We start from the raw sequence: 72,089 nt of genomic DNA on the forward strand, positions 1-72,089 counted from the left end.
TAACCTGAGATGATACTGAATAAAATGAAAAGTTGGACAAAAAAAAGTGTATCTCTTTAGGTAAATTTTTTTAACTTAAATAAATATTTTTTTCAGATATTAGTTTTGCCATGGAACATAAAGGTGACATTATCTTTAAGCTTTCAGTGCAATACCTGTAAAACATCAAAGGGAGTGGGAATGTCTGTTGTTGTGGACCTTATCCTATGTGCAAGAGTGCATTGTCTGCCTCAAAACTGGACGCTGGATGGTTATCTGTCAGGAGTTCTTTGTGTCTTCCTGCATAACAGGGGTTGGACTTGATGGTCCTTCTGGTCTCTTCCAACTCTATTGCCCCTTCCTCACATGCAGAATAATGCACTTTCTATCCACTTTCTATGCACTTTGCATCTGTGCGGAATAGCAAAATCCTCTTGCAAACAATTGTGAAAGTGGATAAAAAGTGCATTATTCTGCATGCGTGGAAGGGACCTATGATTCTATGAAAGCAGCTTGGTCAGGAGCAGAGTTAGATTAGAGGCAGCAGGGGCCTTGTGCAAGACAATATTCATGTGGTCCATGGTAGAGGTAAGCAAAAAAATTGTCCTGAGTTTGGCTGCAAGCCAGAGGTTTTAGGTTACAGTGCAGAGCTGGGTCTGGAGAGAAGCAGAAAGCTGAGAGCCGACAACAGCAGTCTGTAGTCTGAGAAAGTCAAGTCAACAGTCTGCCACACAGGTTCAGAGTCAAAGAGGTCTGGTCCAAGGGTCAGAATCCACTAAGTCAGCATGGTAAGAGGAGGAAATGCAGCAAGTCAATTTGATTTTGCATCCAAGACAGTGTGGTCTGCAGTCCTCCCTGATATAGGACCTCCCAGGACCCTAGCATTCATCCTGTGAGGTGAATGACATCCTGTGAGGTGAATGTACCCCTGTACATCAGCATTCATCCTGAGGGTGAACAGCCTGCGTCTTTGGGCACTTTGGGCTCTGAGTTCTGACTAGCCTGGTGTTCATCCTGCAGGGGCTCTGGCTGCTCTGGGCTCAGCCCCTGTTGATTCTCAACCCAGTCTGAGCTTTCCTGGCTCTGCTTTTCACCTGAAGACTCCTCACTTCCCAGAGGGCAGCCCACAACAATAATGGCATTTTTTGGATTTGGGTATATTGGACCAAAAATATTGGTTTTCCCAATATTTCTGAATCCAGTTCTGATATTCCTTTTAGTGAAACTTTCTGGGTGGCTGAAGGGATTGTTTTTAAAGGTACAGGAACAAACACAACAAGAACCAACACAACAACCCCAAAATAATCACTGTACAACCCAGTAATATCAGAAGATCCAATTTTCCAAGCAAAACAAAAGCCACTGCTACTGTGGCAGTGAAAGCCTACCAGAACCAATGTCAAATTAGAGAATCTCTACAGTAGAAGCTGTGTGTGCGTGTGTAGAGGTAAACTTTTGTAAGGCCAGCAGAACAAATTTCAATGTACAAAATGCCCAACAGAAGCTATAGGTACTCTGGCAGTGCAAGTTCAATGGAACTAATGTCAAACAGGAGGATCACAGCAGAACAAATTTAAGCAAGGAATTTTTCATGTCTAACAGAAGCCCAGCAGAACAAATGGCAATGTATAAAATGCCCAGAAGAGCCCGGTGCTTTTGTGGCAGTGCCAGATCAAAAGAACTAATGTGAGTCTCTGAACAAATCCAAGTACTGAACAGTGAGCAACATTGAATAAACAGCCAAACAAACACAAAGCAACTCCTGCAAAAAAAAAATACGCTCTTGAAATCTGAAACTGTGATGGATTCCTCACAGCATAAATATAACATCTTTAGGACATTATAAAATGATCTATTTTGGCATTTTGTGTTCCTACAGCATGGAAGTACACAAACATTGCTAGCTAAAATGGATCTCCCCCACCCCACCTTCTACACAGAGCTCTTGTCAGTTTCACAGTGTCGCCTGCCATTTTGTGTGCTGCAGCAGATGCTCCATGCAGATTCCCCATAGAGGTTTTCTTCTGGTGGCAGCTCATCTGTTATTTCACTGTAAGAAGTAGATGACTAAAGTTGGTTTTGCCTAGCGATCCCATGGATGTGCTGTTTTTCCTTTCCATTTTGTTTTGAGGGTTATGTCTGCGAAGTTGTGGTGACACAATTAAAGAAACTGCAATATGTACATATTTGTGTTACTATAGCTTCACAGACATCCCCCTCAGAACAAAAGGAAAACAAAAGAAAAATGACATGTACAGGATTCTAGACAGAATAAACTTTATTCATCTACTTTTTACTGTGAAATAGCAAATGGATGAGCTGCAAGCAGAGGAAACCCCCAGGTGGAATCTTCACTGAGAATCTGCTACAGCATACAAAATGGTTGGCATGAGCAGTGAAAATGAAAGTAAGAGGTTTGGGTGGGAGAAATAAAGCAATTTCTGCCTGCTTGTTTTCACTTAGCAGGCAAGAATCATCTTCAACCCAGGTTTGGGGAAAGATTGCTAGTTCCGTGATTTTTGGAAAAAAAACCTGGGTTGAGAGGAATATAACAGGCTGAACTGATTTTGGGGAAGATAGCTGTGTGAAGTTCTCCCCCAAAATGCTTTTTATAACATCCTAAAGATGTTATATTTGTGGTGTGAGGAATCCACCCATCAGAAGCAACCTGGCAAGCAATAGAGCTGACTACCTACTATGATTTTCAGCTGTGGCAAGAGCCCACCTTCTCAATTAATCAAGTCATCTAATCAAATGCTGATTCAAGTCCAACAGTCTTTACCTTCTCCATCATCTGCTTCTCTCTACTCTTCCTTAGTTTCCATATGACTGTTCTACACATGGGGTCAGGCACGTGCAGTTTCCCCACTGTTGATGTAGTGGACCATACAGTGCAATGGTAATGGAGCTCCCACATAGCAGTTGACCCTGCCCTGGTCCCCCAGTAATGGCTACCCCTGTACATCAGCACTTTTTATTGTTTAAATAACAGTTGAATATTGTTATATTGATATAACAGATTCTCTGAATTCCCAGCTTTCAGTAAGTCTTTAACTCCTTCTGTTGCGGAGGTCTCTTTCTCTTTATATCCTGACAATGAAAAATGATGGACTTTTTAGAACATGAAATGTGGAAATATGGAGGACCTGTAACATGCACTGCTATATAGATAAATTACATTCCATTGCCAATTTTAGAAACTTTACTTGTTGGGAGGGGGAAATGACTGCTGTGTGGAAATGGGCAGAACTAGGGTAATAAAACATCCAGACTTTGCTGTACTCTTTCCTAAAAACTACAGATGAAATTGGGAAAATCAAGAAAAATCCAAGAAAACATCAAGAAGCACATGAATGTACCAAGATGCTGAGGAGAAGCAAGAAAAGCAGCTTCAAACCTGCTTTGAAATGATGCTAGTGAAAATGAAATGAAGTTAGAGCCTCAGATGAGAGGAAAGTATGCTACTTCCATCTCAATGGGTTGCTTTGTTAAGAGTGCATACATTCTGTCCTCTGCACATTGTGTAAGTGAAAACACATTATGGAAGCAAATATACATATTGTTGTTTTATACAGATGGAGCTTTCTGTTTTTCTGTTTTGAACTGATTTCAAAGCTAGTTCTGCCCTAAGAGAAACAATGTATACTAACAATTAGATTGTCCTAGAGCTTCCAATTTTCAAAATATATTGAGGATGAGAATCTGCAGCATTCACCTCCCCCATCTGTTTTAAGATACAGCTGTACATGGATTAATCTTAGGAGAACTAAAAATGAGGCTGAATAATTGACCCTTTTTATATTGGTTTTTATCCCAAGCACCCTTAAGTCTATTTTTCTCAGTGCATGAGAGTCAGAAAATGTGGACCCACACAAACCAAGGTATTTTTGTTGACCTGATTGCTTCGCTGTAGAACCAGAACTCTTAGCAACATGTCAGTGAAATACTATGGCTGGGCACTGCTTTCTGGACAAACAGAATGTTCACTACTCTTCCCTTACATTTAGAAATCATTTAAAAAGTCAAAATGCAACTTTAATTCTTAACTGAAAGTACTCCTTTGAAGGAAAGAACCCTAAGACAGGTAATTAACATGAAGAGCGGCATGTGGGAGGCATAAGAGAAGCTGATCTATTCCTCTTTATTAAGGCGTGAGGTGAAATAACTTATATAATGAAGCCCATGACTTTGTCCTTTTCTCTTCCATGCTGATCAACTAGCAAGAGTTGATTTTAAATTGCTGCTTTACACCACCATAATTCTTCTTTTTAATTCTATCCCAGTCTGTTAGATGCCCAGTCATAAGAAGGAAAATCTAAGATAAACTGCTCCAATTACAATGTCATGAAAAGAAACAATAAACATATTTAACTATGAAGGGATAATCATTATCATGGCTTAAATAGAAGATCAGGGTCTAAGGCAGACACTTCTAACAAGGTTCATTAACTGTCCTTACAGCTCTTGTAATATTTATCTGTGGCAATTAACATAAAAATAGATTTAGCGACACCAGCTTCTCATTACTGTCAGATTGTATTTGGGTTCCTAAAATATAATTATAAATAAAATACACTTTTCTAATGCTTATTAAAAGGGGATATTATATACAGAGCTACTAATGATCAGTACTTTAATTCAATATTGTGAATTGCTGCATTCATGTGCACAAATATATACACACTAACTACAAGTACATATCATTTGGCATGTGCATGTATGTCCACAATATTTTGGTGTTTGAATACTTGGATTTCATCTGTTTCATTCCAAATAAGCAGCATGGGATGTTTCAGTTTTCATCCTGATTGCTTCTAGAATAGACCTAGTAATTTCAGTTGAGCTAATCCAGAGAAAATGATTTACTATGGAAACTTATTCCAGCCTAAGCCTATGGAATTGCAGTTTACATCACTGACATTAATCATTAAGACTCAAGTAGCAGCCCCATCCAAGGGGCTGTGTACCCAACTGCAGGTGCCGTAACCATAACAGACTGCCATTCTTAAAGAGTCAGTGGTGCAGGGAGGCTGGAAATGCGAAAAGCCTTCCTGCTGCCAAGAATCCTCCACTGTCTGTAAAAGACCCCCACTGTCTGTAATAGGCACCCTTTTTGGTGCCATAAGTCTAAGGCCCAGTGTAACATGGTGCATGGCTAAGGGGAAGCTGACTAATGTTGGCTCCTCCCCTGGCCCACTTCCGCTATGCCAGCAGTGGTGGCAGAGGTGCAGGGATGGTAGTGCCAGTGTCCAGCATCAAATCCCAGTGCTAGGGAGGGCCATGGCACCACACACTGGTGAAATCACCCTTTCACCAGGGTAAGTACCTCAGGGAGGGCAAATACACCGCCAGCGCAGCATCACACTAATCTCATGTGCAGATTAGCCCCCCACCTTTGGATGGGGCTGTAAATTTGCATGGGATTGCATTAAGCTTGTACTTTTAAACTACTTGGAGCTAGTGTTCTATAAGTGCTTTTAGTTCTGCCCACCAATAATACGCACGATGTTCTTGATGGTATAGATAGTTTTGCTGCTGATTAAACTATGGCTGATTCCGCATGGGTCAAAAACAGCAGTGTGAAAATGGTGTGAAAATGGTGTAAACGGGTTTAAAATGGTGTAAAAGGGTTTATACTGTTTTCACATCATTTTCACACTGCTTTTTTTGGCCCATGCGGAATCAGCCTATGCTTGGCCAGGAGTAAAACTATGTGGTTTTTAGGTTTTGCCCATTTTTCTCTTTTTGATAGTTTGGCTCACACAAAAATATTGTACTTGCCAGCTCTGGTCTTCTTACTGTTTTCTGCATGTTGTCTCATCCAGTTTGCTTCTCCTGTGAGCATACAGCTCATGTTGGCCTTCTCCCCTGAGAGGTGGAAGAATTGTGTCTGTTTCTATAGAGTAAGTGTAAGAACATTTCTGTAAAAAGAAGAAACACATTATGAGAGACAGGAAATACATACTATGAATTCACTAACCCCTCAACCTGATTTCCAATACATGTTTTTATAGCTGTAAGTCCCATTGATTTCAACAAGCTAACTTAAAAAAAAGATGACAGAGTATATTCTTTTATTTCAAACCTAGGCATGTCTACTTAGGAATAGTTGTGCACAGGATTGAACTGATAAATACATTCCACTGTGCTTAACGGAGCTAACACTCATGTAAGTGTGCAGCCTCAGAAATGTGAAGGTGCCTAAATGGGGAAGGGGGAGACAATGTAAGCCTGGGGCAACTGGGGAGTGGTAAAATAAGGTGTTCAGAACAATAAGATCTGTGAGGGTTTCTTGATCAGGTCTGTTACACCTACAAAAGCATTGAAGAAAGCATCGCCACTGTCTTGCCTGAAAAGGGACCAATGAAACTGTTTTATATGTTAATAACAAAACCTAGCAATTCTGAGACAAAATCTAAACAGAGTTATGCCCCTCAATGGATTTTTAAGGTTTGAATGGCTTGAGTTTGAATAGCCAAGCCATCATATTTTGCTCTAGTCATAGCTTATGAGATACCTATATCCCTGAGGGAAACTATATGTTGAGTGAATTACTAATAATCCAACAAAAATGAGAGAGGGAGACAGGAATCTTTTAAACCATGATCTTATGTTTTGAATATATATTCATATTTTTGATGTGAAATCTTACTGGTCATCAGTCATTCATAATGAGTTATGCTTACCCATAGCATGTTGAACCCCTGATTCTCAAACATTTTGTCATCATTCATGTTTTTGTTTTCAAAATCCAGTAAAGTCTCTCTTTAGGGAACTGTAAATTTATATCTGGAGCATAGAAGTGATTTGTGTCTCGGTCAGGTGACCGAAACAGCTATCTAGCCAGAACAAAAACAAGAAATTCTGACTTAAACCCTCTACCTAGTTTCAGGGTAACTTGAACCAAAAGATGTGGTTAAAGCAAACCCTAAAGCAAGAAAGGGGTGAAAATGATAAAGTTCCAAAGTATTTGTTCCTATTAAAAAGGCAAAACTCAGTAGGAACTTTGCAGGATTGCAGGCAGATAGCTCTTTACTTCAGAATCTTCACAGTCCAAATTGTTCAGTCAGGGAATTAATATCTTCCCCTCTCTGTATCATCTAGCCATTAGGCCTATCAGAGTGCAGGGTGCCACACTCAATCAGGTAGCTTCTCCTGTTCCCAAGGCTCTATGCCTCATTCTGAATGTTAACAGTGATGGCTGCAAACAGAACTTCACTTTTAAAAAACACACACATTTCTCTGCAGTCTTCACAAATGGCTACCCTTCTTCGTGGATTAACAAATCCCTATTGACTGTGTTGATTTTTATTTGTTTAAGTCAGAATAAGTTGCCCTTTGAAACTGCACTAAAATCCATTGGCTTTTTTCATAGGCTGGATGCTCCTGACCACCACAGAGAAAGGAACTTTTCTAATTATGTAAAGCAATGCCATTCTATCCAAAAGCAGTCAAAAGTTTTATTTTGAGTGCTTTTCTACTGCCAAAGGTGTCTTTCAAAATTTTCTGAAATGAAGGCAGGCAATTGAGGCAGAATTCAGTGTGTCCAAAACCAATGGTTTTAATTAAACATAATTGCGAATTCACCCTCAGTATACAGTGTTATACAAAGTAATGTGTAACATGTTCCTACTAAAAATTCCAGGCATATTTATTTCATTGGCAAGTTCAGAGGGTTTTCATTGAAGGGGTTAAGTGTATGTATGTGTGTCAGTCATGCCACTAATTCCTTTATGGGTCATAGTTTCAACAAGGACAACAGCTGACAGCAGAGCTGACAGACCGAGGCCTACCACCTAGATAACAGTTTGTTAATACCAAGTCTTTCCTTGCACAAACAGATGGTACAGTCCATTCAGTATGAGCTAATCCCTCAGGCAGTTTTTGACATTCTAACCCAAACAATTCCTGACTGGGGGAGGAGGTAGATGGGAGACGACAAGGAAAATTAAGCTTCTTAGGTTTCACTGCTTACTATTTCTCTTAATAGTTGCCATATTTTACACTTGATCCAGATTATTTATTGACACATTTTAAAATGACATAATAGAATTTCCAACAGTTGCCTTAAATAATGAATCATCAGCACAGATATAAGAAACTTGGAACACTGGAAAATGCACACTTCTCTAAAAACATTTCTCTATTTCTTGAAACATTTTACTTATTACATGAGCAAAAAACAAAACAATTAATTATTCTCATTGAACTGCATGCACCAGGACACTAGCAGTGTTAAATATGTTTAAGTCTCTGGTTTCAATGGAAAAGATAAACATGTCTTGCACATTCATGCACTGGAATCAGGAAGACTTGGAGAATCATATCCCTTGGTGGTAGATTTCTTTTCATGCTAAAATGCAAAATTCTGATGTCCAAATGGATCACTATGGTCAACACAGACATGATAGCTGTAATCTCAGGAGTAATTCAGACTCATATCTGATTTGCAAATTCCTAGTTAAAAAAAATCTGAAATGGTCCTTCCAGATTCTAATTAATCACAGATATGTGATGGGCCCTGACCTGGCTGACGCAGATTAACCTGATTTCGTCAGATCTCAGAAACTAAGAATGATCAATCCTGGCTAATAGTTAGATGGGCAACCAACAAGGAATACCAGGGTTGCTATGCAGAAGAAGGCAGAGGCGTAGCAAGGGGGGGAAGTGCCCAGTGCACTGGTGCATCCTCCGCCCCCCACCCTGGAATGCCCCGTCCCATCCCAGAATGCCCCACCATGCACCCGCCATGCCCTCACCACACTCCCACAAGGACGCACGCCTGGTGTGTCGTGCACCCCCCCTACTTGGAGGAACGCAACAGCAAACCACCCCTGTTAGTCTCTTGCCATGAACCCCCAACTTAGTATAAATCATCTTGATGGCATTTTACACACACACACATGCAGACACGCATGCCAGTACACACGCACGCACGTACACATGCACGCACAATTCTTGGTACTTTGATTCTGGTCCTAGAAATTACATTTTTAAGGGCTAAAACAGAAATCCTTAGGATACCATATCAACACCACACTTTGCAATTTTTTTTCATTTACACAGCACCACAAGATATACATGGGCTTTTGTTATTAGCACACACAATGAATGACTACTGCTAACCTATCATGTTTATTGGAAGGTGTTCATAGAGGGTTAAATTGCACCTAATATTGGAGTTCCATAACTGAAGAGCTTGCAACCCTAAAAACAGCAGCTGAGGACATGTATTGAGATTGCAGTACGGATAAAAGGGGGTTACTGCTCCCATGCCATTTCCTGAGCTCATTCCTGATAGCCTTGCTCCAGTCCTTGATAGGCCTCTCTATCCCATACAGGGCTTAAAGTAATATGAGGAAGCCATATTTGATTTGGGGCACAGCATGAGGAAGATTAAAAACCATCACACTGCCCAGCCCCACATACCCAATCTATGTCAAGGCCCATTGCAGCTAATTTTTCCACACCAAATAGCATAGTCAAGTGATGGCAAACCTTTTATAGACCGAGTGCCAGGGGTAGAACAAGGGAAAACTGCGTCCAGGGCACGTGTGCACCCTGCGCCCCTGCCACACCCCGTCTGCCCCTGCCCTGCCCTGGAATGCCCTGAAACACCCCTGTCACACCCCCTGGAATGCCCTTGTCACGCCCCCGCAGGGGCACGCGCCCAGTGCATTGCACACCCCTTGCCCCCTTGACACCATGCCACTGCCAAGTGCCCAAACTGGGGCAATGGCATGTGTGCCCACAAAGAGGGATCTGAGTGCCCCCTCTGGCACCCGTGCCATAGGTTCGCCACCACTGGCATAGTCTGATGATGGAACTCCAGTGTTCTGTGCGGGATGCATACATGTGCAAGTATGGAACTCATCCACAAAATTGTGAGGCGTGATCAGTTTCTGATTACATGCAGAGGCCTTATGTATGTAAGTTTGTATTTGCATAGGTACTGGGCATACGTACAGTAAATATACATAGGTTGGAGTCAAAGTTTGCAGACCCAGTCCTGTTCCTCCTTCCATATGTATTTATTCCATTGTCATACGCTTAGAACATGTGAAAATTGCTACAGTTTGGTTGAAATCAGTCATTCTTTCTAACTCTGATAACTGCCAATTCATTACATACTAGGTACCAATGAATTGTTTTTAAGCTTTTTTCAGAGGTTGCTCATTGGAAAGATATGAACATTTTCTTACGTCTTGAAAACATACTTGGAAGTTATAACTTTCAACCATTTGCTTTAAGCTAAATATACTAGTGATAAGATCTTTTATACCAGTGGTTCTCAACCTCCCTAATGCCATGACCCTTTAATATAGTTCCTCATGTTGTGGTGACCCCCAATCCTAACATTTATCCATTCTACAGATGGAGAACACTGATGCAGAGAGTCTTAGGTGACCCCTGTGAAAGGGCCATTCGGCCCCCAAAGGGGTCCCGACCCCCAGGTTGAGAACCACTGTTTTCTACCATAAAAGCTACACAATGGGTGCTTAGGCATGCTTAACTCTGCATAGGATTGGGCTGAATAAACTTTAACCAAAGAAGGCACAAGGACACAATCCCATTTCTCCTTTGAAAAATCCAATAAAATGTGCAGGAGAATATCATCATGGCTTGTGCTACGGTTGTTGCTGTTATTATTATTTAAACAAAGGCTTGGGGGAAAAAACTGTTACAGATTAATTTTGCTATACAAACCTGGACAATAAAAATGCATAAACCTCCACTACAACTCTCTGGGGTATGGTAGCTATTATCCCCTATTGAGTTGGTACTTACCATTCAGAGCTGGAACAATTCATACAGAAAAATAAACCATAACATTCCTGTTTATTATTGCCTTAGCCGAGAGGCACTGACATTAAACAGTCCTGTGCTGCTGCTATAAATCAACATGCTGCGGATGTTCCCAGTGTGAGACTGGAGCTCCTTGGTAACACCACTCATCAAGGCAACCAGCTGCCAAAATTCTTCAAACTGAACTGTTATTACTGTAGTATTCATTAGTCAATTACTGACGATTAAGGTACTTTTATATCAAAGCTATTGACATTGGATATTGCTTTTTAATATGCAAGTTATATCTAAACATGATTAAGTGGTTTGTGTAGATTAAGCAGCTTCTGTTTTGGCTAGTGCTTCCCTTTTAAGGGGCTGGCTTGTTAAACAGGCTAGCCTGGTCTTCACCAATTAACTTTCCCTTTTCAGCCCTGTTTAATAGATTCTGCTGTCAAAGAAAGGCTTGGAAGGGGGCAAGAGGAAAACAGTTTATGACGAGGTTCATGACTGGAAGTATTAATCTGAGACCTGAAAAAGGGTCTTCAATTCTGTGCAATGTGATTTAAAAAATGATTGCTAAAATTTGATGGACACTTGAGGTTCAACTTGAATCCTGTAAGGTAGAGAATTATGTTTATCCAACAGATAGTAAGAGGGGTTTTCTGTAAACCTCTTTCCCTTTATTCACAGCAGCCTTGATCTCCCAGGTGAAGCAGGATTATATCTGGAAACTGTCTGGAAGCATGAGAAGCAGTTATTTGAGAGTTATAGGATGGCTGCTGTGGGCAACTGGATGGTGAGAGCACCACACCAACAATACAGCTAGGGGCCTTAGAAAGCAGAATTGTTCACAGGCTAGAAACACTGGCACCAGTTGACTGTTTTGAACTGTTCCTAGGGCATAGTAGTCTGCCTATATGATCTCTGACTTTCTTATAGACTCAGCACACAGCATATCCAGTGTGGCAAAACTGAATACCTTCCCTAACTATCTTTGCATCAGAGTGTGGCAGAACTAAAACCTTATAAGAATTGAAGGGAAGTTAATCTTTCTGTTTTGAATATATGTTAAGAAATATGTCCATAGTATTCTCAAACTACTGTGTATGATGAATGTTACAAAAACATATCCATGACAACATAATAATTCTATATTCATACTCAGCTGAACACATGCATCATATACCAAATCAGTTCACTGACCTATCGAGTTCAGTTTTGTCTACTCTCTACGGTCTCAGGCAAGAGAAAATCTTTCTCTTAGTCACAGTATCAATAGTGCATTGCAGTGCCCAACTTTACAGTTGGTACTTTGGCCAGCTTTACCCATCGTATCATGGCACCTCTCTATTGCTGCTGAAACCAAATCAAATTGAAATTCAAGGAACATGTATTGTAGCACAACCCTAAAGCATATCTATTAAAAAGGAAATCTCACTATGTTTAGCAAGATTTATTCCAATGTATGAGTATTTAGGATTGAAGCTTTATGTTAGCGTTTTTGTTTCATTGCTTGTTTTCAGTGTCCAGCTAAGCATGGCACAGTCTCACCTGCAGTTGCAGGTTGCCATTCAGGAGGGGCAGGGAACAGTGAGATGATGCCGAGCCGGACACATGTTGCCCTGCAGGCAAAACCATTGAGTCGGCCAGCTTGGGGTAGCCAGGGTCTGTGGCGGCATTCTTGGTGGTGGGGCTAGGGCACAGCACAGCCATGAAGCAGGTCTGTGCAGTTCCTTGGCCTTGTCCATTGCCTGCATTGTTTACTGCTTACTCTTCCCTCTTTTTTATTGTTGTTTTATAAACATTGCCAAGGAGGATTATAGTTGCTATGCTTATTTATTTTGACACAGGTTGGTGGGTTGGGCATGGAAAAGGATTCTTTTGGAGGAATGTGGTGCCTGCCTTCCCACTGATCTAGGATCTCTATAAGAGGCTTGGGGAGGCCACTATGCCATAGACCCAGGTATGGATGGCAGATGGCCTATACCCTCTGATGCCAAGGGGATTGTCAAGTAGAGGCCAGCATTCACATGGATTCCTAGGCACTTGCCATCCCAATGACAACCCCCCCCCCCCCACAGGGTTGCTGGGGGTGATAGTGGGGGAATGGGGCAGCAGGCATGCCCCTAGCTTCGATTCCAGCCCCACCTCACCTTCATTCCTTTTGCTATTGTAATAATTAAACAAGCAATTTTACCATTGAATGTGTGTGTACATGTGTCATTGACAACAAAACCTTCCCCACATGTCCACCTTAGGCAGCAAACATTGCCATAACCTCAACAACATCTCACTGATGGCAGTCAAATCACAAGGGATGGACCACAGTATCTCCTCTTTAGGATCTATATATACTATTTTTTGTTTTATTTTTGAGCCCACAATGCAAGATATAGTTTTATTGTGCACCACCAATATAAGCAACCTCCCCCTCCGAAATGACAAAAATAAAGAGGTGAGAGGAAATAAAGAGAAAGCTCAGGAACATGATAAAATGGCACCGAGGAGGAAGTTTGGGGACAGCACATAGGCATGGCAGCAACAAAGATAAAATGTTTTAAATATGCCCCCACAGCAAGGGAAGATGTCTTGAAAATGTTTCAGACCAAAAATTGTTTTAAAAGAGGATTCAGATAAAACATTTCAAGGCTGGGAAAAAAACATTTTCAGAATCAAAGTTGGAAAATATAAAAGGTTTGTACAGAAAGGACCAAACAGAAAGGACCTTACACTTATTCAAACCCCTATGTGGTTTGGGACCCACATACCTGAAGGGCTGCCTACTTTCTTATGAATCCACCTGATTACTACAGTCATCTTCAAAGGTCCTGCTTTGGGTGCCCCTACCTTCTGAGATTAGAGAGGTAGCAACCCTGGATACAGCCTTCTCCATCATGGCACCAAAGCTTTGGAACTTTCACCCTAGGGAGAAGTAAACTATTACAAAGGCTGGTTGGGCGATTGCCCACTGGCGATTAATTCTGTGATAGTCACCCGAAATATCCAGGTTTCCTTGCGATCTCCCCACTGCCAAATTGCCGAACACAGATCAGTCCTGTTTCTGGTGCTCTCCCTCCTTTGCACGTCACCCTCACCCTCTCCCTTCCCTTTCCCCTCCCCTCCCTCACTCCCCTTCCCTTGCATGCCACCCCTTCTTTCCTTCCCCCTAGCTCTGCTAGGGTGGGTGGGCCAGATCCAGATGCCGGGCCCCCTCCCCTTTCTTGCATGCCACCCCACACTCCCTCCCCTCCTTCCCCTCCCCCTCCCTCCGCTAGGGTGGGTGGGCCATGTCCAGATGCCGGGCCCCCTCCCTTCCCTCCTTTACATGTCACCCCTCACCCCCTCCCTTCCCTTTCCCCTCCCCTCCCCTCCCCTCCCTCACTCCCCTTCCCTTGCATGCCACCCCATGGGATTTTTCTGGACCTGCTTGTATATGCACCTTTTTGAAAAAATACTCCAATGGGAGCTAATAGGAGATGGGGGCTACACATTTGAGGGTCCATAACTTTGGCCCCCATGAACCAAACTTCACCAAACCTGGGTGGTGTTATTAGAAGAGCCTCCTAATGACACCACCCAGGTTTTGTGAGGTTTGGTTCAGGGGCTCCAAAGCTATGGACTCCCAAAAGGGGTGTCCCATCCCCCATTGTTTCCAATGGGAGCTAATAGGAGATGGGGGCAGCACATTTGAGGGTCCATAACTTTGGCCTCCATGAACCAAATTTCACCAAACCTGGGTGGCATCATCATGAGGGTCTCCTTCTGATACCATCCAGGTTTTGTGAAGTTCGGTCTAGGGGTGGTATCATTAGGAGGGTATTCTAAAGATACTCTGAAATTTTGGTGCTGCTAGCTTAACAATTGCACCCCTGATAGGCCTAGACGTCTTCACTAGAAACATGCTGCAGTGAGGATGTTGGAACCTGGTTGAAAAGGTGCCAATTCTTTGGAAACTTGGTTTCCAAATCTAGATTAAATTTTCAGTGGGAATTTGGTCGTTATTACTGGGCTGTGTTTTGTCATGACATGGAGAAGTATGTGATTGCCTGGTGTTCTCACTTAGAATATAAAAATTAGATCTGCCAGGATTGTGTATGTCAACCAGCCTCATGGACAGTGGGATTCGCACTCTGGACAGTTCCGTTGTGGAATGGAAAGGGTTACCTTATACGAAAAAAACAAGACACCACCATAAAACAATGTGCATTGAAAAGGGAAAGAGGGATTCCATTTGACCACCCCAAAAGGCTATGCTGCGGATCATTGGACCTGCATGGACATCTGTGTGGGTTGTGGACTGTGATGAGAAGGACAATTGCCACAGCAACGTGTGGCCAGGCCTGCTAGTCAGGAATAAAGACTATCCACTCTCTCAAGTAGAATGACAAAATATATGTGTGCTGCTCATTTGTGCTGCTCTGCCCCAGGCAGGTGCCTGGGGTGGTCCAGGGGGTGGTCCAGCTTTTATTATCACACATTTTTCTATTAGTTACAAAAAACTCCTGACCTTTCTTTAAATACTAATAACACAAATAGCACTTGTTCAAACCACACACCTGCTAATTGACGTGAGAAGCTCCTGCATGGACAGCATTCAAGAAACCAAAACGCCTACTTTGCTAAGCCCGTCCTTCTATTATCATCTTAAATTTCCATTTGTGTGCTTCTACTTGCAATGACTGGTTCCCCTCCCCTTTATTTGGCTGCATGTCTAGCGAGCCCACAAGAACTAGCAGTTAGCACTCAGAAGTCCCAGTTTCCATTCCCACTATTAGCTGTTTATCTAGCTCACTCACAATGAATTATTTTTATTTCAAATGTTTCCAGTCTTTTCTGGTCCTGAGCTCTTCTATAGGTACCTATATTAATTTTTTTAGCAATGCAAATGACCAAGTGACCAGGCCCCCACTCAATGCAGCCCTTTCATATGTAGCTGGTGGGTTATATAATCACAACCTTAGAGTGAAATGAATCGTGTTATACCACTCCATACCACTCTATATCATTCCACTCTGGAGGCTGTCATTCCAGGCTACGGTTGCCAGCTCTGAGTTGGGAAATACCTCAAGATTTTGGGGGTGAAGCCAAGAAGGCAAGTATGCCATAGAATCCATCTTTCAAAGCAACCATTTCTACAGCTGAACTGATCTCCATCAGCTGAATATCACTTGCAATAATGACAGATCTCCAGCAAACACCTGGAGGTTGGTGTCATGTTCCTGGGCCTTGGACCCAGCACAGCCCTCCTCTTGTGGTCCTAAAGTCCATTTTCTTTGGCCTCAAATGGGGCTCCACTGTCTGACCTACAGAGGAGTCTTTCCTAACTTTCCCCTCCCTCATGGTTCTCTCAGAGGCCACCATTTCACTCTGAGGAATTCCAGGCCCAAAGCATATCTGCTACTCCCAGGGTTTGTCAATGATAATATCCAGTTGCCAATCATTGCACTACAACCATTTTGTAAGAACAATGCTTAAGGGCATGACTCTTCAGTGAGGCTAGATAAAGGAAAAAAGGAGGGAAGAAATTCTGTGAGACTCCACTTAGTGTTTGTACCCAGTTGAAAAATATAATGTAGTTATGCGCAGCAAAATTGTTGTATGTGGTGCTTCTTCCCTTGAACATGCAAGAGAACAAGTACCTGCAGGATTTAGTTTTAATAAAGAGAAAAGCTGCAGAACATTTACTCTAATACTCTGGGAAAGAGAATCATAAAATGCAAGCACTGGTTTTAGGGGATCTAGGTAACTTGAGGAAATGTTATTCAAGTGGGCAGGAATTAAGGCATAACCTTGACATCCCTCTCTAACTATAGAGTACTATATTCTTCTTGGTTTGCATTCAGATGTAGAAGTGAATATCTGTCCAAGCTGCGTGTAGTTGCTATGAAGACAAAATGTGATTTAAAATCGCCTGAGGTTATTAATGCTATAAATCTTTCAGAAATATTTGAACTTATATTCTTTGTGAACTCAGAAAAAATTAAGTATGCTGTAGATCTCACATAAGTGATGTAACTGCAAACAGCAATGAAAAAATTAAACCATTCATTACATCCAGCCTTACAGATAATTATTATATGATTTTTTTAAAAAAAGCTTAGGTTAGTAAATGTCAAATAAATAGCAAGATAATAATGATTAAATTAATCTCATTTTTGTCTGGGGCTTTTTGTTTTTTAATTTAGAGATTGTGGATAACAGAGTACAAATAATAGGGTCAGCATAAGTATAAACTAAAGTATCAGCATTCCTGTTGAAATGAAACTATTGTGCCTACATATCTGTTGCCTACATATCTACATATCTAGGATCTAAATCTGTAGACAATCCCAAATAGGTGACCCATATATCAAATACCAGAGCACACAACTCTCTACCCTCATACCACAAACATATATTTGGGGGCTTCAGAGCATGACTACTGGCAAGCCCATCTCCCCCCCCAACCCCACACACAACATGTGCCTACTATGTTTCAATAACCCTTCCTCCCTCAACAATTGTTAGCAATGTCTTTTATACAAGGTGAACTACATAAGTATGTATGGTGCTGAAAGCAACCGCCCCCCCTCAACATGTTGCATTACATCACCACAGTCTTGGCACAATGTATTACTGCTGTAATCCGACTTCAAATTGAGGAGAGAGAGAGCACAGCCACATTTCTGAGGCATGGTCCTAAGGAAAGGTGCTAATATCCTAAAATAAAGGACAGCCCATCTCCATTTATTGTTTTGTGTCTGGTGGTATAAAATCTCAGCTGTGCCTAATACTCTTTCCTATACTTTCTGGCCATTCCATCTCGTACCTGAAGCAGGACCTTTTACATGCTTAGTCATTATGCTTTTCTCTTCAATCTTTCCTGCTCTTATCTAGTTTTGATACCAAAGCCAATGGAAGAATTTAAGTGTCCTACGAGGTATCTTTTTTCCTGGGATTCCAGTTGACTATGTGTTTAAACTCTGACCTGAGCAGCCCAGGTTGATCTGATCATGCCAAATTTTGAAAGCTAAACAGGATCAGTCCAGGTTAGTACTTGGATAGGAGACCACCAAGGAAGTCAATCACTTTTTGATTTTTTGGTTGCAATCTCTCTTTTGGATGGACCCAAGGGACAGAAAATCTTTAACAATTTCAGTTTGTTTGTCAACCTTGAAGCTGTATAATTCCCAAGTAGTTATTACTTTTTTCTTCTTGATGTTCAGATGTGAACCTACTTTGGTGTTTTCTGTTTTAACCTTCATCAGTAGTCATCTCAAGTATTTACTTTGGCCGTATCTGCACGGCCCGTTTATGACTTGACCGCTCATGGGGGCGCCAAAAAAGGCGCCCCCCAGGCCTGCCGTTCGTATTACAGGGAGCGCCGCTAAGTTGCAAGTTGCAGCAGCGGGCGCACCTGACGCCTCTTCCCTCCCCCCAGGGCGGCGTCAAGCTTCCATCTCTAAACAACAACGCCTTTTGTTGTTGGGGAGGGATGCGTCTTTCCTGCTGCGGATGTGCCCGGTCGCGAACCCCGCGCCCGCCGGAAAGACGCTTTCTCAACCCCACTTTCTGTGTCTTCCTGCCAGTAAGCGCCTGCGGGGCGTCGCCGAGCCCGCCCACACTGTCTCTCCTGACCTCCAGGGGTCGGAGGGCAGCGGATGGGCGAGGAGCTGCTGACGCCCCGCAGGCGCACTCTAGCTAGGAAGACACAGGTAAGCGGGGGAGGGCGAGAGGTGGTCTCCGGCCCGGAGTCAGCTCTCTGCCTTCTGCCGGCCTCCTTCATGCCTGCTCTGCGCAGATGCTTGCGTGCGAGCAGTTTCATCCCGCGCCCGGCACGACGAACTCCTGCCGGCGTGGGGGCGCGAGGGGGCCGTGCAGAAACGGCCTTTGCCAGTAATGTGATGTCATCTGTATATGTCAAACTGTTAATATTCCTTCCATCAGTTTTCACTTCACCTTCGTTTACAACTGTGATGGACTGCACAGTAAAAATGAGTCAGGAAGTGCAAGTCTTTCTCAGGACATGTTGTTTACATGCAACTGGATGATTCAAAGAGGGAGAAGGATATATCTCTGACAAGAAAAGTTTCAGTATGCTTTTGGATTCTGATTCCTATGAGTGAACATCTAATTGCCCTAACCACATGTTAAACATATCCACTCCAAGGTGTATTTCAGTCAGTACATAAATCTGATTGGTTGTACAATGTTAGCCCGAGCTGATTGGAGCAAAGGGGACAAAGGTTGTTTATTGAGGGACAAGGGCTGAGGCGGAAGAGAAGAGACAAGTGGCCATAAATATAAACAAGGAAAGGAATAGATCTTCTAGAATAATTCCTGAACCAATTAGTATGAGATTATACACTCTAGGGCTCATTCCGCACACGCAGAATAATGCACTTTCAAGCTGCTTTCAGGGCTCTTTGAAGCTGTGCGGAATGGCAAAAACAGTTGTGAAAGCAGCTTGAAAGTGCATTATTTTGCGTGTGCGGAATGAGCCTAGGTCAGGGGTAGGGAACCTGCGGCTCTCCAGATGTTCAGGAACTACAATTCCCATCAGCCCCTACCAGCATGGCCAATTGGCCATGCTGACAGAGGCTGATGGGAATTGTAGTTCCTGAACATCTGGAGAGCCGCAGGTTCCCTACCCCTGCTCTAGGTGGATCCCATCTGCTGAATTATGGTTTTGCTTTATGTTTTACCTCAAGAAAGATATTTATGTTTGTTTTGGGTAGCTAACTGAGTCAAGGCTGTGTAGTTCTGTGATTCTGTAATAATCCATCTGAAGAAAAACATCTTGAGCTGCACAATCTATGCCATCTGAAGAAAAACCTCTTGAACATCTTAGCTGTTGAAACTGAAACTTTAAAAGCCTGAATAAGATCTGTGCCAGTGCCTGAAAATTACGAACTGAAATCTAAGGTAAAGTTGTATATATATTTATCTCTTATTTTTCTTCCATCTAATATCCAATATACACTCATACAGTTTTTGTATATTACTCATTCAACATGCACTCACATTACTCAGGCTTTTTATCTGTAACCACATGTTTAAAGTGATTTCTAACAAGCACTGATATTCCATTATCAATTGATACACTGTAGTTCTATTATATAAACAATGGAGACTCAGTTTCCCTTCTGCCTATATTTCTTAAGGTGCCTTTTGCTGCTACCTTTCTCTCTTGGGGTATGACAAATACAAAACTTTGTACGTAATAAATAACTTGGCATAGCTGTCTTAAACTGCCAAACAGCAGCTATATTAAACAACATATTTGGCATCCCCACAAGGCAGGCATCATTATGTCTTTTATAATCTAAAATTTAATCTACAAGTCCTGTATAGTTCACACACCATCACTTATCTTTCTAAAATTTGGCAGGAATGATCCATTTAGTGATGTGTATAATTCCTAAAAAATTTTTTATCACAAATGAATAAAAAATAATGATGGTAAAGCTTGGGATGTGTTTTACTTTTAATTGCCCATTCACTTTTGACCCTTTCTCTTAAAAGTCTTTAGTTTTATCAGAGATAATCTTTTGAGTGAAGGCTGCAAACCTTGAAAATGCCATTAGATTGATCAGGAAACCAAAAATATTAAATGTAATAATGAGACAAAGTGAAAGGGAACTTTGTTTTAACTGTGAAACAAAACTTGAAATTGCCATAATTTCTATATTGTTTTAAATGCTTATGGACAGAATGGAACTATATAAATAAAAGGTTCGGATCTTTGACAGAACTTGAATGTTCAATTTTTCCTATTATGAAGCAGTACAATATAAAACACAAGCAAAAGGAGAATAACTTTTACTCGGACATTTGATATGCTGGCAGAAAACTGGGCTATCCAAGTAAATGCAAAGTCAAACTGTAAGAATTTGAAAATAAATTGAAGAGATGATTTTTATGCCCCATTTTTCTCTACCTTTCAGTCCCAAAGCAGCTTACAAACTCCTTCTCTTCCTAGCCCTACAACAAACATCTGAAGTTCTGAGAGAACTGTGTATTTTTTCAATCAAAACATTTTAAATGTTGTGCAAACGTTTTGAAAAGAACAGTTTTAACATTTTTTTTTGTCAGCATAGCAGGGAAAAATAAAGTGTTTCAAGCAACAACATGCCACTGTGTCTTCGAAGCTATGGAGACTTGATATCCAAAGTTTTGTTAATTCTTATATTGTGTTTATGTAGGTTCAAAGATACCTCACACAAAAATTTTTTTAAAGAAAAGCAACATGTTCACATGATCAGCGGACAATACTGATTTTATTAGAGCACAACAATGACAGAAATGGTGGGCAGTCATGATGCCAGATGAGGAAATGTCCATAGGACACTTCAGCAAATGGCAGACAGCATGGAGATGGCTTGTGGCAAGCAAAAGATGGCTTGTAGAAAGCAACTGAGAAACGAAAGTGAAAGTTTCAAAATTGGGTGGGATAAATAAAATGTTTTCTGATCTCACAGCAAGCAGTAAATGTTTTGAAAACATTTTGGGAAGAAAGATCACTAGCTTAGCATTTCCAAATAAAACAGTTTTGGGCTGAAATAAAACATATCTGAAATGTTTTGGGCTAAAAGTTATGTGGAATTTCTGGAGAAAACTTTTTGTACTCTAGCCTTAAGATGTTTTATTTTTATTGTGTGAAAAGGACCTGCGAGTAGCCCAAGGTCACTGAGCAGGACCAGGGGAAAATAGACCTGGTTCACCAGGTTAGGGGTCACTGGTCATGTGGAGGAGTAGAGAATCAAACCCATTCTTCAGATCACAGTCCACTACTACACCATGCTGGCTCTCTTAAATAATGCTTTGAATACTTTTTGCTGTCTACTAGTGCCATCATAACAGCCCTTTTGGGCTGACAATAGTGTAACTCTGATCAGGATGGCAATGAACATATATGTGTAATTCTTGCATAAAACAATTTTCCTACATAGCAACATCACAAAAGGTGTAAGTCAGGAAGGCTACAACCTGTTGATAATATTAGCTGGACCAATAAATCATGTTTATGCATTTCATGCAATTTAGTGGATGATAATGAGACTGAACATCTGCTGGTGTTTGTCCTTAAAAGCAGCCTGTGAAAGGCAGAAAGCTTTAATAGAACTTGTGTCACAAAAGCTGTGATTCATCAGCAACAAGACCGGAGGGTTCATTTGTAAATATTTTGGAGTTTGTGCCTTGTGGGTCACATTCTAAAATTTTAGGTACATTAGAGCATAAAATTTACAGTATTAAATATTTCATTTCCAATCTTGGAAGCAATTTAAAGTTGTGCGTGTGTGCCTGTGTGTGTGTATGTGTGTGTGTGCATGTTTTAAATTTTTGATTTATACACATTCTTTACCTGATGGCTAAAATGATAGATTGAATTTTAACAGGCTTTGCATCTGAGCTTTCAAGTATGTGATTTGTTTTTAATCAACACACATCCTTTGTTTTAACATTTCAACTGAAAGACATGCACAGAATTCAATTAGACCTAGAAAGGAAATCGATGTTGAGAGAATACAGAAGGTGAAATATTTTTGCATTAAAATTGGTTTCTATATCCAAGTTGGATTTAGTAAATAAGATTAACAGAAGAGTTTTTTTTCTTTTTTAGTACTGAGAACATTATTTTTCAGGCTGCAGGGAAAGCAAATAGAAGGAAACTGGATATAAGGTGTTTTTGGTTTTTTTACATATCTCCATACTTGGTAATCACAGCATGATGAAAAGAGCAAAATTACCCTATGAACTGGATACTAAGGCAATAGCTGTGACATAAACTGTGCTGCAAGAGGTTTTTTGGCATATAAAATGTTGCTTTTTTGTTTTCTAATTTCTTATTTTTCTGAGCATAAACAATCATGAGCCTCAAGAACAAGTTTCTCATTATTATTGCTGCTACACTAGTCCTGATTCAGCATCGGTAGCTTGACAACCAAAAAATATAATGGAGAATAAAAGGAAGGGAGGAGTGCTTTGGTGTTGGAGGGAATCTTCTGGCTGCAATTTCTAAATCTATGGATATACTTCAAACCTTTAAGTTATGCTTTAAAAAGGAACTAATTAAAAAATGAAACAAAGAGACAAATGAAAGTATTTTGAACCATATATACACCATAATAAATGGCAATATCCTTAGATCTGTCAATTCATTTCTCTATTCTTCTCTATTTCCCTTCTCAATTGTTTTACCTTCTCTGCTGCACCAAGTCCAAGTAAGAAAAAGGTCTTACGAAATACATGTTGAAGATGTGAATCTTCTAATTTGGATCAGAGGCATGGTACAGATTGATACTTTTCCATATGCTTTCTGAACTTAAATTATCCCCTCCCTATTACTGCTTTTTCCCCATGAAGGAAAACATACAAGAATTTGGTTAACAGATCTCCCAGCAACACATAATCTGACCTAGGAAAATCACACACATTTTGTAAGATTAAATCTACAATGATCAAGAAAAAGAAATGCCATTTTGACTCTAGAACAAATTTTAAAACTACATAAGTTTCATAATTTAAAAAGCAGATCAAATTCTTAAGCGATGTAATCACTCTTTTTTTTAAAAAAAACAACAACCGCCAGCATCATGTTAGGGTACCTGATGGCTAATTGATTGATATTGATAGTCTTTTCAACATTGCACCAAATGAAGAAATTTAGCATACATGTTTGCAAAATGACAAGCATATAAAGAACAAAGCTAAAAAAATCTTTTTTTGATAAGTGATAGAGGTAACCGTAGTTAATTATCCAACAACAAAAATTAATACAGGAAAGATATTATTATTTTTAAGTATCACACTAATATGTGTTTTGCTGGGGTGGTGGGGATGCTTGCATCCCATTTTAAAACGCATATGCTCATGTTCGCTTAAAACAAAGGGATGGTTGATTTAATGAATTATTTACAGGTATGCGATATGGCAATAGTATAATTTAGAAGTCTCTTCTAAGAACTCCTCCGGCTACTCCTGGCAGGGTGTCAATTTGCTTGTTTTTATTATGAGGTGGAGAAGATTATAAAGCTATGCTCTGAAATGAAACTGCTATTCTTGTTTTATGTCAACAAACTTATTGGATGCTCAGGACTATGGTACTACTGAATCTATTATAAAGACTGATCATTTCCTAAAACAGATGTGACTGAGCAAAAAAGCAAATGCCAATGTATCCACTGGAAAATTTGTAAGTCATTGATGACAGGTTATTTTTGAAATATTTAAATGCACTCTGGCAAAGATAATAAAAACCATACAACAAGTAAGATGAGACCTTCTTTTTAATAGTTCAACTAGTCAATTCCCATAAACAAAGTTCTAAAACTTAGGCCCCTTCCGCACGGAGGCAGAAGGGGTTAGGTCGGCGTTATCCACGCCGACCCGACAACGCTGGGACCGTCCGCATGGACGGTCCCAAGAATTCCAACTGGGACGACGGCTGCTGGCGGAGGCGCTGTCGCCTCCGGCCGACCCGACGAGACGTCCCTGGCCCGCGGGCACATCGCCGAGGAGCTCTGGAGACCGCCCCCCCCAGCCCTGCTTGGCGCCTGCTTGAAGCGTCGCGGGGCTGGAGACATTCGGTCCCCTGCCCTCGGCAACTTGCTGAGGGCCAGGGACCAGGTAAGTGACGAAAGGTGGGAGTGGGGGAGGGCGCCTTGGAGCCGCTGCTGTTTGCACGGCAGCGGCTCCAAGCCGGCATTTCCCAACAACCTCACTCCCCGAGCAAGGTTGGGAAATGCCGGCTTCGCAGCGGTCGAGGCGGCTTTAGGGCTGCTGCGTGGTTGCGAAGCAGCTTTCGCGCCTTCTGTCGCGAATGGCTCCCCTGGGGACTGCGTTTTGCTGTCCCAGAGGCGCCATAAAAAAACGCCTCGGGTCGCGGAAAGGGCCTTTGTTCCACTTAAATCTCCTTATAAAATGGAGCAGAAATGTGTAAGCAGATGTGGTTATGGGGTCAGAAGAGCAGATTCAGAGCTATCCACCTTAGTTCTCATACATTCATTCCATGAGGGAATGTTACATAGTTCATCGGGGCGGGGGGGGGGGGGCTGTTACAACTTATCAAGTTTGTTTGGAGAGTTGACAAGTGTTGAAGAGGTAATGATCTGATAAGTTCTCCAACCAGTATGTCTCCACAGGATTCAGACAGTTCTTATGTAGACCTTCCTTCTTCCTTCTAAGATACAGCCTGGTAAGTCATTCATTCCAGAACTCCCCTGGTGGTGAGATACATTGCTAGTAAGACTCTTTAAACTATATAACTGCAGCCTGAACTGTATTATGCAAGCCATCAAAAGTAAGGAGGTCTCTTCACTCTAATACAAATAACTGAAGTAGTCAAAAACAGAAAAGATCATAGATGGTGACTGCCTGGAACCAACAATTCAAAATGGGGCTCCCACCATCTTCCTAATTTCTTCTCACGCCAGAAACTCAGGTTCCAAATTGTCATAAGTAACCATCAGATGTGCCATGCTTCTCCCAAAGAAGTGATCTTTGCAAGTTATCCATATACTAGTGTTGTTGATTATTATTGTCCCTTACTCCAGGTAAAATCAAATACAAGTCACATGCTTGAGCAAATTTGGAGAAATAAAATGACTGCTCCTGTCACAAGAAATGAAAAATAAGACGTTTATGGAGCAAAATAGGATAATGTATATATATATTATTACTAAGTTAAAATTCCCAACATTTCTTGTGTGTTTTGCCAAGAGGCTTTTTCATGGGAATCTGTTATTTTTGCAGTAGTTTTCCACAGAAGATTACAAGATCAGTAGCCATTTGGGTGGGGGGAGGGTAAATTGAGGCTTTTCTGGTATTTTGGGTTTCACCCATACTAGAATCCCCACAAAGACCCTCTGGATTGGGACATTCTTATATTATTTAATTCAAGGTTTTTTTAAAAATGCAATTGTTTTGTTGTGTCTATGCAGAATTTAGAACTGATATAATCAAGTTAGTCAATATATCAACGTCCTATAGTTGTGGTGATTTCAGACACCCGTACATACAGATAATCTGAACATCAGGAATATATAAATGGTACATGATTGTTTTAGCAGCAGATATTACCCAAGCTTTTCATAAATTTAGCAACCTGAATGGCATAACCAATAGGAAATTAATATGTAGATGATAGACATACTATATAAATAAAATTGTCACTTTGCATTAAAAGGCTTATAATGCCATATCAACAAGCCCGTTGCTTCTGTATGGCTGGTATAGCCCAGTATAGCATGAGAGAAGCTTTCTGGAACTACAGGACATTCCAGTGAGTCCCTCCAAATCTGAGGTCCCAGAATGTATAGCTTCCCTTTCTCACCAAGACTCTAGACAGATTTCCTGTACAAAAATACAATCATGGAGCCTAAGATACCCAATGCAACAGGATTATGAATTCTAAATTCTGTGATAATGCAGGCAACAATGAATACTGCAAATTGCTTTAAATTCTTAAAATATTACTTTTAAAAGAAGTGGACCTGCTCTCAGAACCAGACATTTGTGCAAACATTTGTAGCAAACAGCAACAAAAATTCAGACAGGAGTATAGCTAGTTTTATGGTTATGAGGTTACCATCCATCTTGCCTGTCATTTAAGAGAGGAGCTCTGTCAGGTACCCATCCATCTTCACTATGACTTGGCAAAACCTTAAGAGATGCACCTCCTCTACAGCAGTCTGCTGCATGAAACCTGCTCCCCTTCCGTAGTTTCAAGCTTAGCTAACACACATACTCTGATCAACATGAAAAGGTTAATCTTAGCCAAGTGTCTGGTTTTGTGTGTGTGTGCGTGTGCGTGCGTGTGTGCATGATTAGTTATATGATGGATAGGTATGAACATTTGAGAAAAAATGAGGTGATGATCCAGAAACAAAATTCGGGCTGTGTAGCTGGTGTTGGCGTGCTTGGATAAGAAAAGAAAAACCCTTCCTTCCACATAAATTAGAGGGGAAATGAACTCCTTTTCATTTCAGATCTGTTCACAATGCAAGTCATATCCAACTGCGGCAGCTTGTAGTTGCCATTAAAGAGCAGTTTGTGTTCCTAGAAGTCCCCAAGCCTCAGTTCTGCTATTTCTCATCTCAATGGCATGCTCTCCTTATAGTAGGAATATAAGACTTGAAGGTATAAACTTATCTCCATTTCCTCCTGGAAACCAAAGAGAAAAAATGTGATTGTATTAATAAATATATTTGCACTTCAAGATATCTTCATGGAATAGAAGAATTTTTCGACATTAGAGAAAGGAAATAAATGAGTTGTTCTTTCAGATTAGTACTCTGCTCTGCAACACAGTGTGTTAGAATGTTAATTGAGTTTGACATAAGCATGGGTATAAAATGCATGATGCCACTCAACTTACCAGCAGTGAAACTGATTACCAATTATAATCATTCTATGCTTGGTGACAGCATACTAAGATGGAGATGTTGAATATTTCAGTTGGCAATATCATCTGAGTTGTTTAAAGTACTGACTACGTGCCCTGAAACCAATAGAGGTAATTGGTATGCATGTACGAGCTGGCAGGCTGAACACATCACTTATTTATAGATTCTTTTGATGTAACTCTGTGGAGAGAAAAGTTAATGAAACATGCTTCAAAGGCAAATTTACACTCACCATTATATTATGACAAAGTATAAATTATTGTACCTAAAACAACTGTTTTCTGGTGAATAGGGATCCTTTATCCTTTTATCGAACTAGTCCAATGAAAAGGCCAATTGAATGGGGGAAGGGTGGTGAGAAAGAACATGATGATCATTATTAATGCTGTTCTTCTTTGGCGCATATTGTTCAGCTGGTATGAATGTATGTTGTGGGGAGGAGGGGAAACCAGCATATGATATTCCTTCCAGTTTGCTCCACAAATTGTTTTATGATTCTCTCAGGACTCATTCATCAGCAAACTTCATGTCAACAACTGATAGGAAAGCTTGAACTGATCAGAAAACAGGATGCAGGAAGTGACACAGTGACCTTTGCTGCAAGGCAGCAAGCCAACTAAATTAGCTTTAATTTAAATCCATCTACTGCAAGAATGCTGACATTCTTCTCAGGAAAAAAGGAGCTGAAAATCTTAACAAAATGTTTATAGTATGCTTTGTTTTGGCCTGAGCTCTATTTAGATTGGATGTACTCTAATAGAATGTTATGTGGAGGGAAATGCTAAGGGAAGTGAGATTCTTCAGCAGTTAGCAATCCTTTGAGAAGTATAGCAAGTTCTGATATAAATCCATGTGCCACATGATCCAGAGTCCCCTCTGCCTTGGGCATGTACCCACAGAATGCATGCATGGCTGAAATGCTAAGAAGCAGCCCTGGACTCACCCGGGGCTGTGTTTGCAGCTGGCTGCATGGGGCAGAAGACTGAAGGCCAGCAACTCCATGGTCACATGACAGGGGCTTGTCTCATGATCAGGGAGCCCGGGAGCCCGACAGCATTAATGGGGTGAGTTTCTGTTGCTGGACTACATGCATTTATATTTTGTACACTTTTAATACTTTACTTTTAATACTTTATTATAAAATTATTATAACATTGTAATAATGTTATAATAACATTGTTATAATGTTTCAGCTGCTGTTGCTCAAGGTGGACTCCTTGTCAGTGGCCTCCTCAGTTCACAGCCTGGGGGTCCACCTGGAGTCGTTGTTGTCTATGGAGACCCCGGTAGCTCATACAACCCAGGTTGTGTTTTTTCATCTGCATCAGACGCAGCTGTTGGCCCCTTACCTCTCCCAGACTGACCTGGCTACTGTGATCCATGCTTCGGTCACCTCTAGACTTGATTATTACAACTCGTTCTACGAGGATCTTCCCTTGCGACTGATCTGGAGGTTGAAGTTGGTCCAGCATGCGGCGGCACAACTGCTCGCAGGTAGTTTGATACAGGACCACATTTCTCCTGTGTTGCACCGCCTGCACTAGCTCACAATGGAGAACCCGATGGCCCACTGGAGCAACAGTGACTGAAACATTATAACATTATTATAATGTTATAATAATTTTATAATAAAGGTTGGTATTAACCTTTAAGGTACTCCGCGGCCTGGGGCCCTCATACCTTAGGGACTGTTTGTCCCCCTATGTCCCCACCCGGCCTCTGCATTGTGCAGAGGCCAATCTACTGGTGGTCCTAGGCCTTTCCATGATATGGCTAGTCTCCACCCAGGCCAGGACCTTCAGTGCCCTGGCCCCCGCCTGGTGGAACTCTTTGCCCCCATCTGTCCATGCCCTGAGGGACCTTGAACAGTTCCACAGGGGTTTCAAAATGGAATTATCCCACTGGGCCTTTGGGGAGGGGTTAGCTGTTGAAATGCCATCCCCTACATTCCATCTGGTGGGCAAATTTGTGAAATCTGATGCTGTTCCACCTTGTCTTCCCTCTTTGACACAAATAAGATTGTCACCTTGCTATCTTGCCATCTAATTTTATACTGGTTTATACTGTGTTTGTTAATTTATTAATTTTAAGTGGTTTTATATTGTACTGGGCTCTATCTTGTTGTATTTATATGTTGTAAACTGCCCAGAGCCCTTCGGGGGTAGGCGGTATAAAAAGTCCAACTAATAAATAAATAAATAAAATTATTAGGTCAGCTCAGATTGCCTGATTTAAAAATAAACAACCATAGATTTTTTTAAAAACCCTCAATTCTAGTTTAGTCTGTCCCATAAAATCATCTTCCCAATAGTAACAAAAAGTTTTAACAATTCATAAAGACAGTATGAATTTTGCCACTCTTTGTTTCGAAGGCTTGTTATTTAAGGAAACAAATTTTCTGTCAACATGATTAAACCATCTATGCGTCAGGACTAAAAATGTCCCATTATTCGTGATGTTGCTCATGAAGTGAAGGCAACACAAAATGTTTAAATGAATGGCTTGATGATATGCCATTTTCATTTGCTAATCACTGGTATTAAAAGAATCTCTTGGTGGTTTATTGTGTTTTAAATGGGAACAGAAAATTTGAGTCTGATAATGACCTTTGTACATCGTGCTGCAAATTGATTTTGATGACCTTTCACTCTCCAGTAATGAGGCAGGCTATATGCACATGAACCATCCCTCCTGGTTCCCTCAGTTCTCTCTTTCATGTGCAATTCTTTTTGCCTATCCTTTGTCTGAATGCCTTCTTTGCTGATTAGTTACCAAAAGGTTGGATTCTCTGGGTGGATTTCACACTGCTGTGGAAATTGTAACACATGCTTCTTGGTTTGTTTCAGGAAACTTTATCAGTCTGATATGTTTGTAAACAATTTTTATTCTTGGTGACTTTCCTGTTTATGGCTTCTACAGTAAATTGCTTGAGGCTCTCCATTGTTTATTGCTGACATTTGCTACATTTTTAATATACTGTAGTGTATTTATCTGTTGATTTTTTTGTAATTTGTCTTGTGTCAGGCTTCAGCTTGAGGATTGCTATGCAGGCAGTCACTTTCTGACAGCAAAGTAATGCTGTCTATCAATACACTTTGAGCAGAGGCAGATGCATAGTCAAAATCACCCCAGGATCAAGTTTCCCCAACGCACTGTGTCTTCAAGTAGAGCTGATATTGTAGCTTATCTGGCATCTTTGAAGCACAGGGATCAGTACACCACCTTATTATAGAAACAAAGAATACAGAGCCTGATTTGAAACATACATGCATGCACATGCATGCGTGCGTGCATGCACACAAAACACAATCCTTGTGTTTTACAGCTTGGGCAATCCATATAGAAAGGCATCTAAAAGGCTAAAAACAACAACATTTGAAGCCTGTACAGATAACTGATTACAAGGACTAGGTGCATTAAAAAATTTTTTCCACTGCTTGCACCCTAGGCACCCTTATTGGGCAAACTTTTTGTCCTTTATTGGTCCTCTGTTGTGTCAGGCATTTGAAGTAGAGAAGCACAGGGTGATTGGTCTGTGTGGGTGATTCCACATGGTAAGCAAGCTAGTTCTTCAAGTCAGAATAAATTTGCCTTTTCCACAACATTTTCCATGATTTTCATGGGCTGCTTCAGCAAATTAAGAGTCAAGGTTTATTGCATCTGAATAGATTACAACTCCCTCCCTCAAGACTCAATGGGACTTTTGATTCAAAAGATGGGTTATAAATACTCTAAATAAATGAATATGCAATCAAATTCAACACTGTGGTGAGTATACAAAAAGTATGATTGGGCAGTGCTTCTAATCCAGATCCAAAAATAGAGGTTTACTGTCAAACCTTCTGGATGAAAATGCTGGTGGAAAATTCAGTAAAGATATGTCTCTCAGATGCCACAATATCATTATGAACCAAGCTTGCTAATTTACTGATCTTTATTGTATTTGACCAATAATATTACAGGACAAATTATCCTGGAGACCAAGTTAACATCTTGAGAATCACCTTCTTACATGATAATTTAAAACAGATCTTTGCAACATTTTCAGTGATCAGGTGTGGGAAGGGTAAATTAACAACCAGCTCAAACAGTATGCAAATACATGATGTAGTACTGGGTGGGGAAAAAGTAAAATACTATAGGCTCATTATGAGTTGGGAGGAATTGTGTTAAGCATTGCAGTCATATAAACAAAGAAATGTCATATGGTTATGATATTTATTTCATTAATATTCTAATTTTCTCATCAAAGATGAACCAAAGTAGCTTACATCATTCTCTTCCTCATTTCATTCTCCTAGCAATCCTGTGAGGTAGGTGAAGTAGAGTGTGTGACTGGCCCAAGGTCACCAAGCTTCCATGGCAGAGATTCAAACCTGGGTGGTCCAGAATCTAATCTGACACTCTAACGATTTCACTATGCTGGCTCTCCAATGTTCTCAGAAGGGTAAATTACTAGGGTGTGTATTTACTGCCAAAGAAACAAAAATATGAATGAAAAGTCTCATTAATTTCATTACTTATGGCAATGAAAAGGGAAGGAGAAAGAGACAAAGAAATCAGTTCTGTGTTTATGCCTTACGCTCCTGGCACCTTTTCTGCTGCAGCAAACCTGAGTGCTAACTAACAGCAGCGATGGCCATCTGGATGATGAGTATGGCAGTGAAGGGGGAGGGAAGAATTATGATCAAACTGGGAGCAGAAGAAAAGAGGACAATGCTGTTTAAAATGAAACCCTGAAATAAGGCCTAAAACAAAAAGGAATTAAGGTTTCAAAGGAAAAAAAGAAAAATGATTACACTTAACATTTTCAGATTTGATTATGTAGAGGTAACTTGGGTCATAAACACATTCTGTCATTTGAGAAAGCCTTTCCCTTTCCCTTCTATTGCCAACAATGTCTTCAACATATTTGGAAGGAAGGGAAAGAATCCTATACATCTATGCTGTACAATTTGTGGCCAGTTGGTAGTAAAGGACCTACAGGGGTATCCTACATGCTTAGTCGGCATGGCATAGTGCAGTGGTGGCAAACCTTTGGCACTCCAGATGTTAAGGACTACAATTACCATCAGCCCTGGCCAATTGGTCATGCTGGCCGGGGCTGATGGGAATTGTAGTCCTTAACGTCTGGAGTGCCAAAGGTTCGCCACCACTGGCATAGTGGTTAAGAGTGATGGACTCTTATCTGGAGAACCAGGTTTAATTCCCCACTCTTCCATGTGAGCTATGGACTCTAATCTGGGGATCCAGGTTTGATTTTCACTCATCCGTATGAGTGGCAGATTCTAATCTGGAGACTGGGTTTGATTTCTACTCCTCTATGAAAGCAGCAAACTCTAGTATGAAGAATTTGAGTTTGATTCCCCACTACTCCACATGAGCAGTGAAGGCTGCTGGGTAATCTTGGGCTTCTCATAGCTTTCTGAGAATTCTCTCAGCCTCATCTACCGCACAAGACATCTGTTGCAATGAGGGAAAGAGAAAGCAATTGTAATCTTCTTTGAGACTTCTTAAAGGTAGAGAAAAGCAGGGTATAAAAACCTCATTGATGAGGAGGCTCCAACCTTCCTCCATGTGGCCTTCTTCCAGCTTAAGAACCTGTTCTCAAATTAAAGTGGCTGTTCCTGCAAGCAAAGATCCACTGAAATTTGGAGGAACTTTCCTTAGATGGAAGGAAGTTTCAAAACTGAGTTAAAAGTGAAGATGAGTGCGATGTTTCCCCTTCCCTTTCCTTTTCCCTCTCTGTATCTGTAATTTTGTAGGCTGCCAAATGTGCTGTTACTTCTGCTATATTTCACTGTCTTCTCTGTCTCTTTCTTTATTTGGTATGCTGCAACCTGTAATAAAATTCCAAAACCCCTTTTATTTCCCCTTTTATTCTATTCTTTTCTTGGTCGTGTGTACGAAAGGTAAGGCAAACAGATGGCATTCGTGGTACTAAGGAAAATCAGGTGGGAATTCCAATATTTCATTGAACAAAAATAAGATTTTATTTATAACTGGTAGGTAACTTCAAGGTTCCAAACAAATTATTTTCAAAAGTTAAAATAAAATATAACTGAGGCACCAACTGCTTTAAATAACTTCCAGTCAGTCTAAAGTCATTCTGACCCTTTTCACTCTTTCCTATTCATCACTCAGTTTAAAGACACACAAACCTACAAACATTTCAATCCAACATTAAAATTGTTATAGTGAGGTGTAAATATTTTAATAAATACACTTTTCTCAGAGGATTAGAATCATAACGTTGAAAAAGACCCCAAGGGCCATCAAGTCCAACCCTCTGCAATGCAGGGATACATAATCAAAGCACTCCTGGCAGATGCCCATCCAGCCTGCTTAAAAACCTACAAAGAAGGAGACTCCACCACACTCTGGCCCCTTCCACACGGAGGCGGAAGGGGTTGGGTCGGTGTAATCCACGCCGACCCGACGAAGCTGGGACCGTCCACATGGACGATCCCAGAACCGGCTGGGACGATGGCGCCACGGAGCACCGTCGCCTGGCCGACCCGGATTGTCCCTGGCCCTCCGGCACGTCGCCGAGGCCTGGAGACATGCCCCCCCCGCCCCTGCGTGCCTGCTTGAGCGTCGCAGGGCAAGGGGCATGTCCCCAGGCCTCGATGACGCGCCGGAGGGCCAGGGACCAGGTAAGTGACGGGTGGGAGTGGGGGGAGGGCACCTTGGAGCCGCTGCTGCCGACACGGTAAGCGGTTCCAAGCCGGTAGAGGAGGCTTCCAACCAACCTCGGCCCCCGAAAGTGAGGTTGGTGGCCGCCGGCTTCAAGGCTGTCGGTCAACGCAAGGGCGGTATGGCTGCGAAGCAGCTACTCTGTGCTAATGGCTCCTAGGCGGCGCGCTTTTAAACTCCCGTGCGGAAAGGGCCTCTGAGGTAGTGCATTCCACTTATTGCCAGGAAGTTTTTCCTGCTGTTTGGGTGGAATCTCTTTTCCTTCACCTTGAACTCATTACTCCTGGTCCCAGTCTCTGGAGCCACAGAAAACAAGCTTGCTCCCTCACCAACACGACATCCCTTCAAATATCTAAACATGGTTATCATGTCATTGCTTAACCTTCTCGTCACCAAACTAAACATACCCAGCTCCCTAAGTCTCTCCTCATATGGTATGGATTCCAGACCTTTTACCATTTTTGTTGCCCTCCTCTGGACCCATTCCAGCTTGTCAATATCCTTCTTGAATTGTGGTGCCCAGAACTGTACACAATATTCCAGGTGAGGTCTAACCAATGCAGAATAGAGACTCCCTCGATCTAGACACTATACTAGGCTTGGAGATTCGGGTGCAACAAATACTGGATTTGGCCCGAATCTGGGCGATTTCGGGCATGTTCGGGCCAAAATCAGGCGAATTTGTCCTGCCCGAATATGAATGAATCTGAATGCAAGGTATTTGGGCTTTTTCTGGTATTTTTTCTGGTATTTTTTCACTGCAAGGGGCACATTTTTAAAGCTAGTGGCACCAAAATTTCAGGGTATCATCCAGAGAGTTCTCTCAGAATTCTCTCAACGTGGCCCCTCCCACCACCCCAGAAGCAAAGTTCACCAAGACTGGATGATATTACCAGGAGGGCCTCCTGTGTCTGGTGCCTCTACCTTGAAAAAATGTTCAGCCTGCTTACACACTCAGAAATTCCCCATTGGCTACAATGGAGCCACTGCAAAGCAGAGCATAGACTTCAATGGGGCTTGCTGTTATACCCAGCTGGCTCTGTGGTAGAGGTTTCAATGGGGAGCACTCTGGTGTGGGTCTTGCTATGCAGAGCAAATGCTGTGGGCACTCAGCTGAAGGTGAATCTGATGTCCACAGCATTTGCCCCTCTCAAGCAAACTTTAGCAAAGTTGGCTGGTTCCTTTCAGGAGACTCATACCAGCAGCCCTGCTGGAAATTAGGTGCTCCTACCCAGAACAACCCCCTCCAGAGGCCGCCCCCAAATCTCCAGTACAGAGCCAGATGGGCATAACAGCGAGCCCCATTAAAGTCTATGGTGGAAACAATTAATTAATTTTTCCCACCAAAGAACTTGCTGAAGAGCCTGGGAGATTCTGGGGCATTTCTGAGTGTGTAAGCACTGGCTGCACATTTTTGAAGATAGAGACGCCAGACTTTCAAGGTGGCTCCAAGAGGCCTCCTGGTAATAGCATTCAGGCTTTGTGAACTTTGCTTTGGGGGGTGGGGGGCCGGGTTGAGAGAGTTCTGAGAGAACTCAGCCAGCAGGCTTCACGAATATTTGGGTATATCCAAATATGTTATTTGTCTTATTCGGGCATACAGATAATTTTATGCCTGAATAAATCCAAATCTGAATTTTACTGGATTTCTAGGGTATTGACCAAGCCTACACTATACTATTGATACAGCCCAAAATCCAAATCACATTGGCTTTCTTGGCCGCCGCATCACACTGCTGACTCATGTTTGGTTTATGGTCTCCTAAGACTCCCAGATCCCTTTTGCAGGTGTCATACAAATTAAATATCATATCATATCATATCATATCTGTGCATTCCATTTTTTCTGCTTGTGTAGTATCTTACATTTATCTCTGTTGAAATTCATTTTGTTTGTTTTGGCCCAGCCAAAACAAAACCTAGCAAGGGGGAGGAAAGGATTCACCTTTCACACGTTCCAAGCCCAGGGAGTTATTACCTCTGAAATTATTCCTTATTGACTTTAAGGACCTCCCTTAAAATCAGCACTAGAACCCGTATCGTCTTACACTCGACAACAAAAGGTTTTTTTTAAAAATAAACAGTAACATCAAACATTTCTTTGGTAGGGTTGAGGAACACATAAACACACACACACACAAAGAAGTAGGTATAGTCATTCAGACAGTTTATTTAGGCTCTGAAATGGTCCTATGACCAATGGTGAGTTTTTTGGGTCTCTGCCTAAAATCCCCATGTCTACTGGCACAAAGTAAGAAGGGTCACAGCTCTCTCCTCAGGAAGCTGGTATTCCACTTCAAACTGACCAGTCTTCCTCAGGTGCTTTCCTGCAGCCAAATCTAGGAGACCTCCCCTTAAGGAAGAGTAAACAAGCCCCAAAGACATGTTACTAGGGTCACCCTAATTTTATATATTCAGTAGCCCTGACAAGTTTTCGGGCTCAGACCCCTTTTCTGGAGTCTCCCTCAGTGCAACTCTCCCCAGCAAGAAAAAACCTCCATAGCACTCCAGCTGCCTCTTTTTCTCTTCTCAGGCAATTTCCTCCCAGTCAATCAGGACCAAACATGACTTAACAATTTCAGTGCAGTCTTTCCCTGGAAACCATTTCCCAAATATGGGCATTTGTAACACTCTCTAATCTGTCCAGGCCATTTTGAATTCTGATTCTGTCCTCTGGGATATTAGCTACCCCTCCTATTTTGGTATCATCTACAAATTTGTTTAGCATACCCTCTAATAGTGTTACGTAGAGTTCTAGGGTGATGTCCGAAAATGGGGTATGGTCAGTTTTAGATTTTGGGTTTTTGTTACAATTTTGGGAACAATTTATGACTGAATAAATTAAATAAAAATAATAAGTTAGGGTTAGGGTTAAGGCAAGGACAGTGGTTCAGGATTGCCTTAGTGTTACGTTGCGTTCAAGGGCGCAGTCTGAGAATAGTGCCATGGCCAGCTTTATATTTCAGGTATTTGTAACACCATTGTAACACTGTTGTAACGCTATTGTATTGCCGTTAAAACGCCATTACAACGCCGTTAAAACGCTGATGTAACACCATTGTAACGCCGTTGTAACGCCACTATAAGGGTTAGGGTTAAGGCAAGGGGAGCGGCTCAGGCTTGCCTTAGTGTTACATTGAGTTCTAGGGCGGAGTACAGCATTAGCACAATGGTCAGTTTTGGGTTTTGGGTTTTTGTAACAATTTTGGGAACTATTTTTGACTTAATAAATTAAATAAAAAATAATAAGTTAGGATTGGGCTTCAAGCAAGGGCAAGGGTTATGACACAACCCTCAAACCTGAAACTGACCATAACCCTATTCTTGGAGTGTGCCCTAGAACTCAATATAACACTAAAACAAGCCAGAGCCCCTGCCCTTGTCTTAACCCTAACCCTAACTTATTATTTTTATTTAATTTATTCAGTCATAAATAGATCCCAAAATTTTAACAAAAAATAAATGATATAAAAAAAATTGGTTAGTGTTAGGGTTAAGACAAGGGCAGGGGCTCAGGCTTGCCTTAGTGTTCCGTGGAGTTGTAGGGCGCAGTCCGAGAATAGGGCTATGGTCAGTTTCACATTTCGGGGGTTTGTTACAATTTTGGGAACAATTTATGACTGAATAAATTAAATAAAAATAATACGTTAAGGTTAGGGTTAATGCAAAGGCAGCGGGTTAGCATTGCCTTAGTTATTCCATCATCCAAGTTGTTGATAAAAATATTGAATAGCACTGGGCCCAGGACAGAGCCCTGTGGCACCCCGCTAGTCACTTCTCTCCAAAATAAAGATGAGCCATGGATGATCACCCTTTGAGTTCGGTCAGTCAACCAATTAGAAATCCATGTAATAGTAGTAATCCATGTAATGTGTCTAGTCCATATTTCACTAGCTTACTTGAAAGACTATATGGGGCAACTTGCCAAAAGCTTTACTAAAATCAAGGTATGCTACATCCTTCATCTACCAAGCTTGTCACTCTATCAAAAAAAAAAAAGAGATAAGGTTAGTCTTTCATGACTTGTTTTTCAGAAACCCATGCTGACTTTTTGTGATCTCAGTATTACTTTCTATGTGCTGGCAGGATTAGTAGGATAGGATCCATTGTATACTAGCAAAACAATCCTAAGTGAAAGGTGGCCAGTCTAAGCTCAGTGATTTTAGTGGCTTTAGAAGAGTGCAGCTCTGTTTAGGATTGCACTAAAGGTGTTGTTTTGCCTGTTGTATGTACCTTCTAGGAATTCTTGGTGAAATAATAGAGAATATCAATAAGATGAAAGGATTTTGATAAGATTCACTACTTTTTGGAGGATCACAATTCATTTATAAAATAGGTTTATATTCAGCGGAAGCACAAAGTAGTAGGTATGAAGATTAGTTTTTGAAGTCATCTTTTGTAAACATGATATCTTGACTTTAAAACCATGGTTTATGTGTCCATGGAGTATAAGACTCACAAAAGAATTTGTCCTGTTGTGATGATCAATGGCTTTAAACAGGTAAACTAAAGTGAAATTGTTATTTGGATTTGTTAGCTTTAGGGAAAAAATAGGTGTGAATATTAAAATAAGTTAATCCACTGTGAGGACAGAACTTGATGGTGAGAATACTACTCATTCCTTCCTCCCTACTGATCTGATGCCTACAGGGAAAAAATATTACCAAGGCGCTCTACAGGCAGGGGCCTTTCCCTCTTCCACACTTGCTATAGGCACTTTAGTAATTTTCTACAGATACAGCAGATGGAGAAAGTGGCAGTGAGGAAGAGATGGTTGGAATGGGAAGATGGGAACAAGTCTGACTCCTTATACAAGTTTTTAGCTTACTGGTATTCTTGTGGAGAAAGGACGATAATGTGCATGCAGAATTCATTCACTTTTCATCTTTTCAATATTATGTCTTTCTTCAACTGATACCCTAAGAGGAAGTTTGTTAATTGTAGGTGAGTCTTGTATAGTAAAAACTCACTGCAAAAAAACTCAGATGTGATTGTGACAGACAGTTTCAAGTTTCTCCCTCCAGAAACCTTAACAAATCATTTTCAAATGTTGAAAAGAAAAAGAAAAGTGAATTTCATAGTTTAACTGCTGGCCAAATGACATACCATTGAAACAAATCTGTTTTCATCAAATTTTCTGTGCAGTTCTATAAGGCTATAATCCCCTCATAACATGCTGAGTGAATACTGTGTGTCACTCAGAGTCCAGGCATCACTTTCACTGATTAGAAGACTAAATAGTCCCCAAAGCCTCAATTATATTTAAAAACTATCACACACCCCTCCAAAAACAAAAGAAGTTTGTAAACATGAAATTTAAGTTTCCATGTCTGGAGATAGGATATCATCACAGCGATTCATTTTGTGGTGGTTACTCAAAGGTGGCTGCCTTTCTGAACTCCTTATCATTTTATCATCTGGACAAGTCCGAGGTATGTTACACACCAGGGAGTAAGTGGCTTTGGCCTTCTATATTCAGAATCCATTTATTGATATAATTGTTACAACCACCACCATTTCATGAACAAGGTTGACAGCACACCTAGGGCAGCCAGCAGTTTACAGCTGTGAAAATAAAACCCAACTGCATTTCATTATTTCTAAGTTACTTATTAAGGCATGCTTGAACTAGAAATTGGATAGCTTTGCATACTTCATTGTGGCCTTAAAAGCTAAAATTTAATGATTAAAAATGAATGGAAACTTGTGTTTCTCCTACCCCATGTGACTTCTGAGTCTATTTCTCCAGTCTACATCTTTTAAAAAGTATGTTTGTATTTTAGGATTGTGATTATCCTGGCAATTGTCCTGGTGGTCTAATTCAGAATCCTGAAATTCCCAAATGAGGGATATTTCATTATCAATCTGTGAAAGAACACGTATTGTTAGTTTTATTTATCTTCAGCATCATGATGTAAAGGGAAAAAAGTGCACGCCTTTTTTTAAAAAAAAGTAAAATGCAATTGAAGTATTGAAATCTCTGATAAGGCTCATGGCTTTAAAAGATTTGGATGGCTTATGGAAGTGTACCATAATTAATTTTTTACTACTGTGTTTGAGTAACAAAAGCATTGGATATGACTGCAAAAAAAGTTCAGTTCACCAGATTCTGAATCCTACAAACTGCTTTCCAGGAACTGTTCAAAATGGTGTTGCTCTTTCTGTAAGGAATAATAGCATAATTATAGCAACATAATGCCATTTATTTTATTTACTTCATTTGTATACTCCTTTTCTTCCTAACGGGGAAACAAAGTGTCTTACCATATCTACCCCTTCTCCATTTTATCTTCATAACAACTGTGTGAGGTGGATTAGGCTGAAAGTGGCCCAATACAGTCACTGGCTACACCAACAACATAATCCAATTTATTTATTTAAAAATATACATTGCTTTTCTCACTGCCACATCTGGTTGGCATTCATAAGGTACAAAGTTCAACCCCAGCATCTCCAGTTAAAAAGATCAGGTAAAAAGTGTCGTGAAAGATCTTTACACGTTAAGTCAAACAGCTGTCTTGCTTTTAGATATGAATACAATATGAACTAGGACAGTGGTGGCGAACCTTTGGCACTCCAGATGTTATGGACTACAATTCCCATCAGCCCCTGCCAGCATGACCAATTGGCCATGCTGGCAGGGGCTGATGGGAATTGTAGTCCATAACATCTGGAGTGCCAAAGGTTTGCCACCACTGAACTAGGATGTTGTGGGTTTTCCAGGTTGTATGGCCATGTTCCAGTAGTATTTTCTCCTGACATTTTATCTCCATCTGTAGCTGGGTGAAATGTCAGGGGAAAATGCTATTAGAACATAGCCACACAACCCGGAAAACCCGCAACATCCTAGTCATTCCAGCTGTGAAACCCTTCAACAATACAATAGGAGCTGTTTTTAGATCTTGCTAGAGCAGTGGCTCTCAACCTTCCTAATGCCGCAACGCTTTAATACAGTTCCTCATGTTGTGGTGACCCCCAACCCTAACATTTATCCATTTTACAGATGGAGAACACTGATGCAGAGAGTCTTAGGTGACCCCTGTGAAAGGGTCGTTCAACCCCCAAAGGGGTCCCAACCCCCAGGTTGAGAACCACTGTGCTAGAGTATGTGTTTAAAACTCCTTTACAGTTTTATCTGGTCTTGAAAATTATTGTGGGTTGTTTTTTGGGGGGGAGGGGGGAGTTTCAGAAATATCAGGATTCCAGTGGGTGACTTGAGTTCAGTTTATGCATACCCTGAAAAAGAATAATTGAAATGGATAGCTAGTGTTTTGTAGGTCATTAGTTTTGCCAGTGTTCTTAATTTCATTTGGATAACCTAATATTGTGAATGACTGAAAATTGTATGACCATTTAGTGATTTTTTTATTGGCAGTAGCATTGTGATCTTATGGCCATTAATGTGAACTATATTTTTGAACAGTGGAGTGTTGTGTGGTTTCTGGGCTGTATGGCCGTGTTCTAGCAGCATTTTCTCCTGATGTTTCGCCTGCATCTGTGGCTGGCATCTTCAGAGGATCTGATAGTAGTAAAGCAAGTGCAGTATATATACCTGTGGGATGTCCAGGGTGGGAGAAAGAACCATTTGCCTGTTAACAAGTATAAAGAGTGCAATTAGCAAGCTTGATTTGCATGTGTTGGGTGGGATCCACCCATTTAGCATGTGAATAACCATGAAGATAGCATAATCAATTAGTGAGGGCAGCTGCAATGTAGTTGCCTGGCCTTTTGATCCCTTTGATTGCTTACTGCCTAGAGTGGGGGGTGGTATTCTGGGTGGTGTTCACTAGGCCTTTGACTGCTTACTGCCTGGAGACATCCTTTGTCTGGGTGGTGCTCATTGTTTTTTCCTTTCTGTTGAAATTGTCCATGTGCTTGTGGATTTCAGTGGCTTCTCTGTGTAGTCTGACACAGTGGTTGTCAGAGTGGTCCAGAATTTCTGTGTTTTCAAATAATATTCTGTACCCAGCTTGGTTTATCATGTGTTCTTCTATTGCTGATTTTTCTAGCTGAATTAGTCTGCAGTGCCTTTCATGTTCTCTGATTCATGTCTGGGTGCTACATTTGGTGGTCCCTACATAGACTTGTCCATAGCTGCACGGTACGTGGTAGACTCTTGCAAAAGTTAGATGATCCCTCTTATCTTTTGCTGAATGTAGCATTTGTTGAATTTTCTTAGTGCGTCTTTAGATTGTTTCGAGGTTATATTTCTTCATCAGTTACCCTATATGATCAGGGTAACCCTATATGATTCCCTTGATGTATGGTAAGAACACTTTCCCGCTGTGTGGCTGTTTATCTTCTTTCTTGTGGTTTGCTCTTGGTCTTGCAGCTCTTCTGATATCTGTAGTGGAGTAACCATTAGGCTGTGGAGCCCAGTTCAGGTGATTCAGTTTGTCTTGAGGGAGGTGGAGGTCACAGATTCTTTTTGCACGATGTACCAAAGTTTTTATTGTGCTCCTTTTCTGTCCTGGGTGGTGATTGGAGTTTTTATGTAGATATCTATCAGTGTGTGTAGGTTTTCTGTATACTGTGTGGCCCAATTGTTGGTTCGGTTTTTGGATGACTAATACATATAGAAATGGTAGTTTCCCCTCATTTTCTTTTTCCATAGTAAATTGGATGTTCAGGTGGATATTGTTAATATGGTCCAGAAACTTTTAGTTCTTCCTCCCCATGGCTCCAAATTGTGAACGTGTCAGCCACATAATGGAACCATATAGTGTGCTTTGTTGGTGCTGTTTCCAGTGCTTGTTTCTCAAAGTGTTCCATGTAAAATTTTGCTATTACCATCAGATCCTCTGAAGATGCCAGCCACAGATGCAGGTGTAACATCAGAAGAAAATGCTACTAGCAGAGTCCTCCACGGCATGCGCCATGAGCCTGCCCCACCCCAAGCCTCTTATGGAGGCCCCAACCACAGGGAGGTCAGCATGCAAGCTCGGCCTCCTCATAAGGATGCGCTCCTCTGCAAACTGTCAAGGCTGAGACAAAATGAGCAGCAAAAAACCCTGCCCAAATAGGGAGGGAGGGTGGGTCAGTTTGCTCCAGGCATCAAATAAGGCTGGAGCAACTGTATGCTGCCTAGTATATAGGGAGCGTGCTCTGCCCTTTGCGCTTGTGTGCCAATGTGATCAGGCCAGGTCTGGCTCAGCCACCCGGCTAGCCCAGGACACACATGCTCACAGCTCCGGAGCTCACTGTAAGCCCTGCCCCCTGTTGCAATTACGGCCTAGTTGACTCTAGTGCCGTTATTTGTGCCCAGATGTGCAGAGGTTTCATCTCGTAAATAACCACAGGACACATCTTGGAATTAAAATGGGCTGCATCCCTTTTTATTGAGGCAGAAGCTGGGCAAGCAAGAGGAGCACATCCGTTCAGCAGCCGCTCAGCACCCATGGCTGAACCCTGGCTCCAACCCCAATCCATATTGGGGAGGACAGAAAGGTACTGGGCCACCGGGGCGCCCACCTGTTGTTGCCCCCTTCCTGCTGGGCTCAATTGCAGAGGCTTTTGCAACATGTGCCATGAGCCCACCTCACCCCAAGCCTCTTATGGAGGCCCCCAGCACGAGGAGGTCTGGTGTGCAAGCTCAACCTCCCCATAAGGATGCGCTCCTCTGCCCAAACCACCACAGAGCTGACCCTTCAGCTCCCACCACAGCTTCGCAAGCCTCACAGCCAATCCAAGAGTGCCTGCCGTACGGCACCCATGCTCTTGGGTGGTTATATCAGGGTGCGGGATAACGCTACCAATGAGTTCCCAGACCACCCATGCCACTGCCTTACACCCTTTCTGATGTGCCCCATCCACTATTCATGGCTCCCTGGCATCCATCCACAGGAGCCTTGTTTAAGGCCGAAGCTGGGCAATCAAGGGGAGTAGATTCGTTCAGCAGCCAGTCAGCACCCCTGGCTGACCCCACAACAACCCCAATCCTTATTGGGGAGGACAGAGAGGTACTGGGACACTGGGGTGCCCACCCTTCGTGGCCCCCTAACTGCTGGGGTGTCAGGCACGAATTGTAGAGGCCTCCATGGCATGGGCCATGAGCCCGTCCCACCCCAAGCCTCTTAAGGAGGCCCCCAACTGTGGGGAGGTCCCATGCGCAAGCTCAGCCTCCCCACAAGGATGCACTCCTCTGTTGCAAACAAGAGGAGCACATCTATTCAGCAACCAGTCAACATCCCTGGTTGACCCCGGCAACAACCCCAATCCCTATTGGGGAGGACAGAGAGGTACTGGGCCACTGGGGCACCCACCCTTTTTGGCCCCCTAACTGCTGGGGTGTCAGGCTTGAATTGCAGAAGCCTCCACAGCATGCACCATGAGCCTGCCTCACCTTACCCCAAGCTTCTTAAGGAGATCCCCAACCATCGGGAGGTCCTGCGCGCAAACTGGGCCTCCCCAGAAGGATGGGCTCCTCTGCCCAACTGCTGCAGAACTGACCCTTCAGCAGCTGCCACAGCTTCCCAAGCCTTCCAACCAGTCCAAGAGCTCCTGCCATATAGCGTGCAGCCAGATGTCCATGCCAAATTCGGATAGGTGCACAACATCCAAGCGAAAGAGCACCTGCTCTTGAGTAGCTATTTCAGGGATAATATTACCACCAAGGTCCCAGTCCACCCATGCTGCCGCCATGCACACTTTTTGGTGTGACACAACCACTTTTTTCTGGCTCCCTGGTACCATTCACAGGAGCCTTGGGAGGAGGTGGGACCAAATTAATTTAACGCTCGGCAGAAATTCCAACACCTCGCGGAGGCCGGTCACATTCGAAAGGATGGTTGCAGGACTTTCAAAGCTGGGAGGTTGTTCTCACCCAGGTGGATGACAATCCCTTGAGGTGCACCAAACCTCTGTAGGGGCTCCCGGATAGCGGGCAACAAAGACTTCCAGCACATACCCCAAGCCGGCCAAGCCAAACAACGTCCACATCCTTTCCAATTCTATAAATCCGGTAATTCCCCAGGCAGTACTACCAATGTCTAGTGGATTAATATTTGTTCCTGATGATCCAAATCGGGGTCATCTGTTTTGCGGCTTTGCATAGACATTAAATAGCAGGTGAGATCTCCCATATATTTTATAAACTAACGACCTTCAACAACCCGCCACCTGGATTTTGCACAGGGAAACAGTCAATGCAGGCCTCCGAAGTGGTGGCTCCAATCCTGAATAAATGAAGGCCAAACTCACCAGGAGGAATGCCAAGCCCGCCAATGCCCATGCGTAATACTGCAACCAGTCAAAGCGGACCATGGGGGGGGGGGTTTACTGCCCAGATGCACCAGGAATAAGCCTTGCACTGGTGGGCGCTCACCATATAGGCCAGAATTATACCCACTGTGCAAATTCCCCAGAGGGCCCAGGGGGGAAGACCTAAAGTGACTGAAGTAAGCCCTGTATTGGCAGGTCCTGAGCCGTATAGGCTGGGGTCATAACCATGGAAAAAACCCCAGAAGCCCCCCAGAGGGGGGAAGGGGGACCTAGTCACCCCACCAAGGCTGCACCACTTAAAGGATCCAGCTGAACAGAAACACCTTCCTCCCCAACCGTTCCATCAAAGAGCCACAAAGCCCCATGGCCCAATAAAGAGACAGTGAAAACCTTATAATATCAAATCCCCAAGGTAAATAGGGAAAATGAAGAAGGCTGCTTGGGATCGCCCACGATGATAGGGCCAAAAGGAACTGTCACGCTGATTCCTTGGGAGATGGAGACTACACGGCATACCAAACCGAAAAGCGGGGCCAATATGGTCGTGATTGATCCCCTTTTACCAGAGAGATGCAAAATCCCCCAAAATCATTTGGGGGCGCTTTTATTTATTATAATTTTTTTGTGCAGCAGGAAAATTCCTGCCGGTTACAATTAGGTGTGCTAATGAACTGCTGCCCCCCCCCCCATACAAAGGATATGAAAAAACCCTCTGAAAACCGTGGGAGTAGCCTGCAAAGAACCCTGCTAAGGAAGATATACCAGCTGAACTGAGGACATGGAGGAAAAGGAAGGGAGGGGGCGGGGTGGAGTAAAATGCATGGCTTATAAGCCACCGTAGACCTTCCCCAGCTGCCACCCCAGGTGATAAGTCATCTATCCGGTATGCACATGCCAGCATCAACATTGGTAACCTGTGGCTGGCACCCTGTTCAACTTACAACATGGAAACATCCGGAGGCTTGCATGTGTACACTAAAGCACAGATCCCGACGCGTGGGGGCGATTCCCCAGCCTTTTTGTGTTTGGGGGCACCCTACCACCCTGCTGGAGACTTCCTCCAAGGGAGCCGCTGAGGGAGCCGAGCTCCTGCCCAACTGGCACTCCTATGTTGTGCGGCTAAACTTGATAAAGTGCTCGTCAGGCCCTGGTGTATAGAAGTGGCTGTCAGGAGCCCTGAAATCCCTGACATTGCCGTTATGTGTTTTGTTTGTTAATTTTTAACCTGGCACTCTATTATATTCTCCCAATTTCTCCATTAACAATCCCATAGATTCCATTGGGGATTCCAACATAACAATGTCATCCACAAATGTTCTGAGTGGCGGAACTGGCTTGCTTTGCCTGGCAGGCCCTATTCCGCTCTCTGCACTCTCCCAGGGGTTGCCAAGTTTTCCTGGGGAGGGCTAGCTTTCTGTCTGGGTAAACTGCTGGGTCAAGATATCTTTTCCCCTTTGGTCAGGTAGCACTTCCTGATGTTTCTGTGGAATTTCTAAGTCCTCCAAATCTATGATACCTGATGGGAGGAGGGGAGGAGGAAATAAAAAGAAGAGGGAGGGGGGAAGGAGCTATTTCTCCACACTCTTATTTTGTACTCTTCCTTATTTATTTTTATCCCTGCTATTAAATCTCCTTCTGTTATCTCTGTTATTATTATTTCTAAAAACCAAATAAACAGTAAAGAAGATAATCGATCATGGGCATAGAGCATTTGGGCTTTCATTGGAACTCAGAGGAGAGACTGGCTGCTTTGTTGGTGTATCAGGCAACTAGTGCACTGCAAAGTAGCCTCCTGTGGTTCCTGGAGGTGGTGTCAGAATGGGCATCGAACTTGCCCAACCTGGTGGTTTTGGGGGACTTCTATGTCTGTGTTGACTCAATATCATCATTAGTGGCTACAGAACTGGTGTCATCCATGGTGGTGTTAGGTCTCTCCTTTGTTAACACTGAGATTCCCACTTATCAAGCTGACTACACTCTGGACCTGTTCTTTGCGACAGGTGTGAATGTGTTCTTATCCTCCATTGATAGAGTGCCATGGTCTCATCACTTCATCCTTAAGGCCTGGGTAGAAATTGCTGCACCCCCCTGTTTAGGTGATGGTCTCTGTTGATGGACCTGAGTCCATTCCAGGATGCTGTGCGGGAGTCCCCACCTGCGAGCAACTTTCAAGGAGCTGGTAAAGATCTGGGAAACCAAGCTCTCTGGAGCAATTGAGATTGTCACTCCAAAACGTCCCCTTTGCCTCTGTTCCAAGTCAGACCCCTGGTATACCAAGGGATGGAGGAGGATGAAATGAGACCTGAGATGACTACAGCGAGTATGGCAATGTACTCCCAATGAAGGGATGCAACACTCATTTAGGACACGTAGGAAATCCTATGAGAAGGCAATAAAGGAGGCTAAGAAGGATTTCTATGCCACCTCAATTGCTACTGCAAGATCACCCCTGGTACAATTGTTTAGGATAATTTGGTCTCTTACTACCCTTCCTATGGGTCCAAAAATTGAGGAATTGACTTTTAGCTGTGAGGCACTTGCGAGCTTTTTCACAAATAAAATCTCACATCTCTGCATGATCTCTTAGCCATGATTGATATGGGAGCAGCAGTGGTGTAGTGCTTAAGAGCAGGTGCACTATAATGTGGAGAAACGGGTTTGATTCCCTGCTCTGCCATTTGAGCTGTGAAGGCTTATCTGGGAACTAGATTAGTCTGTGCACTCCAACACACACCAGCTGGGTGACCTTGGGTGAGTCATAGCTCTTTGGAGCTCTCTCAGCCCCACCCACCTCAGGGTGTTTGTTGTGGGGGGGGAAGGGAAAGGAAATTGTAAGTCCCTTTGAGTCTCCTTACAGGAAAGGGGGATATAAATCCCAACTCATCTTCTCTTTATGTAAACTTGAAACCCCTGCCTGTCTTCAGGTCCAATGTTAGACCTCTTCAGACTGCTCAAACCTTCCAATGTTGACAGAATTCTGGCTGCAGTTCGACCTGACACTTGTATCTTTGACCCGTCCCCCTCCTGGCTTGTGAAGGCCAGTGGGGAGGTGTTGCAGAACCCCCTGTTGAAAATCATTAATTTCTCCCTTGAGCAAGGAGAATTTCCAGAGCAGTTGAAAGAGGTGGTAGTCTGCCAACTCTTGAAAAGACCATCTTTGGACCCTTTGGACCTGGCCAATCAGAACCCAGTCTTGAAACTTTCATTTCTGGGCAAGGTAATTGAGAGAGTGGTTGTGGAGCAGCTTCAGCCTTTTCTGGATGATGCAGAGGTATTGGATACCTCCCAGTCCAGTTTCCGTGATGGTTATGGGATCACCATTATGGATGAGCTTTGCCTCCAACTCCCTCTCTCTTAGCATGATAATTTGGGGGGGAGGGGACACACGATTATTAATGGTTTAGGACAGAAAGGAACTACTTTACTCAATGAGTTATTAAATTGTGGAATTCAATGCCCGTGGATGTAATAATAGTCACAAGCATGTGGAGTTAAAATCAACTCTTTAAAATGGAGTTAGGCAAATTCATGGAGGAAATGTCTATCAATAACTACTAGCTGTGGTGAGTTAAGGGAATCTTCATATAATGAGACAGTCAGTGCCAAGAGTCATCATCCGGGGAAAGCTCTGGCAACATCTTGAATGGGCAATGGAAAAGAGCACCCAAAATTAGCTGTTCCCATTCCCCAAAATAATGAAAATGCAAATGTAAACAATGAGCTTTTAGCTTAATTGTGATATACAAACAAGTCACGATTAAACAATTTATAGAAGCAGAAATCTGTTAGTTGCTTGCTAATCTGAGCTGCATGCTATCTTCAAAAGTGCTGTCTTGAAGGGAGAGATTTTACAACCTGACATAGTCTGAAACTGATCCTATAACCTATAGGGTGAACCTTAATAACTAGTTTTTGTTTAACTTTTGACTACTGGTCTTGTCAATTTATTTGACACCATTATCTGACTAGAGGCCAGCTGTCTTCCAAATGGGAAAATCAGCTGCCAGGATGCCAAGGGATACATGTTCAATGGATTACTTTTCAGCATGCTGCAGTTTCTCATCTTGAACTGACATTATACTCCACTCATCACTATCAGTGTCAGAAGTTATATCAGCATCTATAGCAGCTATTGCATCTTATGGATGAAAAGTCTCAATGTTTACTTTAGAATGCCAATCCTTACACACTCTCAGCATTCACACATCGACCCTTCCATTCATTTCCAGCTGCTCTGACAATGTGCTTGGAATACATGATGCATGTAGAGCAGCTTGAGTAGAAGACAGTAGTCAAATTACTGAATGCCTTACTTTAGAAGTAATTCATCTTCCTTAGGTGAGATGAGAGGAAAGAGTTGATTTTTTTACCCCACTTTTCTCTTCTGTAAGAAATCTCAAAGTGTCCGTAAAAGAGAGATAAGGATATCCACGTCTTATCTATAGAATTCTATACAATTTTGGTCAATTATAGAAGTTTGATTCATTCAGGTATGGTTGAAGTGATGTTATGTATGGATTTGTGTTGTCTTATTGTAATTGTGTGTTATTTTACTGATGTAAGCTACTTGGAAAATACATAATAAAATTAATATTAAAAAAAGAAAGAAATCTCAAAGCAATTTACAATTGTCTTCCCTTCCCCTCCCCACAACAGGCACCTTCTGATATAGGTGGGGTTTAAAGAATTCAGAGAGAACTGTGACTAGCCAAAAGTCACTCAGCAACCTTCTTATGGAGGAACAGGGAAAACAAACCCAGTTCATCAGATAAGAGTCCTCTGGTTATGTAGAGGAGCAGATAATATATTACCATAATAGACATCTTAGCTGAACAAATGTGTGGTGATTCACCTTGTGCTGCAAGGGAATTTTCACACCATGTTTAGAACCTATAACCAGTCTGTGATGACTTTTTTGCCATCCTCAGTTGAATGCACACACATCAAGTAGCTTCTCTAAGCCTTTCACTCTGTGCCCAGCTGTTGATATAAGCAATCATTTTGTAGATGTTGCCATGTTGTAATACATTAAGCTAGGAGCTCATGCTAGAGAATCAGATAAGCACATCACCACATGCCCCTTCAGTCCTGGCTGACTAAACAGGCTTTGTGTGTTTCAGACTGAGATAATGACTATAACTGAGGTATTTTTCTAACTTATTCATAGTTATGGTACAACATTGTAAAATCAGTAGTAGGGTAGCTATGGTACTATTCATTGGCTTGTACATTGCTTTGATTTCACAAGCTATTTTGAGATAATGAAGTCCTTCTATCGTTATTTTGCATCAACCAGACCTGTCCAGTTCTATAATTATTATTACTAACCATGTGACAACACTGGCTTTCCCCCTATGTCTCATAATATTTTGGGCTTTAAGCATGTGGGCTTTTTATTTGTCAGTGTTTTACACCAGGTAATTTTTACAAATATTAAATTATGATGATGTATATGGTTACATGCCATTTACCTTCAGGACCACCTTATCCATTAGGCATGTTTGGCACAGTGCCTAAGACCTACAAAAAATTTAGGATCTTAAAAAATAGGATTAACAAAAAATGTACAGGAATTAGAAAGAAAAACAAAATGTCAAAATAAACATATTTATTTTCTCATCTACAATATATTATTCTTTTTTTTTTTGCTTGGTGCCCTTCCCCACCTCACCACATCCCATATTAAAATATGAGAAAGGAAGGATGTACAATGGCTAAGGAATCAGAAAAAAAATAATGGTTTTTAACAAAGGTCCATAGAGGTTGATAGGATGGTTTTTGGAATGATGTCTTTCTGTCCCAAAAGGTACATCAGATGAGGCTGTGAGTTGAATAGGGCCTAGGAAAACCTTAATGCAGCCCTGTTTACCTTTTTACAGGAATCAATTTGAAAAAGGTACACTTATTTTTAGTATTGTCCATCTGTTTTTATGGAATGTTAGTTAACTCACATACTTTTTATAGCAGCTACAGGGTCATTTTCAATTACTCACTGAAAAGGTGTCATCATCCTCTAGACTTCTAGAGCATCACTTATACCACCACATGGAGCTTTGATAAGACAGTTTGCTTTCATTAAGAACAGAGAGAAAATGATTTTCTTTGGCAGTTTAATAACAGAATCACTGACAGAACAGAATGAATAGCCATATGCACCAGACAACTATATATCAATATATTAACTTACTTGTGATCTTAGAAATGTCAGGGTGCTATGACAATGAATCAATTTGCATCACTGAATTAACAAAAAAAATCATATTTAATTATGCATCTGGGGCCCATTATGTAGTGTCTGAAGTTTGGCTCACTGTTGACATCTTAGTCTCATTTCCATTTCCATACTTTTCTTCTCAGATGAAATGTGATAGGATTTCAAAGGAGCTGGTTTTGAACATTACCCACTTGCAGGTATTACCATATATACTCGCATATAAGTCGATTTTTTCAGCACATTTTTTGTGCTGAAAAAGTCTCCCTCGACTTATACGCGAGCGAGGTGTATTTTTTAAAAAATATTTTAGGGTTTTTACTTTGTCGGCTGCCAGGGGGTGCAGTTTTTAGGCTAGTGGCACCAATATTTCAGGGTATTATCAGGTGACACTCCTAATGATACCATCCAGGTTTGGTGAAGTTTGGTTCAGGGGGTCCAAAATTATGGACCCCCAAAAAGGGTGCCCCCATTCCCCATTGTTTCCAATGGGAGCTAATAGTAGATGGGGCTACATTTTGAGGGTCCATAACTTTGGATTCCTTGAACCAAACTTCACTAAACCTGGGTGGTACCATCCAGATAATCTCTTGCTGATACCATCCAGGTTTGGTGATGTTTGGTTCAGGGAATCGAAAGTTATGGATCCCCAAAATGGGTACTCCCATCCCCCATTGTTTCCAATGGAAGCTAATAGTAGATGGGACTACCCTTTTTGTTGGAAACTGCCCCAAGCTCATAAGGGGAGAGGCAGTATAGAAATAAATAAATATGGCATTCTCAATTTGTCTCTTTTTTTATGAAGATAGAGGAAGAAAATCTTTAAAATTTGTACTTGTATTTTAAAGAGCTGATGCATACTTTTGTGGGATTGGAGAAACCAATGTCTAAAAATTGTATTTGATATTAAAGAAAGATGGATTAATAAGAACCAAAGAATTCAAAAAAGGTTTTCTCTCTAGGCCAGCTTGTCAGAAAGCACGTAGCAGTAATGCAGGCAAGAAAATATTATATCTAAGATAGATTGTCACTATGGGCCAAGACATGAAAGAAGACATATTCAAGACTTGTTTGTCAAAACTAGTTATATGGGATGCCTACATGAAATAAACAATAGCAATAAAGAAATCAAAGGTTAGAGTAGAAAGGAATTTGATTAGATAATTGAAAATGTGTTTTTCTATATTTTAATGAACACTGAAATGATATGAGAGATTTATATCTATTGGCATTCTACTATAATTTTATTCTACTAGAATCACATAGGCTCATTCCGCACATGCAGAATAATGCACTTTCAAACTGCTTTCAGTGCTCTTTGAAGCTGTGCAGAATAGCAAAATCCACTTGCAAACAGTTGTGAAAGTGGTTTGAAAACGCATTATTTTGTGTGTGCAGAAGGGGCCATAGTATATTTGTCAAAATCATTTTTAACCTTTTAAAGTGAATAAGTGTATGTGAAATCTTTCACCCTGTGAAAGAGAACTAACCCACCCTTAGGAATGTTGGAAACTGATTATCCTGATTGATAACCAGGAAGACAGATTTTAGTTTATTGCCCTGCCAAAGAGCAGAGGAAAGTTCCAGCGTTTGTGTAACAAGGATCAGACCAGCACGACTCATTTTAATGCTAAGGAAGAAAGCATAATCATATGAGTTATGTAAATGCAGGCATGATTATGAATTATGATGTATGTATTCTTGGAAAGTATAAAATATGAGGTCTTTTGTATGGTGGGTGTTTCTCTCCTCGAAAGCACCCTGTCAGGTACCTATTCTGTACAGTAAAACTTTTTCTTTCTGATTTTAAAGTTTGATTCTTGGGTATTATTTATTTGACAGTCTTTATAAAACATCTGCGCAGGACCATACACTAGGTGTGGCCTGACACTTTCCTCTTAAGGATCAATGTAGTCATGTAACAAAGTTCTTTTCACCAAGTTTAAATGTAAAATATTATTTAGTACCATCAATTGTTAATAGTACCCATGTCTAAAAGGCTGGATTTCTTTGCAGTTGATCCTGGAGTTCCCATGGCTAAACCCAGGCCCCTCTGCATAAAATAATGCATTTTCAGGCAGCTTTCTGGCTTTGTTTACCAAGAACTGGATTTTTGCCATTCAACGTAACTTAAAAGAGCATAGAAACGTTTCAAAGGGGTATTATGTCTTGGAATGAATGAACGATTTAAAAAAATACCTGTGCTGTTCACATTGAATGGTGTAGCATGAGCATGAGCCTTTTCAGCATAGGCTCTTTTCTATACCAAGGTTCAAAATGCAAAATATGAATTGGCTCTAAATATATATGCAAACCTTAAAGTGGGATGACTTTTTGTGGGAAATAGGAGTGAGGATTCTGACAGCATAATGTGTATCCCAAATGGAAAAGGAAGCTCCTTTACAGAAGGAGAAAGAGAGAAGAATTGGCCTTAAAACAAAACAAAACCTGATGCTGAAGCAGTCTAGAACTGAGGGATATTTTGCAGTGAATTCCTAATTTGTTCATTTTCCTTTCAGTATAACTAGATCGAAAAGTAGTGTCAAATACCCAAAGCACTGTTTGTCAGCAGTATTTTTTCTCCCCTCTCGGCCCCCTACATCATTTGAATGGAGGAAAGCAAAGTCTGTATTTCCAACAGAAAGTCTCCTGCTGGCAGCTCCTTGCTGGAGAATGAATACATGCTAGGAGTAAAGACCATTTGTCTGCTGATTAATACAGGCCCCAGGGGAGCTGCTGTTGGCTCTCATTTCATTGCTTTTTCTCTCACGGTGCCATTTCCCCACCCCCACCCCCTCACCCTCATTCCTCACAGCTTTGAGCAGCTTTGCTTCTTGTCTACTATGGTGTTATTTAAATCTGTTTTACAAATTAAAAGAAGATGAGATTGTCTCAAATGTGTTAATTTGTCTTGAAGGTTAAAGCATGCACACTCACATACGTACACAAAAAGTAGCTGTTTTCATTTGGAATTCATCATTGCTCTCATAAAAAAGCTATTTGGTATTCACAGGAACCTTGCATAAATTCCCATAAAGACTGCCCTGTAATTTAGCACTGTTTCTAAAAACAGCGATGGGCGAGGGAGTGCTTAAAACAAATTGTCATGGTAGCAAAATGGATGGCATGTCGATCCATTCTGCTGGGCTTGATTTATTAGACTTTGTTTTTTGTTTTTGTAGAATTTCCTCAGTGAAAAAGAGAGGAATATTTTACTGAACTAAATATTTATTTCTGTGATACAGTACTCTCAAGGGTTGTGGTGATCTATGTATCATCAAATTACATGCCAGTTACACGCCTATTTTCTCTGTTACCCAATAAGAAAAGTGTACTTACTGCAGTAACCTTGCATCATTTATACTGTTCTTGGTTGAGACAGAACATTCTGGGAAAGAATGCAAGGCAATTGCCTCTGATCTGTCAGTCTTTTGTCTGTGGGCTTTATGATGGTATAAAAAGATGACACAGTAAGGCACTTAAAGACTAATAAACTAATTCTGTAACAAACATTTTAATAGCACATCTATACTACGATATAGGGATAAAACTATGTTCTTTGCCTGTGGAAGTATTTAAAAAAATTTCACTAACTCCTTCTTGTTAAACTCCCACTTTAAGTATCTACAATACCATTCTAGTATATACCAATAATTAAGGTGGAGTATCTTTCAACTGCATTTCAGTTGAACTAGCACCACCACATCTTTTACACACCTGTAAGGCTAGTCCTACTACTTACGGTGACACGTGGCCGCATGCTAAGAGAGGGACACATCCCTATGAAAAATTGACAACATCTGGAACAGCTCTGTATTGGTGATTATAGCACACAAGGAAAAGAAATATCATTTCATGGATCTCCTGTCATATCTCTTTCAGATAAACGATTTCTGATTCCAATTTTTTTTATAAACAAGACCAAAAATATGACCATTGTCAACATGCAGATCCTCTACATGCCATTGTGATAGCATTTTTAACCTGTTTTTACATAGGCTGCTAGTTGCCCTAAACATATACATGGTTATGTATACATACATAATCAGAGAGATAAGTAGGGAGATTTGGACTGGTAGATCTCCAACACTGCTCCATAATATCTAATTTCATTTTACAGGAGCTATGCTATTAGCCTCTCTATGCCAAGGAACATAGCAGGATATAAATTATAACAGCAAAAGGCATAAATCACAATGTTTAATTAATTGATTTAATTATTTACAAAATGTATATTCTGGACTGCTAATATTTTATGACAAAATGCATTATAAAACAATTAAAATATACCATCCTCCCAATCATACCTCATTAAAAGAACTTTTTAAAAAAGAGTTAAAAACCATATAAAACAGTTAAAATGTATACAAAACATAAAACATTGGTTAGGAAAGATAGATCCCTGAGGAAATGCCAAATGAAACCAAGTCAATCTTTGTTGACATACACCAGTCTCTTGACCCGGGCACCCTGCTGCTGGAGGAGTCAGATTTATGTCACCCTTTTGGGTGATGTAAATCCTTTTAATACTATGAAGGGTTATCTGGTGGCTGGGTTTTTTTCTTTCCACCACCTTCCCATGCTTCCTGAATGCCCCTTGGAGGCAGCATGACTGTGGTACCAACCCAGGCCACCTGGAGCTGTGGACTGGGCTGTTAGTTATTCAATTGTTTTGCATTATTTCAGTGGAAAATACATTTTTCTTGAACATTCCACACACCTACACCGCACACATCCAGTGGGGATACATTCTCAAGGATTGTACCATCCCTATGTCACGCTCCAATTGCAGAAACAATGACAGAAATGCCCCAGTTTTACAGACTGTCAACAAAAAAGGAGGTATTTGGCAAGGAAACCCAAAAAAGCAAGTAGCGTGGAAGAGGAGGCATAGATAATATAAAACTAATAAAGGAGGGCATCACAATTCATAGGAATGGGGAGTCATCTGTGTGCCAGACATGAAGGAACTGTCATTGGAAGAGGACATAACTTGCAGCTTCACCCAGCTTTACACTCTGTTCTCTGGCACCAATTTACAAGCTTTACTTCCTTTCCCTAATGGCAGAATTACAAGTGGGTGGCATGATGGTCATAACCCAGATTACTGTTGTTTTCTGAAATTAGCTGTTCCCAATGGGGTACTGTTGCCTATATTATTTTTGTATTATGTTATTAACTACAGTTCACACACTACTGTGAGTACAAGTATAAGTCATGGAGCCAGTGTCTAGAATGGTATGGCAGGATACACACAGCTGGAAAGCAAACTGGATTATTTGTTTAAAGATTCTTCCACAATACACAGCAATATGGTGAGACTCTATGAAATAAACTAATCTGAATGACAGACTTACCAGCATCATACATATAATGAAAACAGCTATATAGTCTACTGCTTGGTAAATGGCCCTTTCAGCTGCAGATATACTGGGTCCTTCTTTTCTTTTCCCTTTGTGAAGCAGCTAGTCAGATGCCACAATAATAGATAGTTTTCAAGATGTCTTAAGATCACCAAAGGTTATCTTTTCATTTGTATTAGCTATACTGACTAAACTAATGAACAGAGAGGTTTGCAATAAATTCCCTTAATGTATTGCTTTTACAAATTAATTTAGCATGTGTGCAAAATGAGGGGTTTAATATTTATCTCCCCTGCCTGACACATACTGTCTGAATCAAACATACTCAGAGTTAATTTTCTTTTTTGGAAGACTAAAGCCACCTCACAATTGTGGAGTGTCACTATCTTCAAAAATAAGATTGCTGATTTTTGGGGGACTGGTGGTAAATCTTTAAGATCTTGCAAAAAATGGATAAAATATCCAATGTCTAATTTATGATCTAAGACTCCATGGTGAATCATAGGTAGAAATGTTAAAGTAATTACCCTGAAAAGTCAATGTAATAGGTGCAGAATATGTGAAGGCATTATTTCAGTAATCTTTTCTGCTGGCCAATGTATCATTTTAATTGTTCATTTACTTATATAATATAGTCTTGATATGAATTATAATCTCCAGTATGACTTTCTCTGGAACTATTCACTGTAAAACTAGGATTAAAGTAATACATAAGGAATTTTTATTTGAAGAAGGAATTTTGACTCTTGTAAAAACCTTGGATAGTAAACACAACCCTATTTTCAGTGGCTGCATTCTTGCCCACAGTCCATAACTAAACTGGAGCCCATGGAAACAATCCAGATTACTTTTATGTCTTCGCACATAGACACTTCTCTCTCTTTTTAATTGCCTGCACACATGCATAGCTGCACAGGCATACAGAAATGAACCCTCACAGTCATGCCAATCATCCCACAATACGATCAGCAGCACTTGTGTAGCTGTGCATGTACAACATGCAAAATTTAAAACAAAAAGGGGCCTCTCTGCAACAGCAAGGCAATGGCAGGCAGATTCTCCCTGACCGTGGACGGCACGGTGGAAGGGAAAAAAATAAAGCACATCCTGCATGGCCATTTGTGTGGGAGCGACTCCAGCCTGTGATTTTGCAAAAGGATCACTGGTTTAGGGATTTACAAAAATCCCAGGTTGAGGGAAATAAAACAGGGCAAACTTGTTTTGGGGACAGGACCTGTACAAAGTATGATTTGAATTGTGTCCTACACCTGTTATATTTGCCCTGTGCAGAATCCATCTTTGCCTGCATGGCTTCAGATATGACCTATTGACTCTATTCAACTATCACATGTTCTATTTATTTACCAATTAAAATCAATCCAGTTGCAAATACTGTTGTATTCACTCAGGCCCTTCATTTCTCTTGCCCTTCGTACCTGGAGAACTCCTTGAATTGATTAACCTCCAATTTGTTGTGTCATTTTAAAGGAAGCACCTTGATGAATTCTGCCTTATATGGAAGAGGCAAATTCCAGTTCACCAAGGTTCCAGCATTCAGATGTGATAGTGAATAGGAACTTGATCAAAGTCCGAGAGTTATCTGTGCAGGAAGGTAAAGGATGTGGGGGGACAGAGAAATGAGGTGTGAGGGGTAAAAGATAGCATAGCAACACATTTTATTTGACCCTGATGATGTTTAAGTTTGTTGTGATGTCTGAATGCAGACATTGGTTCTGCCATGCACCTTGCCTTCTGGAATGTTTAATCTTATCTACAATTCTTTTATCTAAACATATACTTTTATACAGTTTATTTTTGTAGTAATGGACCCAACATATATTAACCTTCCCCAATTTTCCTCCTTAGTGCCCTTAAAAATCCCTTTCCCATATGGCTTTTATTATGCTGGTGCCAATATTACTAGTATATCCATTGGGAAGTGGTTAAAGAGGCTCCCTTCTCCCTTTGTCATCAGAAAATATTTTTGAATCCAATTTATAGTTTCTAAAAGTTGATGATCACCCTAATAAGACTGAAAGCATTTCTACAATTTTCTGAGGTTGATTATACCTATGGCAAGATTGCCTACACCCTACAATTAAAGGAACTTTGTGCTAATCTTGGTCTATTCAATTCCCAATGAATTAGTCTCTATTACTATGAAACAAAACACTGATCTCGTTTGTAAATATTCAGAATGAAATGTCACATTTCACAAATGTGTAGGGCTTATTCAACCACACATGAGACAAACAGCAGCTCAGCATGAAAAAGTGTACTTTTCATGGACTTGAACTTCTATAGAGATTCCTGTAGGGAAATGCCTCTTGAATTTAGTCATACAATAATCATCTGATTATGTTTTTGATGCATTGCATAGTGCTCAAGTATAAAAATAAAAATTCATTATGGATTAGCTTTCCCCCCTTTTTAGTACAAAATTAAATCTGATTTAATACATAGCTGTGTGTCATGCAGATCAGATCTATTTGTACGAGGCTATACAGAGTGGATATGGTTCAAATGAATGAATAGCTTTCTCATTATTTCATCCTATTCTGCTGCCTCACCCCCCATCCTTTGTAGTGTAATGGAGGACAGCTGTGGCAGTGAAGTGAATATTAACTAACCCCAGTGCCTCAGCAGATTGTGATTTTAATCCTTGCAAATACCACTAAAATCAAAATTTAATTACACTCAGCATAGCTCTGTTAATGCCTGAAAAATATTTAACAATTAGTGGTAGGCTTAATTAAGAAAACTGCCTTTCACAAAGCAACCTGAAAATCCTTTCCTCTTCTCCCCTCCCCCTCCTTTATCTCTCAAACTAATTAGTCTGATGTAAGCTTACAGCACTTCATTTACTGTAACTGAGTCTTGATGCCAACCTGATCCAGTTTGTGGAGCTTAACCGTCTGTAATGGAAGACAAAGTAGTAGAAAAGAAGGATAGTGGTTAACAGAGTCCTGCAACTTAATAAAAGAAAACCTTGAGAGACAACCTCTAGATGTAATCAGATACACTCCAGTAACAGAGCTGAGAATGTGTCTCTAGCAAAACAATGACTGTATTTATGTTTCCAGTCAGTACTGGATACTTGCAAATAGAGATTGTCAGAACAATATTTATGTGCCCAGAAGACAAACCACTGTGTTTGTGGGAACTAAAAGGGAAATGGGTAGCTCTGAAAAGGGTTGAGATAGGTGAATTTTCTTTTTGCTGTTGTTAGTCAATAGCTCAAGGCCAAACAAAAGTGTCTCTCTAAGTTCTTTTAAATTATTTTTTTAACAATTAGCATGGAAACAACCTTAAGCTTGCACAATGGTGTTTCCAATTAGAACATGCATTGAAAATACGGATATATTTCTACTGAGATCCTGATTGGATGACAGTTTCCATAAACATGTACTCAGGTTTTTACATGTCTCTTGGTGTAGTGTCAGAGGATATAGCCCCAGAAAATAGCCTAAGCCTACTGGGTCTTCCAGGAGGACACATAAACACATGCTTTATGTCATTCATCTAGCAGGGTCAGTATTGCCTGTTCTAATTGGCACTGGCTTCTAGGGTCTCATGTAGTATTTTTTTTCACATTTTTTCACATTCATACTTGATTTTTTTACCTGGAAGTGCCAAAGATTAAATCTGGAACCTTCTTCATACAAAGGAGATACTCTATTACTGAGCCATTGCCCTTCCCTTACCTCATCACTGAAATGCATTAAGTTCTTGCTGGTAGTAGCAGAGCTGGTTGTATCTGAGGTTTCTTTGGTTCTTGAGACATCTGTTGTTCGTATTACTCTACTAGGAAGCATCCCTGACATAAACATGTCTTCTAGGGATCCAAGCTTTTCACTCCTGGAGTCTTTTGGTATGACTATGGAAAATGCCTTTCCTGGGTGCGCCTACATGCTTACACTTACCCCTGGGGATTTTGGTGCTTCGGGTGGTAGATCTCAGTCACCTGCTCTGAATCCACCATGGTAACTCCCTCCAGGGTAACTCCCTCCCTCTCACTCTTACCTCCAGAACAGTGCCAGCTCTGGTGGCTGTACGGTGCTCCTTGTCATCCTGTGCTTAAAAGAATATTAAAAGAAGGGTGTGCATGTTTGTATTGCCCACACTTGCTGCAGTACACACTATTTTCCCTTATCACACAGATAAAACAATTCATATGGTCAAATGATGAATGTGCACTTGAAAAAAAATCAGTATTTTTTGGATTTGGGTTTCAGGATTGGGTTTCATACCCATATTTCAGATAAACCAGGTCCCCATTATCATTTCAGAATATGAATTCAGGTTTTTTCCCCAATATTCCATATTCTTGGGAATCATTATTCCATATGCAGGGCTATTTCCTGGGGTGTAGAATGTCTGTTGTTCAAGTAAATGTTGTTCACCAAAATTGCAGAACACCTAGTCACAAGGATGTAGGTAAGGGGGCGGGTTCCTGGATTCAATCCCTCCCCATGACATGGCCGAAGCTCCGTCCCCCGTTTGTGTTTTTTTGTATTTTTAGTGTTTTTTCAGTTTTTGGCCTGTAGGCTTTTAGGCTAGCAGCACCAAACTTTCAGGAATGTTTTGGGAGACTCTCCTGATGATACCACCCACATTTGGTGAGGTTTGGTTCAGGGAGTCAAATGTTATGGATTCCCAAAGGGGGTGCCCCCATTCCCCATTGTTTCCAATGGGAGCTAATAGAAGATGGGGGTTACACCTTTGAGTGTCCATAACTTTGGATCCCCTGAACCAAACTTCACCAAATCTGGGTGGTATCATCAGGAGAGTCTCCTAAAGATACCCTGAAAGTTTGGTGCTGCTAGCTTAACAATTGCACCCCTGATAGCAAGCACCCCCTAAATTTCCCCAGATTCTCCTTTTAAATCCACCCCCTTCAACATAGATTTAAAGGGAGAATCTGAGGTCCCCAGTTTTAACATTTAACGTGATGCTGTTTCAGGGTGAGGGATAATCCTGGGGACCCCAGATTCTCCCTTTAAGGTGGATTTAAAAGGAGAATCTGGGCTCCCTAGTTTAAACACCATTGAAAGTGATGCTGTTTGGGGGTGGATTCCAGCATCTCAGTGGCCACCTATGGGGTGGGGGGAGATGCAAAATTCAGACTGGGCTCCATTTTCCCTAGCTATGCCTCTGCTTGGAGGGGAGGGCAGAAAGGACTGCTGCCTGTGAGCCCAGATGGTGGGGGAAAGGTGGGTGGGGCAGGGGAGTCTGCCACTCCTGGTTGGGGGTGGGGCTTGGGGAGGTGTGGCCACACACACCCAGGAGCAGATGGGGGTGTGGCCCTGCCCCGAACCCACCCCATACCTATGTCACTCCCAAGTCATGCCTATTTACTAAAGAGTCTCCAAGTTTCAAACAAATAGGATCAAGGAATCCAGTTCTATGAGCCCCCTGAATAAGGTGCCCCGGCCATCCTAGTTATCTTCATTTTTCCTATGGGAAAAAATTCACTACGAAGGCAATAGCCAAAGAAGGCAATAGCCAAATGCTCAAAAGTAACAACTATGCAAAAGCCTTGAAATGAAAGCAGAACTAACACATCCAACAGAATCAGCATCAAACATGAGAATCCCAGCAGCAACAACAGTCCCTATGAAAAGCTTAACATAGTCATTGGCAGACAAGGGAATCTAAGCCAAACCAACTGAAGCAAGGGACCCCACTGTCAAACCACAGAAGCCAAGCAGAACCCAGAGCCAATGAGGCAAGGTCAAAAGAACTAATATCAAAAGAGTGAATGTAACTTGATATCCCTCCAAAGACAAACCCTTTAAAAATAAAAAAGAATTTTAGGCCCCTTCTGCACATGCAAAATAATGCATTTTCAAACCACTTTCACAACTGTTTGCAAGTGGATTTTGCCATTCCGCACAGCTTCAAAGAGCACTGAAAGCAGTTTGAAAGTGCATTATTCTGCTTGTGCGGAACGAGCCTTAGAAACAGAAAATGCAAAGCAATTATGAAGTCTAAAACAGCATAAGCCATTTAAACTCTTTTTAAAACAGTGCAACAGAAAACCAAGGAAAACTATTTTTAAAAGAACCATAAGGAAAACAAAGGCTACCTTTCCTCAACAAGTACAACCACCCAAGGCAAGAACAAAAACATAGAAAAACTTTATTCCTCTTTCAATTCCTTCCACTTTGTCAATTGAACATAAGACCCATTATTATACCAAAATAAGTATTACAAATGTAAAAGTCCATCACATTTTCTAGATCCAATTCATTCAGGCTTCAGTTCCAGATTTGGTACAAAATTACTTTAGTTTTCAGATGTAAAAGAGAGTAGGGAGGTATCCTGATGCTTCTCTTGGATTTATCATTGGTCTTCAACAGAATCAATCACCACAGTAGATCATAATTTGTGATTGGAAGTAAGAGGCTACATGCTTCAGTAGTTCAATGCATACCTGGAACATAAATTTCGAAAGTTGTTGCTAGAAAATGTTGACCATTTATGCACCTGTGATTTCCTTAGCTTTGAGTGTATATTCCTTTCAGGTTTGGTCTTCATTTATGCATGTTTCCCTCTCTTTGGCACTTCCAATCTTAGATTTGTGAATCCCTGCATTTTCCAAATAGTCTGTTAACAGAACAGAACAGAACTTTCCCATCAGGGAAAGCAAAGGAAATTCTTATACATTAGATTTCCTTGGAATTTCTTACTTCTTTCCACTTTCGACTACTCACAGCACAGCAGCTTCTCCCACTTCATTGCCCACTTTCCTCCTGTACCTCCTCCATTTTGGGGCAATAGAAAGTTTTGGGAGATTCCCTCACTGAGTTCCTTTTTATTGTAATTATTTTCAGTGATGTCTATTGATGGTGCATTGAACCCAGTGAAATTGACAAGGCTCGGGGAATGTGGAATGCAAGGGTGACTCTGCTGCTGCCGCCAGCCACCCCCAAGGCCCTCCCCATGATCACACAACTTGGCTTCCAAAACCTGATGAAATCAGGCTAGCAGCAATATAAATGGCAAGTGTGTGGCAGATGCACAGCCAGGGAAATGTAGGTGACTTTGCTTGAACAGGAGGCTTTGGGAATATGCCAGCAGCTTGCCCCACTGCATTAGTTCCTGCATTGTTCATGCACTTGAGCCACAGCCCATCCAGCTGGGGAGCCCTTCAGTCAGCTCCTTCCCCCAGCAGAGGGATCTGGACCTACACAAGCATCCAGTAGCAGCACTGGAACCCTTTCCATCAGCAAGGAAGGCAGTAGTGCAGGGCCAAGATTGGACTGAAGCTTGCATTAAGGGACAGCACAGACAGACAGCTGCCAGTCTCAACTCCATTGGAAGACCCAGCTAGCTGTCAATTTGCCTCCCCTGCCAGGGCTACTGTATAGCTAGTGGCTAGGCACAATTGCAGTGGCTATTTCTCAGTGAACTATTGATAAATCAGATCCCCCCCCCCCCAATGTATGATAACAAAATGGCAGATCAGCCTGAATGGGAACAGATCATGACAATGGAATAACCATGACAATGGAATAACCATGACAATGGAAATAAAAAAGTGGGGAATAAAAAAAAGCCCTAGGTGCAAACAGAAAAGCATCGACTGCAAAGTAGAGAATCAACTGCTTCTGAACCGAGGGGTAAGTAGTACATGCAAAAATGGTAATTGTTTCTTAGTCTTGTTGCAGAATATGTCTTGCATTGCTTCAGCACAAAGAGTACCTCATTACTAAAGCCAAAATCTTGGTGCCAATAAATCATTATTAAACACGTTGCATTGTAAGTCTTCTTCCTTCACAATACAAACACAATACTGCTAGTTTCCTTCCATGAGGTTCATCCATTGTTGAACTAATTAATTTTTGGCTCATAGCATTTCCCACTTATTGGGCCCATTAACAAGAAATAATAATATAAAAGTTGTTCTCAACCCACAGATAAAAAGACTAATGGTAGACACTACTTTTAATATATTCTTGCCATGAAAAATCACGGTAGAGTCAAAATAGTTGTAAACTTGAAAATAAATTATATTTGGCATCCCTGAGTTCTGTAATGATAGGGTAGATTGAACACTAATACAAAGGGGAACACAAAGAAATCTATACATGTGCGTTACCCTCAGATTTTAAAATTCAATGTAGCTATTCATGTGCTTGACAGATGTAATGCCAGGTTTTGATGACTTTTGCAAAAATTATGAAGTAATTAGGAAAGCTCCCAAACCTAGTCTGCAAATTAATAAGACTAGGAAGTTTAGATTGAATTTCCACTATACTTTCTTCTCACCTTTACTCCTGGAAAACAGAAAAAAGCTTTATCAGACATTCTTAAACAAAATATGGGGAGAAAAATAGCTCAGTGATACAAAGCTAAACCAGGTAGATTTGTGCATTTCCAAATAAATATGAGCCTCTAATTGGTCACCCCCAAGAAGCTGGGAAGTGGAAACCAACTTTAGACTCTTGTTATCTGTGGGTATTGGACTGAAGGATGTCATGGATGGGAACAAAACACTTAGATTTTTCAAATAAGGATGTTTATTTCTTTTAAACAAGGAACACATTTGCATACAACAGACTAGTATGGTGGGACAGGAATTGCCTTAAGTTAGTCTTTCTCTCTGTAGTTTAACACTAAGCAATAATAAGAGAAATTTAGATGATAGTATGTGGAACCCAGATCTTTACAAAACGGAGTGAATGTGTTTTGCCATATGTTTTTAGAGCTAACAACTTCAACAAATGTAGAATATATACTTAAACAAAAATCCATACAATATAATAATTTGCAATCCTTAAAGGTGCTATCCATTACTACCTGTTTTGCAGAACAGTTTCTACTACTACCTTTTATGGTAACTGAAGGTACTACTAAGAACAAGAATTGCTTAGTTTTGCATTAACAATTCAATAACAAAACTTCGTCACTGAGTTAAAAAGGTGTTGGTAACACAGAAAAACTTGAATCCATGTACAGTGTGTCAGCCAAATAATGCATGTTTGTACAAAGTTTAAACATTTGCTTTTGAACTTTCTAGGCCAATAAAAGAGAGCAGTAGGTACACATAGTTATTAAATCTTTCCTTAGCTAGGAAATTAGTGTCAAATTGCATAAGCTCATAAACTATGTCAGTATGAGACAGTCTCATTAATTTGATGGCTGAAGGTAGGCTTCTCAAACAGCAGGTTTCTCATTCCCATTTTTCTATTTTAATCAGCTAAAATAATGAGCTGGGGGTTGAGTTGCTTAACCAGGCCAAGAGAAGAAGAAAACCGAATAATCTTGAAACACCAATCCTGATTTTAATAGCCTACAACAAAACACTAAGCAGGTCAGCTTCATGGTTCAACAATTCCTAAAAGCCTGTCTGCTTCTCAACAGCTTATCAGCAGTCAGTATATAAGCATTCCCAATGAGCTCTGATTTACAGCTCTGAGGGGGGTTGCAGTGAAAATGAAGGGCAAAGACCATAGTGGGCTTTGTATATATTTTTTTAAAAAATCCTGCAAACCTTGGAAACTGATTCCCATCTGACAATAAAGATATTTTGCATTTTTCATTGACATAAACAGGTCACAGGGCCTAGGAAAGCTTAACAGAGGACTTAACAGCAATCTGGTTTGTTTTTTTCTGGGTCAGTGTCTGGCTTCATCTTGTTAAGCCAACTAATTGAACAAAAAAACATGTGATACAAATGAGACAAGTGCATTAAATGAGGAGGCAAGATTGTTGGGGCTGGGACATGTTTCTTTAACTGGCATTCAGGAAGCATACATTTGTCCGGAATTTTAAAATAGGTAGTGTTGTTACCAGAGACTCCCACCATTTTGGTGAACAGTGTGGCCACATTGATTCATTTATCAGTATATAACAACAGTTGTGTTTCGGGGAATGAGACAAAATAGGAATTATATATACCGGTAAATATCCTCAACCAGAACTTTTCATAGGTTCCCGTAGATTACACTTGATCTTAGCAAAAAGGCCAAAAGTTACTAATTTCAGAGAGTTCTTGCACAAGTGACAGATCCATTCAGTTCAATGGAAATATTGTAGCCTGTGCAAAACATGCATGGGTAAGTCCTCCACACCAAAATGAATGCAAAGATCATGGCAAATGACTTTATTTGATCACAATAATAATATGCCTTAGCTCAGAAGTATCTATTTTTCCTGTTTTTTAATTATCAAATATACAACCAATTGTAGAGGTCTATATGACTGTTAAACTTGCATATCAACTAGGGAATATTGATTAGCTTAAATAAAGATATTATTTTACTGCCCCTGTTCTAGTACACTTGAGTTTTATGTATTATATCAGTAGTTAGCTTCTGTGGCTAATACAAATATTTGACGAAACCTACAAGGAAATCTATGTTTCTTTTTCTAAACGCAAAAGTTAACATTTCTGTGATGGCAATAAGATCAGGAATCGTTAAATATTCTATTTTTGTGCCTTTGTTGTAATTAAATTGTCAAGTCAAATATAAAGACTGCACATTTTAAAACATCTGGTTTTTGTTTGTTTTGCTTTCTTTTAAAGATTAATTGGATAAGTTGAAGAGAAAGAATATATTCTGATTTCCAGTTATGGAGAAGCTTAGTAAGTGACTGTGGTCACCCATCTAAAATTTAACGGGATTTGTTCCAGATATACCTTCGGATAACCAAGATGAAGTTCTAACCAAAACTGTCATGTAAGCAAAAATATGAGTTAAACTACCATTGCACAAACCAGAGGTCCATGCAAATCTCAGTAAAGTGAATTATAGATAATGATACATTTTCCTCATACTATTAGATTTTCCTGTCTCTTTTTTCATAAATGCTTAAGTTATGATAAAAATAACCCAACCCAGGTCTGTGTCAGTTCTTTCCAGTCTCAGCACATTTGCTATTAGCATAAGAAATGCTGCTTATGGCAGAGTCAGCCGTGCTTGAAATTTCTGAATTAATGGATTTGATTTTCTCTTGAGACAACCATCAGCCTTGCAGTAATGGAAACAGATATAGTTGGTAAAACAAATAAAAAGCTGGCATGCAGATAAAATGAGTTTTGGTTGAAAATAGTAATGTTGTAATTGAAGTGAACAATTACAAGTTTGCTGCTAGGCACAAAAGACATACTATAAAAATGAAGTAATGGTTTTAAGTATAGTCATTTCATGGAAATATGTCATTTCATGGAACTACAGAGCTACAGATGTATTTTTCTATAATGGGAAGAGGATCTGCACTGAGACTACTTTATCACATTTTACTAATTCCAACAATGATGCTTCGTTTTGACCACTTTAATGTTTCATCTTAGTAATAAAATAAACTAAAGCTTTTCCAGAATACAATACACACGCACCCAGGCCCCAGCCAAGCAGCTGTTACCATGGCACACAACAGCCACCACTGCAGTCTAAAATAACAGCCTGTTTGAAATATATTATGATTATATTAATTTTCCTCTCATTTCAGCAAAGCATTTCACTATGTCCTGGATACTTTGCCTTGTACCTTAGGCTTGTTCATGTGCCGCTTACGACAAAAAAAAAACACGATATACAAATGAATTGTGCTATCATTTTTACCAACATCTGAAGAGACACGACTATGTTACTTATTCGGAGTATATCAGCAACCTGATGGGAGACAGCCCTATTATTTTTCAGTTTACAAAACTTATTTTGCCAGGTGACCTGAGGATAATTTTTACCTGTCACACATGTCCAGATGAACAACTATTTACACATGGCTTTTTATAATTTATATAGATTCTGACTTTCTGTATATTTCCTGAAAATTCTACTTACATTGACTAGATTGCAGTTTTCAACCTATTGCTACTTGATATGTTAGCTTTTACTGCTTTTACCAAAAAACAGGGTTGACTGATGAATTGAATGTGTGTGGTGTGTGTGTGTGTGTCAATGCTGTGCAGCACATAGCAAGTGGAGTTTGGTTAGAATGTTTGTCTAGGATTTGGAAAACCCAGGTTTGAATCCTCACTTTGTAATGGAAGCTTGCTGGATTCTTTGGGTCATTGCATCCTCTCGGCCTAACCTACTCACAACATTGTTGCGTGCTGATTTGTGGAGGCTCACTTAAACAATGACAACAGACTCAGCTTTCTTTTGGAATAAACTTTGGTCACAGCCTGTTTTATTAAAATCAACATAGGAAGCTGGGTGACCATAAGGGGCACATCCTAGCCACCGGAAAGCAAGCCTGCTGAACCCGGCACCATCACCATACCTATTGGGGCTTGCGTAATTGATCCTGCCCCACCCGCCAGGGGCATAGCAAGGGGAAACTGTGCCTGGGGCACACATGTGCCCTGTGGCCCTGCTGTGGTGCAGCCCACCTCACCATGCCCCAGAACACCCCTGCCCCCACTGTGGTGCGCACGCAAGGCATCACACACACCCTGCCTTTTGGAGCTATTGCCACTGCCACCTGCAGACTTCTTAGTGAGGCCCCCAGCTGCGGGGAGGTCCAGCATGCAAGTTCAGCCTCCCCAGAAAGGATGTGCCAAGGACTAGAGGACACCGTCTGTTATTATGTGCTGCCAAGGTTCCACAGCTGCTCCAGGATCCTGTCTGGGTGCTGGCTGGCCTCAGGTGCAAGGGAGTGGAAACGGTCCACCTGGCGGTGGGATAAAGTGTCAGCGATGCTTTTGGTGACCCCTGGAAAAAACAGCCTTAAAAGAGATATTATTGGCCAGGCATAGTAACATCAACTCCTGGACCAGGCACATGACCCTCTCAGAATGAATGAATTGTCTGTTTTCCATCTGTACCACCGCTTGGTTGTTACATCAAAAATGCACCAATTGGTTTTGAAAGATGTCCCTCCATATGGGGACTGTGACCACCAATGGGAACAGTTCCAAAAAGATCATGTCCTAATTTTTATGTGATTGCAGGTCACAGATGTGGGCCCACAAACCATCCCACCTTAGCAGTTTATTGTCCAGTCTCCTTATATCATTAGTCAAGTAAGACCTGGGGTTACAGGCAGTGGAATGTGTGAAAGAAAAGTATTCAGCTTCCTGAAACTACTTTCTTCTTTGGTAGTTAAAATTTGACCCATTCGGAAGAAATGGCTAAGTGGACACACTAACATGACTGCCACCATGACACCTACTATTGTTATTATCTTAAACTTTCCTCACAGGTATATCTGATAATAAAAATTATGCAGTATGTTGAGCACAGAATAATGTACTGCTATATGGCTACTAATCATAATAAACATAATCTTTTGTGAATCTATCTGTATGTAAATATGAAAAAAATTCCCAATCTGTGTTGTTCTTGATTTTTACTTACAGTTGGCATGTGCTAGGATATCACAAAATTTCTTCAAGGAGAGGAATTTACAATAAGGGTTTTGACCTGTATAGTACAGAACAGTCTATTTATGAATGTCATTGTATAGTGCACTTTCTTCATACTGTTTTGCTGCTTTCCTCATACTGTTGTAGTTGTCTACACTAAAACAGAATCAGGAAGGTTGCTGATTCTCCGAGTTTACTGGAAACTTCCCCTCTCAAAAAGTTAGCACCAAAGGTATTCTCATCTCTCCAATGTGTTTACTTCTTATTTGAAATGTTAAAAGAAATGTTTTAAAACAGAAAGGGTGGTGCCATGGAATTAAGTATACAATTAATCTTCAGAGAAAAATAAATGCTTGACATGAAGACTTAGCTTTCCCTCCCCCACCCACTCCCTGACATAGTGGCTGGTGACACATAAATGTACCTCCCCCCCTTCACACATGCATACACACAATTTGACAGAGTAATAAAAATCTCATTATCTCTGAATAGGCAGCAATTTTGTTATCTAATCTTTTTACCAAAAGGTTAGTTAATTAATCAGAAACAAATCCTGATTATTATTTCAATAGAATTAGAAAGACAAATCACCAGAGTCTAGCTAAATAGGGCAAGCCTGTGGTTTAACCTGCCTCATTTACATACAAGTACAATGACTGTCAGGCAGAGAAGCTCACAGGGAGCAAACAGCCCCAGAAACATAAACCAAGCAGATGGTTTTCTCTGGTCGCTAGCCTTTCCTCTTCTCTAATGCCTGTGATCCCATTACTTTGCTGAATCCGTTACCAGGGTAACTGTTAAATTGCTGTGAAAGGCATGGTAATAAAGTAACCTGTCACACTAGCAATAAATGCACCAGAATTTTCCTGTTCACTGAACTTTTCAGCTCATCAATACTCACTTTATGGCAAAATTCACCACTATGTATGGGTCAGCAGTGAAGATTGTTCCCCGAGCCTATTGAAAAGTAAACTAAAGTTCATGTAAACATGAAAAAGATATAATTAAAAAGCTGGGTCCTAAGATGCACACAGAGCTTAGCTTTTACAAGAGGAAGCCAGGAAGCAATTACTAGATATACTGCTGCAGCTTTTTTTTTGAGTGGGGGGGCACGCATTATTCCATGTATTATTTATTTTGATTTTCAAGAATCTAAGTTGGTGACAGTGTGAAAGTGACCAAGTTTAAATATTTTAAAGATGACCAAACACTACTGAAAAAATTTCAGTTTATTCCCAACCACAACAATCATAGTCCCCTCCCCCTTAATCTCATCTGCACAAAACCATTTCCCTTGCTTTGCTATGTTACCGTAAGGGTGGTTGTGTAGAAATATCACTAATTTTATACCAATTCAATATCTCATTTTATATCTGTCCTAATTATCCTTCTAATATGTAATCTACTTATTTTTCATAAATGGGATTTTAGAGAACATAATTGTGCATGATTCTTTATAGGTCTAATGTATATGTGGGATATCTTCTGATGACTAGAACTTTGTTCACTGTGGTTGAAGACAGCTAACCCCTAAGCCTCATTAAAAAGTTCCATGTATTAATGAAGTTTGTGTTGCTCAGTATGAAAACCATGATGACTAGGGTATTAACAGATTAATTCCTATTTTATTGTTCACATAATATATGATTAACTCATTTGTATTGAAGACAGATAGTTTGGGTCCCATGTGTGTAAGGGAGGACATTGGAAAGAGAATGCTTTCCAGTTACATGTGTATGCAATAAAATATTGCCATGTGAAATCACTAAGGCTATGTAGTTGAATATTGCAAACCCTTTACTCTGCAACCAGCAGCTTCCAGCAGCTTCCACACATCACTGCTCCTGTGATCTGGCTCCAGGTCAGACAGTGATGGGAGGGGGAGATAGGATTCTCCCCTCCACAAACATACACGACTTTCACAGGCTGTCATTTGTTACTACCAATTAGCTCTTTGTTCCTTTCCCCCCAGGAGAGAGATAGTAAGGGGGACATATTTGATTACTATACAGGGAGTAAACTTGAGAAATATTTTTCCTTGTTTTGGTTTTATACAGTTTAATTTTTTGTTTGTTTTGATCTTCTACTTTTCTATTTTATGCTTCTGAGGAGTTTGTTTCCTGTTT

The 72,089-nt window shown here is 41.0% G+C and overlaps 1 long non-coding RNA gene across 1 annotated transcript; it reads right to left on the reverse strand.

Moving 5' to 3' along the window:
• Positions 1 to 33,121: 33,121 nt before the first annotated feature.
• On the reverse strand, positions 33,122 to 49,658 carry LOC125437314. The gene is made up of 3 exons (XR_007245168.1): positions 49,647 to 49,658; positions 40,122 to 40,126; positions 33,122 to 33,274 (listed from the first exon to the last, which is right to left on the reverse strand). It is a non-coding gene; the product is annotated as an uncharacterized LOC125437314 (long non-coding RNA).
• Between the last annotated feature and the right edge of the window lie 22,431 nt (positions 49,659 to 72,089).

Source organism: Sphaerodactylus townsendi, linkage group LG07, assembly GCF_021028975.2.
Source record: "Sphaerodactylus townsendi isolate TG3544 linkage group LG07, MPM_Stown_v2.3, whole genome shotgun sequence".
NCBI lineage: Eukaryota > Metazoa > Chordata > Lepidosauria > Squamata > Sphaerodactylidae > Sphaerodactylus > Sphaerodactylus townsendi.